This window comes from Arvicola amphibius, chromosome 9 (genome assembly GCF_903992535.2).
Source record: "Arvicola amphibius chromosome 9, mArvAmp1.2, whole genome shotgun sequence".
In the NCBI taxonomy this organism is placed as follows: Eukaryota; Metazoa; Chordata; class Mammalia; order Rodentia; family Cricetidae; genus Arvicola; species Arvicola amphibius.
In genome coordinates, this window is record NC_052055.2 from 124434752 (window position 1) to 124496066 (window position 61315).

At 50.2% G+C, this 61315-nt stretch overlaps 4 protein-coding genes across 12 annotated transcripts in view; 3 read left to right on the forward strand and 1 right to left on the reverse strand.

Moving 5' to 3' along the window:
• LOC119822489 (H-2 class I histocompatibility antigen, Q10 alpha chain-like) overlaps positions 1–2769 on the forward strand; it is a 4058-nt gene extending 1289 nt beyond the window's left edge. Inside the window, exons 4-8 of the mRNA XM_038341863.2 lie at positions 1275–1550; positions 1678–1794; positions 1972–2004; positions 2162–2209; positions 2350–2769. Coding sequence (XP_038197791.1) covers positions 1275–1550; positions 1678–1794; positions 1972–2004; positions 2162–2209; positions 2350–2354 — 479 coding nt within the window. The 3' untranslated portion in view covers positions 2355–2769. The remainder of the gene's footprint in view (positions 1–1274; positions 1551–1677; positions 1795–1971; positions 2005–2161; positions 2210–2349) is intronic.
• A 34451-nt stretch (positions 2770–37220) lies between these two features.
• Positions 37221–41498, forward strand: Pou5f1 (POU class 5 homeobox 1). Its single transcript, XM_038344041.1, has 5 exons — positions 37221–37610; positions 40083–40203; positions 40419–40549; positions 40980–41138; positions 41232–41498. The coding sequence occupies exons 1-5, from the start codon at positions 37221–37223 to the stop codon at positions 41496–41498; spliced, it is 1068 nt and encodes a 355-aa protein (XP_038199969.1).
• A 1798-nt stretch (positions 41499–43296) lies between these two features.
• Tcf19 (transcription factor 19) lies at positions 43297–47077 on the reverse strand. 2 transcript variants are annotated; one of them, XM_038343569.1, is made up of 4 exons: positions 46953–47077; positions 46150–46687; positions 44831–45380; positions 43297–43532 (listed from the first exon to the last, which is right to left on the reverse strand). In XM_038343569.1, exons 2-4 carry the CDS (start codon positions 46385–46387, stop codon positions 43523–43525), a joined length of 798 nt encoding a protein of 265 aa, XP_038199497.1. In that variant the 5' UTR covers positions 46388–46687; positions 46953–47077; the 3' UTR covers positions 43297–43522. The 2 variants fall into 2 exon arrangements, with proteins under 2 accessions (XP_038199497.1, XP_038199498.1); XM_038343570.1 differs by lacking the exon at positions 43297–43532 and having other exon boundaries at positions 44827–45380.
• Positions 47078–47310: 233 nt separating this feature from the next.
• Positions 47311–60197, forward strand: Cchcr1 (coiled-coil alpha-helical rod protein 1). Of its 8 annotated transcripts, none has more exons than XM_038342526.1 (19): positions 47349–47479; positions 48103–48241; positions 48515–48581; positions 48665–48878; positions 50212–50515; positions 53160–53323; positions 53422–53557; positions 53689–53799; positions 53994–54143; positions 55295–55405; positions 55510–55616; positions 57267–57379; positions 57606–57651; positions 57886–58034; positions 58114–58302; positions 58407–58508; positions 59309–59460; positions 59573–59741; positions 59881–60197. In XM_038342526.1, exons 3-19 carry the CDS (start codon positions 48566–48568, stop codon positions 60009–60011), a joined length of 2364 nt encoding a protein of 787 aa, XP_038198454.1. In that variant the 5' UTR covers positions 47349–47479; positions 48103–48241; positions 48515–48565; the 3' UTR covers positions 60012–60197. The 8 variants fall into 8 exon arrangements, with proteins under 8 accessions (XP_038198453.1, XP_038198454.1, XP_038198456.1 ...); XM_038342528.1 differs by having other exon boundaries at positions 48103–48218; positions 48450–48581; XM_038342525.1 differs by lacking the exon at positions 48103–48241 and having other exon boundaries at positions 47311–47479.
• The last annotated feature ends 1118 nt before the right edge of the window (positions 60198–61315 follow it).

A 61315-nucleotide genomic window follows, 5' to 3' on the forward strand; every position in this document is an offset into this window, starting at 1 on the left:
ACAGTGGCTCCTTCAGTCTGCAGCCCCTGTCAGCCGTGGCCTCTCCCAGGCCGGGTTCTCTACCCACACCCAGTGTCTGTGGACACTGAGTCCTGTCATCTGAGTGTGTCAGCCCTTACACACCAGGACCGGAGTCTCCTTCACCTGATGGGAGACATGGACGCCCCTACCCTAGGCTGCTTCCCCCAGTTTCTAGAACTTTCCAAAGAATACATTCTCCCAGATTCCTCTGTGTGAGGTTTGCATCCCTCCCACACCCCAATTCTATCTCTTTCTAGAATGGTCTCGTGGGAACTTACGGGGTGCCCTGGACAAATACTAAATTGGGGAGAGTTTTTCTTTAATTCTTTTTTTTTAAGTTGTCATTTTGCTTTTAGTGAGTTTTTCTTCCTCACTGGGGTGATACTGTTTCTCCCTCCCCTTGTGTTATGTGTATCAGTCTCCACAGGTGTATTGGGGACTGATACTCTGGAGAATTAGACAAGTTAAATCAGGGTTCCCTTTAAATGAGAAAGATTCCTGAGAGCTTAGACTATTTCCTGCAAGAATTAACCTCACAGAGACCCCTGCTCTCCTTCAGCCCCAACAAGTTACAGTGTTGCCCTAGTGAATTAGGAACTGAACTTCCTCAGAGACAGGGTCATCTGCAACTCCAGGACTGGAGTGACAGGGAAGATCCACACACCCTGTGAGCACCACTGAGTCCCAGTGAGTGCTGCACTGGGCTCCACAGCACACTTCAGGGATCCTGGGTGACAATACCTGGTATCTTGTCCTCCCAGAGGAAGGGATTGGGGAGTCATTTTCTCTGGCTGAGTGTCAGGTTCACCACATTTCTACTGCTCACTGTGGTGATGGCTGTTCACTTGGATGGACAGTAAAGTTGGTCACAGCGGTTGTGCCTCAATGGTGGCAGCAGAAGTTGGTGGCACCTTTCGTGCAGCCCGTGCCTCTTAATTTCTTATTTTGATATGAATTTAATCACTGTATAAATTAATTATTTTCCATTCCTCCATTTGTTTACTACCTAACTTATGCTATATAACATCACATAAGGAAGACCATGTTGACCTGCTGGTTCATGTGGATTCCCTCTTAGCTCCTGAGTCTTCTCAGGAAACTGTGCAGTTCTGTGATGAGGGGACCAGCTCTACTTGCAGCTCACTGATGACAGAGTGTTCAAACTGTCACATAGTTCATTGTCATTACTGATTTAACTTTGCACATTTCAGTTTATCTTGTTGATTGTGGAATTTCTTAAATCTTCTACACAGATCCCCCAAAGGCACATGTAACCCATCATCCCGGACTTAAAGGTGATGTCACCCTGAGGTGCTGGGCATTGGGTTTCTACCCTGCCTTCATCACCCTGACCTGGCAAAGAGAGGAAGAGGAACAGACTCAGGACATGGAGCTGGTGGAGACCAGACCTTCTGGGGATGGAACCTTCCAGAAGTGGGCATCTCTGGTGGTGCCTTCTGGGGAGGAGCACAAATACACATGCCATGTGTACCATGAGGGGCTGCCTGAGCCCCTCACCCTGAGATGGGGTAAGGAGGGAGTGGGTGCAGATCTGGGGTCAGGGAAAACTGGAGTCTTCTACAGACCCTGAGCAGGGTCAGGGCTGAGAGCTGGGGTCATGACCCTCACCTTCCCTTCCTATCCTTCCCTTCCCAGAGCCTCCTCAGTCCATGGTCCCCATCATGGCCGTCATTGCTGGTCTGGTTCTTCTTGGAGCTGTGACCATCATTGTAGCTGTGGTGGCTGTTGTGAGGAAGAGGAGGAAAAACACAGGTAGGAAAGGGCAGGGTCTGAGTTCTCAGCCTCTTTTAGAAGTGTGCTCAGCCTCATTAATGGGAAACACATCCACACCCCTCATTGCTGCTGTCTCTAACCTGGGTCTGCTGTCAGTTCTGGAAACTTCCTAGGGTCAGGGTTTTCCCTGGTCTCTCACAGCTTTTTTTCTCACAGGTGGAAGAGGAGGGAACTATGCTCCAGCTTCAGGTAAGAATGGGGAGCAGGATTGTTCCTGAGGCCTGTGGGGTGGAGCTGGTGTATTTGGGAACACATAATAGCTTTGGTAACACATAATAGCTCCTCCAGCAAATCTTCTAGGGGTCAAGTTTTTACCTTCCCATGAATACATATATTTTTACCCTAGACAGGGACAGTGACCAGAGCTCTGATGTGTCTCTCCCAGACTGGAAAGGTGAAACTCTTGGGACTGATTTGGGGAGGAACAAATTGGACATGATTGGGTTTCAGGAATTCTCAGAATCATGTTTAAGTGAGTGGTGGGTTGTTGGGATGTTGTCTTCACCGTGATTGTTCACGACTCTTGTTCTGTAGCGTGAAGACAGCTGCCTGGTGTGGATGGAGTGACAGATGATGTGTCCAGGTCTCTCCTGTGACATCAGAGCCCCTCAGTTCACTCTCAGCAATAGTGTCTGATGTTCCCTGTGATCCTAGGGGCTCAGTGTGAAGAACTGGGAGCCCAGCCCACCCCTGCTTACCTGACCCTGTCCCTGCACTGCCCTGTTTCCTTCACAGCCAACCTTCCTGTTCCTGCAGACAGGAGGGGACATCTCCATCCTGTCTCCTCCATGCTGCCCTGAGCTGCAGCCCCTGACTTCCTCACTGAAAATAAGAATCTGAATGTGAACTTGATTGTTAATATCGTTGATCTGACAGGTTGATCTGCAGCTAAATTAAATAGTTGAGATAGAGTTTGTGAAGGAAATAAATGGCATCATGGAGAACCTCCCAGAACCTGTGTTCTGTGCTGTGTGCATCTGGGGGGACAGGATGAGGCTGTGGGAGCTGAGTGAGAACAGGGCTGTGCCCAGGTGGATCTCAGTGCGTTGTTGGCTTTGACAAGGTCACTGGTCAACTCTGTCACCTCCTGGCTCTGTTCTCTTCATCACTTAGAACCACATGCTGACATCTGTGATCACAGGGACACTGGGATGGCCAGAGCCTTGTCCTGTCCCTGGGATTATGAGCCTCCAGGGCTGGTGTGACAGTCAGGGTTGCTGTCCTGGCTGTGGCTCTTTCCCCTGTCTTCTGTGTTTATTTCTTGTCTGTTTAGTTAGTATAGAGAACTGGGCTTGTTCTTGCTCCTGTGAGTGGTGTCTGCCTCATTATCCTGTGGGGTCCCTGAGTGACAGCAGTAGGAGGTATTTTCCATCTCTGTCCCCTCAAGGCCCAACTAGTCCCATGCACTCAGGAGACTGTGGGATGAGAACATGAACTTCAGTCTCTTGAGCTTCTGCCTCCCTTCAGACCCCTCCCTGGAGGTTCCCTCCTTTCCCATCTATCAGAATCTAACCCGGGTTGTAGGATGGGCAGAGAGGAGGAGGGATCCACAGGGTCTCATCTCAGATCTGTCCTGTGTTCTGCCCAAGGTCCCCTCTCCCTCTCTGCCTTTGGGAATCCTGGTGCTGCCTCCAGTGGAGACTCAAGGATTTACAGGCTGAGCCTACTTTAGATTTATGTTTATTAAAAAAACATGATCCAGGGACTGAAGAGATGGCTCTGGGCTTGAGAGCACTTGCTACTCTTGCAGAGGACCCTGGTTCAGATCCCAGCACCCACCTGATAGCTCATAACAATCCATAACTGTTGTTCCATGACATTCAATGCCCCTATGGACATCACGCAGATAAATGGTACACAAACACTACTAGCAAGAAAACACTCACAGATGTAAATTTCATAAATTAAAATAAAAAGATTGTGGGGAATGCCAGAGATGGAAATTCCTTCATCCCCTGCTCCAGGTTCCGTCCCCCACAGTTTTCTCTTCTAGCTTTGTGATGTCCAGTCAGGAGCTCCAGTAGCCTTAGCAGAGACGTCTGATGACCAAGGAGGTGATCTCTGTCATGATGCTGCCATCTTTGTCTTCTGAGGGATGATGGCTTCCAGTGCTGACCACAGCAAACATTCATACCCAATAAGTATATCATGAATGAATAAAAGATACATATAAAATATAAGATCACATGATAAAGACAGAAGGAAGATGAGGGGAGAATGGGGGGCACTTTCTGCGGGGAAAGCTCAGGTGACTGTGACCTCTGTGTGAGGGGACCTGGGGCTGCACGTGACATAATCTGCCTTTCCTGATTTATCTGCATCCCTATAGAATGTAGGGGCTCCAGGAATTGGTGTTCCTTTCTTTATATGAAGGCAAATCCAATTAGATCTTTTTTATAAACTGAAGTCTCCTGCTTTGGGGATATTTGTTGTTAATCCCTCCCAAAACAATTACTGCAAGCTCTTTGCCAGGGTTCTGCCCATACTGAGGCAATTTCACCATTAGTAAAAGATACCAGATTGTCAGCTGGGTCTGTTCCTGCTAATTGATGAAGTCCTATTTTTCCTTTCAGAAAATTTGTCTTTATAGGTCCTTATTTCTTTTTCTTGTTTTTGTTTGTTTGTTTTTTGTTTTTGTTTTTTGTTTTTTTGACACAGGGTTTCAATGTAGTTTTGGAGCCTGTCCTGGAACTAGCTTTTGTAGACCAGGCTGGCCTCAAACTCACAGAGATCTGCCTGCCTCTGCGTCCTGAGGGGTGGGACTAAAGGTGTGCACCACCACTGCCTGGCCATAGGTCTTTATTTCTTTACTCTGTGTGCTAAAAATATCCACTCTAAATCATTATCTTCTCTCTGCTTAAGAATTCCTTTATAGGGGCTGGAGAGATGGCTCAGCAGTTAAAAGTAAGGACTGGTTGCTCTTCCAAAGGTCCTGAGTTCAATTCCCAGCAACCACATGGTGGCTCACAACCATCTGTAATGAGGTCTGGTGCCCTCTTCTGGCCTGCAGACATACACACAGACAGAATATTGTATACATAATATATAAATAAATAAAAATTTAAAAAAGAATTCCTTTATAGCCAGGCAGTGGTGGTGCAGGCCTTAATCCCAGCATTGGGAGGCAGAGGCAGGTGGATCTTGGTGAGGCCAAGGCTCCGGAGAGATTGCCAGGACAGGTTCCAAAGCTACACAGAGAAACCCTGTCCTGAAAACAAAAAATAACAGCAAAAAAGGAGAATTTCTTTATAAAAGTGAGTAGAAGGAATAACGACTGGGATAAAATCAAGGTCTAAATCCAGGTGATCCCCATGTGCATCTTGTGATGTCTTCTCTGCCAGAGCCAATTCTCTCTCAGCCTCAGATGATAATTTTTTTGGATAATTTAAGACCTTATCACCTTCTAAGATTTGAAATAAATTACTTAGCTCTTGTATAATTAATCCAATTATAGGCTGTAGCCAGTTAATATCTCTAGCAACTTCTGAAGATCATTAAGGGTTCATAATTGATCTCTCCTGATTTGTACTTTCTGTGGTTGAATTTTCTGTAAACCTATCTTTTATCCTAGACAATTGATAGAATCTCTTCTTTGTATTTTTTCAGGAGCAATTTGTAATCTCTAGCAAAACAAAATTCTCTTTATTTCATCAAACATTTTTTCTAAGGAATCTGCATCTGAAACATCCAGTAAGGTATCATCCATATAACGATAATTTTTAGATTGAGGAAACTGGTTACGATTTCGTTCTCATGGCTGCTGTACAAGACACTGACACAAGGTGGGGCTGCTGAGCATCCCTCGGGGAAGAATTTTCCATCGACGCCTTCAACACACTGAGCGTTGCAATGCGCAGGCAGCACGAAGCCAAAGTTTTCTCCATCCTGTTCTTGTAAATATATAGCAAAAGAGAAAAAAAAGGCAGTCTTTTAAATCAATCACTTTAATAGACAATTGATGTGGGATTCCCCTCTGTATGCTATGATTACCATTAATGAACAAAGAAGCTGCTTTGGACCTATAGCAGGGAAGAACTTAGCTAGGTGGAGAAAACTATACTGAATGCTGGGAGAAAGGAGGGCGGAGTCAAGGAGAAGCCATGGAGCCGCTGCTGGAGACAGATGCAGACAGATGCACTGAAACTTTGCTGGTAGGCAACAACCTCATGATGATGCACAGATTAACGGGGATGGGTTAAATTAAACATTCCAGACTCTTTGGATAAGGATGATAGGGGCTGAGGTGACTCTTCCAACCAAACAAAAGGCGTGCACCACCACCGACTGGCCTCTATGGCTAGCTAGTGTGGTTGCTGGGATTAAAGGTGCGTGTCACCACTGCCTGGCCTGTATGGCTAACTAACATTGCTGTTTTGCATTCTGTTCTTCAGATAATCTTTATTTAAAAAAATACCAATGAAATATCAATATACTTCCCCTTTTGTGTAAAATAAAAAAGGCTGTAACTAATATAAGAAAAACTGTAGAAATAAGTACAATAACTATATACAATATATACAGGCAATAAATGCATCAACAATATCTAGTCCATTTGCATTTGACAAATTCAGAGAAAATACTTCATATTGATCCTATTTTGTGAGTCCAATGTCTTAGACCTAAATTACTTTCCAAGGAGGGGGAGGGGAGAGGGAGGGGAGGAGGAGGAAGGGAAGGAAGGAAGGAAGGAAAGAAAGAAAGAAAGAAAGAAAGAAAGAAAGAAAGAAAGAAAAGGAAAGACTGATTGGTTTGTAAATTAAAGGGGAGAATATTACTGTTTTGGTGGAGGAAATAAATAGCAGCATGGAGAACCTTCCAGAATCTGTGTTCATTATGCTGTGTGCATCTGGTGGGACAGGTTGAGGCTGTGGGAGCTGAGTGAGAACAGGGTTGTGCCCAGGTGGAGCTCAGTCCGTTGTTGGCTGCGACATGGTCACTCCTCAGCTCTGTCACCTCCTGGCTCTGTTGTCTTCATCACTTAGAACCACAAGCTGAGATCTGTGATCACAGAGACACTGGGATGGCCACAACCTTGTCCTGTCAAGGCTGCTGTGACAGGTCAACCTGGGTCAGTCCTGGCTGTGGCTCTTTCCCCTGTCTTCTGTGTTTAATTCTTGTCTTTTTAGTTAGTATGGAGGACTAGGCCTGTTCTTGTGCCTGTCTCATTCTCCTTCGGGGTCCCTGAGTGTTTTCCATCCCTGTCCCCTCAAGGCCCAACTAGGCCCCTGCACTCAGGAGACTGTGGGATGAGAACATGAGCTTCAGTCCCCTGAGCTCCTGCCTCCTTCCAGGCCCCTCCCTGAAGTTCCTCTCCTTCTTTCCCATCTTTCAGAATCTAACCTGGATTGTAGGATGGGCAGAGAGGAGGGATCTACAGGGTTTCTTCTTGAATCGGGTCCTACTGGATTTATGTTCTGCCTCCCTCCCAACTGGAAATCATAAGCCACCAGGTAGTGGTGGTACACGCCTTTTATCCCAGTACTTGACAGGCTGAGGCAGGTGGATTACTGTCAGTTTGGGGCCAGCCTGGTCTATAAGAACTAGTTCCAGGACAGACACCAAAGCCACATAGAGGAACCCTATCTCAGGGGAAAAAAACAGAAAAGAAATTGCCAGCTGCAAGTGAGCAGTGGCATTCTAGAGCTCTGGGGTTGAATACAGTTCTCAGTCAGGGTCCTCCAACCAGGCCTCGAGCATTAGGTTTGGCTTTCACAACCTGAGAGTGGGCGGAGCCAGTCAATAGAACCATGAGGGGGACCCAGCTGTAGCATAGTGCTTTAAAGTTTACTCACATGGTCAAAAAAGATTAAAGATACTCAGTAAAAGGGCTCCAGATGGAAAAAACTCTAAACAGGTTTCAGTGTGTTTAACAATGGCATAGACTTAAGAAAGAAAAGCAAATGGGTATAGACAGTCATTAAAAAAAGAAGAAATAGTTTAAATATAATAAATTCTTTAAAGAGAGTAAAAGTAAGATAAAAGGGGGAAATGCTGGGTAGTGGTGGTGAATGCCTTTAATTCCAGCATTCAGGAGGCAGAGGTGGGTAGATCTCTATGAGTTCAAGGCCAGCCCAGTCTACAGAGCAAGTTCCAGAAAAAGTTTCAAAACAACAAAGAGAAACTCTGTCTTCAAAAACAAAAAAAAAAAAAAAAAAGGGGGGGGGGAGGCTCACCAGAGGTAGAAATTCCTTCATCCCCTGCTCCAGGTTCTGGCCTCCGCGGTTTTCTGTTCTAGATTTGTGACTTCCAGTCAGGAGCTCCAGGAGCCTTAGCAGAGATGTATGGTGAGCAAAAAAGGTGATAATCTTGTGAGGGATGATGACTTCCAGTACCCTGACCACAGCAAATATTCATACAAAATAAGTATATAGTGAGTGAATAAAATATAAGATCACATATTAAAGACAGAAGAAGATGAGGGAAGAAGTCGGGGCGGAGGGGGGGAAGCCTTTCTGAGGGGAAAGTCAGGTGACTCTGACTTCAGTGTGAGGGGACCTGGGGCTGCACTTGACACACCAACCCTTGACCTGGTTGGTATTGCATTAACAAAGGGAGCTTCCGTAGAAGAGGGAGGTGACTGTGAATTTTCCTCTGGAAAATTCTTCCTCCTGCTGGAGCCAGGAGGAGCTGATGAGGAGCAGGAAGCACAAGAAGCTACAGGTTCACGGAGCTGACACAATGTAGCGCTTCCCTCTCAGGGTTAAACCAGCTGCAGTTCCTGAGGGAGAGGAGACTGTGGAGTGGAGCTGCTGGGAGCTGTGCAGGGGACTGCAGTGGTGCAGCTGTGAGTGGACATGCGCACTGGAGTGGCTGTCAGTGGTTATACCCGACTCACCCAGGCTCCTGTGAGGGACCAGTGAGCTCACCAAGTTGACCGCAGATAGATGTTTTCCTTGGTCTGCTGTCACTGTCTCCATCTGGGTGGAGGAAATCTCCTCAAGCAAGGGACACAGATACAGCCATTGTGATCAGCCCACAAAGTCTGTTCCAGATGTATGGACCCTCGCTCTACTAAAAAGTAATACAATGTTGCTGGTCTCCTAGAGGGGAGAATATACAATGTTGCTAGTCTCCTGGAGTGGGAGAATGTATACAATGTTGCTGATCTTCTAGAGTTGGAAAATGTATACAATGTTACTGATCTTCTGAGCTGGAGAATGTATACAGTGTTGCTGGTCTCCTACAGGGAAGAATGTAATACAATGTTGCTGGTCTCCTGGTTTGGAGAATGTATACAATGTTGCTAACCTCCACTGTTGGAGTAAGATGCCTGTGATACAGAGTAAGGGAATAAACAAGGACAGGTTGTCTCAGGGGTGAAGAGCAAATAGGAAGGGTGTCCAGAGTACAGATGGAAGCAACAGGTCAGAGAGCTGTTGTGGTTTGTTTGTTGGTTGGTTGGCTTTGTTTGTTTGCTTTTAGTTTTGTTTCTTTCGAGACAGAGTTTCTCTGTAGCTTTGGAACCTGTCCTGGAACTCATCTGTAAACCTGCTGGCCTCAAACCCACAGGAAGGATTTGAAGATTGTAAGAATCATTCTCAAGGGTGCTGGAACAAGTTTCTTCCAGGCTGTGGGTCCTGCAGTGAAGACACACTGAGGAAGGAGCATGGCTGTGTGTTCCGAGAATAAGGAAGCAGATGCCTGGAGCAGTCACTGTCTGTCTGGAGGATGCTGGAAGCATCCAGCTGTTCCATAGCAGTTTCTCCTGAATTGAAACAAACATTCCACCTTAAAGGGACTTGGAGGCCCATGACACTCCAGAGGTGACAAAAGGTCATGTGTCTGGGAGAACACGTGTATTGGCAGAGGCTACTCATTGGTTCCCTGCCACCCAGACCCAAAATGACCACACAGAAACTATGTTAATTATATCACTGCTCAGCCTATTAGCTTGTGCATATTTCTAGCTAGCTCTAACATCTTAAATTAACCCATTTTTCTTAATCTGCATATCACCACATGGCTGTGGCTTACCAGGCAAAGTTCCAGCATCTATCTCCTCCGGTGGCAACATGGCGTCTCTCTGACTCTGCCTGTTTTCTCCCAGCATTCAGTTTAGTTTTCCTGCCTAGCTCTATTCTGCTTTATCACAGGCCAAAGCAGCTTCTTTATTCACTAATCAATAAAAGCAACACATATACAGAAAGGTTTCCCATACCCTTTTCCCTTTCTGTTCCAATAAAAAGGAAGGTTTTAACTTTAACATAGTAAAATTACATATAACAAAACAGGTATCAAGCAAGAATTGCAGTTACAATATTTATATCTACTTTATCTTTTATCATAACTAAGGAAAACTATAATTATAACTATCTATTTTTCAACTCCACCAAAGATTCCAGAAGGACATAATATTACCTAAGTAAACAGGAAGTAATTGTAAGCAATTTCCAAAACTCTAGAATTGACAGAGACATTTCATTGCTTGGATAGTCGCCCAAAGTTCTTTTGTAACACTGGGGCACCCATCTTCAGCCTACAGGCCCATAGAATCCAGCAGACTTTTCCATGAGGCAGGAAATTTCAAAGGCAGCTCCACCTATATGGGCAGTTTGTCAGTCACTTTCTTCTGTGTCCTACAGAATGTCTGGCAGACTCTTTAATGAAGCAGTAACCCCAGGGTACCATCTTACCTTTCAGCAAGTCCAGCAGTCGTTTTTCTGTGGTCCTGCATGCCCAGTTCATACAGCATACCATCAAGCAATCCAGACAAGTACAGTTTCTTGTCCAAATGGCTAGCAAACATCATAAAGAAGTCTCTTCAATGCTCATCATCCTCTTGAAGGAGATTGATGCTGCTAGGAACAGATGTGTCTCACTGTCATGTAAAGTCTTAAGTGCTTAAAACATTTTGAATGTCATATTCCATAGGTCTTTGAGAGGTTTGACTATCTATCTAACTGAAATATATCTTTGCACATCTAGAAAATCTAAGTAACAAGACTACAAGCTTGACTATTATAAATGACTTTCTATTAACCTGTATTTCTTAATTAGGCATTACATTTTTAAATGAGCTGCACAAATGCAATACCTTAATAAAGAGCAGAATGATACATATAGCAAATTTGACCTTAAATTTATATCAATAAACCAAGATCCATACCAATGCAAAGTATTCATCTCTATAGCATATCCCCCTTTAAATGTAAACAAACATTTATAAACAATACTTGGGAATTTGTACATAATTCTCTCCAAACTGCTTCCTGATTTTAATTGAGTGAAGTATTTTTGGGTGTTCACGGAGATCTTTTGGGTGGTCTTGATTCATCAAATCACATCAGTCTGGAAGGAATCCACAGGTTCTCATTTTCTATGGAAACAAAAGCAGAACCTCTTTTCCAAAGCAACATATCCTTAGACAGACCCAAATTGTGACGTCAAGATACTTTTAAAGGATACATGTTGGTTAAGCTTAGCAGCCTGTGCAATGAACTGTCTCTCTTCACTTAGCTCATTCACAGTCAAAACATTCAAATAAAATACAATAATATACATAATCCAGACTCTCTGTGTATTTTCCATCTTTATGTGGCTTATTTTTCTTTACTCCTTTAATCTATGACTGTCTGTACTCTGTCTCTTTAAAAACTTTGTTTTATTTTTTTCTATATTCTTTTCCTTCTCTCTCTGAAGCCCACATACATTGATCTAACACTGTGACCCATTTAGAGGTCTTTTCCATTTGGATTTGTCTTTATTACATGTGTATCTGTAATTATTTTTTGACCAGAAGCACTTTTTTTTTAATGCTAAGTGGGCATGGCTAGAACCAACTCCACAGCCCTGCCTGATGGCTCTGCCCAATCCAGCATAGCAGAGGCCTGTTAACTGCCTCTGAGACTGCCAGGTAGGAGCTGTCCTCACCACCTCAACTCTGGAAAGCACCTCTTTATCTGAGTAAAAGTTAAATCTGCCATGCAGTGCACTGCACAGCCTGGAAATATTTCTGTGTGTGATGGTGGGAATCCACCATGCTCTCCTGCCTGTGCACTCCTAGCAGACCCAATCTCACAGCCTGCCCAGGCAGGGGGTGCTGAGCTACAGGCGTGGTCTCAGCTACTTTCCTCCTGACCCCAAGTGGGCACACAAGCATCCAGACCCAAAGTGGGTGGCAGACACCAACCCCAAATGTTTCAGACTATGTTGGTGCACCATTTTGTTGATGGAGACTGCTCCTTCATTTCCCGGCTTCCCAGATACAAAATAATTACACAGAAACTATATTATTTGAAACACTGCTTAGCCAATAGCTTAAGCATATTACTAGTTAGCTCTTATACCTTAAATTAACCCATTTCTATTATTTTGTATTTTACCACAAGGCTTGTGGTTTACCAGCAAGGTTCCAGCTGGCAGCTCATGTCTTTCCCCTCCCGTGGTTACACAGCGTCTCTCTGACTCTGCCTACTTTCTCCCAGCATTCGGTTTAGTTTTCCCACCTAGCTCTGTTCTGCCCTGTCACAGGCCAAAACGTGTCTGGGAGAACAGCAAGCTAGAGAGAAGACTCTGCGGGTAAGAGCACTGACCGCTCTTCTAAGGGACCTAAGTTCAGTTCCCAGCATCACATGACTGCTCACAGTTGTCTGTAACTCCAGTGCCTTCGTCTCACCTCCATGGGCACTGCACACACTCGGTGCATATACATACAGGCAGAGAAAATGCCCATACATACAAAATAAAACAGTTTTAAAAAACAGAGGTCTAGGGGGCTGGAGAGATGGCTCAGCGGTTAAGAGCATTGCCTGCTCTTCCAAAGGTCTTGAGTTCAATTCCCAGCAACCACATGTTGGCTCACAACCATCTGTAATGAGATCTGGTGCCCTCTTCTGGCCTGCAGGCATACACACCGACAGAATGTTGTATACATAATAAATAAATATCAAAAAAAAAAAAAAACAACAGAGGTCTAGGCAGTGGTGGTGCACTCCTTAATCCCAGAAGAGGCAAGCAGATCTCTGTGAGTTTTAAGGTCAGCCTGGTCTACAGAGTGAGTTCTAGGGCAGTCAGGACTACAGAGAAACATTGCCAAAAAAACAAAAATCAACATTTTTTTAAGTTATACACTGATTGGCCCATTAGTTCAGGCTTCTTATCAACTCATAACTTATATAGCCCATTATTTTTATCTATGGCTCGATATATACACACACACACAAAAAAAAAAAAAACCCACCACTTTAAAATCTCTCAAGACCCCTCCCCAGTAGTACAAAGAGTAACACTGTCCTGGGGAGGGGACTGGCCAGCCAGCTGTGGAGAAGCAAATTCTCTGAACTTCTAGCTGCCTGGAAGCTGTGCAGAGAACTCCAGGAAGGTGAGTCATCCTTGAGTCATTTCCTGTCAGGGTGAGCTTCTCGGTGATGCTGTGGACTGCCAGTTATCCCTGCTCCTGTGAGTGACCCGCTCTCCCCACTCCTGGTCAACATAGCCCTTCCAGTCTTGAGCTCAGCGATAAGGCAAGGGAAGGAGAATACAGGGTGCACACACCGGGAGGAAGACATCTTACCTGCAGATGAATACAGGGGTGCACACACCAGGAGGAAGACATCTTACCTGCAGATGAATACAGGGGTGCACACACCGGAAGGAAGACATCTTACCTGTAGATGATATGATTCTGTATAGAGAAGACCCGAAGGCTCCTTCAGAAGACTCCACAGATGATGACCACCTTGAACAAAGCAGCAGGTCACAAAATCACCGTGCGGACATCAGCAGCCAACTTGTTTACAAGAAAATCATACTGAGTCAGGCAGTGGGGTGCACACCTTTAGTTCCAGCATTCAGGAGGCAGAGACAGACAGATCTCTTGTGAGTTTGAGGCCAGCCTGGTTTACAGGAGTGAGTTCCAGGACAGGCTCCAAAGCTACAGAGAAACCCTGTCTCAAAAATCCTAAGTTAATTAATTAATTAAAATAAAATAAACTCTGCCTCAAAAAAACAAAAAGAACAACAGCAACCAAACAAAAACAACAACAGCAAAAACATTTCTGGATGTATTACCATGCCTCATTTCAAGTTATATGTCAAGGAATAGCAATACAGTCAGCATGGCACTGACACAAAACTTTTATGTGTATGGAATGTTCTGCCTGCATATATGTATGTGACCACATGTGTGGCTAGTGCCCTAGGAGGTCAGAAGATGGTCTCAGATCCCCTGGAACTCGATTATGGATGATGGTGAGCTATCTGGACAGTGCTGAGATTTAGAATCTAGAGCCTCTCCAAGGGCTGTGAGCCTGTTAACCTCAACCAGTGGTTCCCAACCTTCGGGTGGTGATACCCTCAGAGGTTGCACATGAAATATTTAAATTACACTTCATCACAGTAGCAAAATTACAGTCATGAAGTAGCAAAGAAAATAATTCTGGGGTTAGGGTTCACAGCAACATGAGGAACCAAATTCTAGACCACAGCATTAGGAAGGTTGAGAACCAGTTTTTTTTTTTTTTTTTTTTTTTTTTTTTTGGTTTTTCGAGACAGGGTTTCTCTGCAGCTTTGGAGCCTGTCCTGGAACTAGCTCTTGTAGACCATGCTGGTCTCGAACTCACAGAGATCCGCCTGCCTCTGCCTCCCGAGTGCTGGGATTAAAGGCGTGCGCCACCACCGCCCGGCGAGAACCAGTTTTTAAACAGTCTTTCCACTCCCCATCCACCCGAATTTTCACAAAAGTGCTGAGACTATATATTTGAGAAAAGAGAGCATTTTTAACATGTGGAGCTGAGAAAACGGTGTCTCATATGGAAGAATGAAGCTCAGTCCTTATCTCTCACTCTGCACTCAAACCAGCCCCAAACGATTCAGACACCCCAGTGTGAGGCCAGGAACTCGGCCCGACTGTGCTGGTGCTCGTCTTTAATCGCAGCACTTGGGAGGCAGAGGCAGGTGGAGCTCCAGGACACTCAGGGTTGCACCCCCGGGAGGTCATGAGTTCAGTTCCCAGCAACCACATAGTGGCTCACAACCATCTATAGTGGGATCTGGCGCCCTCTTCTGGCCTGCAGGCATACCTGCAAGTAGAACACTGAGATTTTATTTTGTTTGTTTTGTTTTTGTTTTTCAAGACAGAATTTCTCTGTGTAGCTTTGAACTTGCTCTGAAGACCAGGTTGGCCTTGAACTCTCAGATATTAGCCTGCCTCCACCTCCTGAGTGCTGGGATTAAAGGTGTATGCCACCACTGCCTGGTTTAGGAAATGCTTTAAAACATAGGCAGAGGCGGGCTGGAGAGATGGCTCAAAGAAGGAGAGAAACCTCAAAGCCCTGCCCACCACCCCCATGGTGACACACTTCCTCCAACAAGGCCATACCCTCTCCAACAAAGCCACACCTCCTAGGTAGTACAACTCCCTATGAGATTATGGGGACCAATTACATTCAAACCACCACAGCATGGAAACAACATTTTTTAAGAAAAGAAATTAAATTTCTACAATGGTCAGAAGATTAAGTGTGCTGGCTCCTCTTCCCCAGCACCCGCATGGAGGCTCACAACCACATCTGTACCTCCAGTTCCGAGGCCCCAGGTTCACATCCATACACACACGCAAGCAAAAGCAGTCACACACATAAAATAAAGTGTTTTTTTTTTTTAATCCAGGGCGGAGGGGGGAGGGCTTCTCACAGGGCAGGGTACACTGCCCTCTCAGGACTGAGGGGGGAGGGGGAAGGGGGGAGAGCAGGAGAGAAATGGGAGGGGAGGAAGTGGAAATTTTGAATGGTATTATTTATAAAGCAATAAAAAAAATCCAGAGGCTAGAGAGATGGTTCAGAAGTTAAAAGCACTGGCTACTCTTCCAGAGGTCCTGAGTTCAATTCCCAGCAACCACTTGGTGGCTCACAGCCATCTGTAATGAGATCTGGTGCCCTCTTCTGGCCTGCAGGCAGAATGCAGGTAGAGAGAGCACTGTATATGTAATAAATAAATAAATAAATAAATAAATAAATAAATCTTTTTTAAAAAAGAAAAAGAAATCCGATCCTGGTGTGAAGGTATATGCCTTTGATCCCAGCAGTCAGCACGTGAGAGACAGAGGCAGACAGATCTCTGAGTTTGAGACCAGCCCGGTCTACATAAGTTCCAGGCCAGCCAGGGCCACGTGGTAAGATACTGTCTCAAAAGAACAAGTCCAGGAGTAGAACTCAAGCAGTCAGGGTTTGAGGCAAGAGCTCAGCGGGCATTTCCTAACAAGGGGATACTGATGCATCTGCTTCTTGTCCCGAGACCACACTGTCAGGGCCGCTGTCCCAAGCCAGTCTGGCTGGTTTCTCAAGCCAGAAGACAGGGAGCACACCACGCCCTGTCCATCCTAGAAAGCTCCCAACAATGACAGACACTTGGGAAGGGAGCAGGCGTAGGGTCAGAGTTCAACCAGAGACAAGGGCTTTACAGGCAGCACAGGGCTCATGCAGTGCGCAGGCGCTGTACCGGGGCCTTCTGCTTGACCTTGTACTGCGTTGTCAGGGCTGTGGTGTAAACCAAAGGAGTCTGGGAATTCTCGCACCCTCAGATGTAGTGACATTGTAGTAACATTAAGGGGGATGAGTAAATTACAGGGTTAACAGAAGGGGCCATGGAGACGCTGAAGATTTGGGGGATTGGCTTCAAATAGATCCAGGTGTACCCTCCTGATTGCTCTGCAATCCGTATTTTCTACCTATGGTGTGGTGGAGCCTAACGGACGCTAGAGGGCGCGCTGAGATCGCGGAAGCCGCAATCTTTCTATTTTGCCTTCATTTACCTTGTGTGGTGCTCCTGAGAAGCCAGAAGAGAGAACTGAATAGGCTTGTGGGTGCTGAGACTCAAACCCGAGCGAGTCCTCTGGGACGGCAGCGCGCGCTCTTAACCGCTCTGCTGTCTGTCCAGCCCAGGGGGAGCTCACCCGTAGCCCAGGCTATCCTGTTCAGTATGCAATTCAAGGTTGGTCTCAAATCCAAGGTGATCCCCTGCCTCAGCTTCCCAAGTGCTGACGTGATTTGGGTGGGTCTCCACACTCAGCTTGATGTTATCTTTTAATCCATATGTAAAGAGAGATGGCAGATGATGCAGTTGGGGGGGGGGAACTATCAAAACGGCAGGAGGCATCTCCACTTGAGGGATGCTAATATCCACAGACAATTTCACTCATTCTGGAGTTTGTTTGTTTATTTTGCTTTACTTTTTTTGGTTTGTTTCTCTGTGTAACAGCTCTGACTGTCCTGGAACTCACTCTGTAGACCAGGCTGGCCTTAAACTCAGAGATCTGCCAGCCTCTGTCTCCCAAGTGCTGGGATTAAATGCATGTGCCTCCTCCGCCCAGCTCTTTCTTTTTTTAAGTTTTTTAAAAATTTTATGTACATTGGTGTTTTGTTTGCATGTGTGTCTGTGTGAGGGTGTCGGATTCCCTGGAAAATTGTGAGCTGCCATGTGGCTGCTGGTAATTGAATCCAGGTCCTTCGGAAGAACAGCCAGTGGTCTTAACTGCTGAGCCAACTAACTGTCCAGCCCCCTGGTTTTTGTTGTTGTTGTTTGGTTTTTGATTTATTTATTATGCTTACAGTGTTCTCCCTGCATGTAAGCCTGCAGGCCAGAAGAGGGCGCCAGATCTCATCATGGCTGGTTGTGAGCCACTATATGGTTGCTGGAAATTGAACTCAGTCCTCTGGAAGAGCAGCCAGTGCTCCTAACCACTGAGCTATCTCTCCAGTCCTTTGATTTCTTTTTTCAATGATTAAAATTTTTAATTGTGCTGGGTGTGGCAGCACATGCCTTTAAACCCCGGCACTTGGGTGAAAGAGGCAGGTGGATCTGAGACTCACCTGGTTTACAGAGCGAGTTCCAGGAAAGCCAAAGTTACACAGTGAGACCCTGTCTCAAAAACAAACAACAATAACAAAATTTTATTGGCATATATGTGTATCATGTACACCAGGCTGGCCCCAAAGTTCTAGCTGCTGCCTCAACCCCAGCCCCCAAGTGCTGAGATATAGACATATGCCCAGCACAGGGCTCAGGTTTGTTTCATATTATTTTTTAACTTTAATGAAAGAAGCAAAAGCATCGATTTTAACATTTTTTTGTGTTTTGTTGTGTTTGTGTCTTGGTGCTGGGCATTGGTCCCAGGACCTGGCCACATCATTGTTTAAAATTTCTTTCCTTTTTGTTCTGTTTGCTTTGTCTTTTTTGTCTTTAAAAAATGAACAACTTGGGCTGGAGAGATGGCTCAGTGGTTAAGAGCATTGCCTGCTCTTCCAAAGGTCCTGAGTTCAATTCCCAGCAACCACATGGTGGCTCACAACCATCTGTACTGAGATCTGGCGCCCTCCTCTGGCGTGCGGGCATACATGGAGGCAGAATGTTGTATACATAATAAATAAATAAATCTTTTAAAAAAATGAACAACTTGCTGGCCGGGCGGTGGTGGCGCACGCCTTTAATCCCAGCACTCAGGAGACAGAGGCAGGTGAATCTCTGAGTTCCAGGTCAACCTGGTCTACAAGAGCTAGTTTTAGGACAGGATCCAAAAGCTACAGAGAAACACTGTCTCAAAAAAAAAAAAAAAAAAAAGGACAACTCAAATAGGTAAAAAGTCAGCTGTGACCAGGACGTAACGGACGAGAGAAGAATAAATAATAACAATGATGATAAAAAGGTAAAATGTCTCTCTCTCTCTCTCTTTCACACACACACAAACCGTCCCAGGCTGGCTATATATTCACGGTCCTTCTGCCTCTGCTCTGGACTGCTTGGATTTCAGACGCTGGTCTCCATACCTGGCTTCCATCACTTTCCTTCAATTCTGCGCCTTCTTCAGTATGGAACTATTTCTCAATAACACGTGATAGGTAAATAAACAGAAACTGAGCAACGCAAACAAAGCAAACAAGGAGAAGGGAGCACTAGGGGTGGGGACTGCACGGGAGCCGGAGAAGGGAAGACTTCCTAGGGCTTGAGCCTGGTGACCTTGAGGAGGACTGACTGCCCAGAACCGGAACAAAGCGGCCGGAGGGGGGGGAGGGGGAGGAAGAAAGGTGCCCTTAGGTGACAAGGTGGGTGGTACCTGGGCTGGGCCCTTTGTCTCAGGTACCTTGACGAGGGAATTCCTGTTGACTTCAGCCTTTGGAGAGACCTGAGACAGGTTTTGCAAACAAAAAATCAAACTCCTACTTCACTCCTAGATCCTCCCGAAAAGCTGACTTACTTTGGTCCAGTTTCTGACTTACACAATTCTGTGGAATGTCAAAGCCCTCACCTCAAATTCTGGGGCACCATTTCTGACCATGTGTGATTTAAAAACGTTCAGTAGGGATCCAGGGCTCACACGAGGCTGAGGCTGAGCGAGGGTTCCTTCTCCCGCGCACTGCCGGTCTTTAGAGGCAGTCAAGAAGAAAAGACGAAGGAGAAAGACCAGACAGGAGCCCCAAAGCAGCTGCCGTGGACCGAGCAGCTCACCCCACCCCCAACACAGGACCCTGAAGGCGGTGGCTGGAGGGACCGGAGTCTCTTTGAAGGCACTGGTGTGGCTTAGAGACCTGGAGGAAGGAGGTGGGGGGCTGTAATGGGGCCATAGACGGTGAACCCACCAAGGGGACTCTGGAGTAGGTAAGGTACAGTGCTTCGTGACGGGAGACCACGGCTGGGCCAGACCCTGCAAGCAAAGGACAAAATGAACGAGAAGTGAAATCCAGGTGCTGAGACGACACTAGTTGCAGCTGGTACCCTGCCCTGTCCCTCCTTCCCTGGACCAAGACACAAACCAGGTGTCTTGGGTCTACTCTCTTGACCCTGTCGTGCCTAGGCTCTTCCCTCTTTCCCTACCCCAGATACAAAGTGGGGACACACAAAGGATTCTGGGAATCTCCGCCCCGCCCCGCCCCGCCCCCCACAGGGTTTCTCTGAGCGACCTTGACTATCCCAGCAAGGCTCTCTAAATCAGGCTGGCCTTGATCTCAGAGATTTACCTGCCTCTGCCTCCCAAGTGCTGGGTTTTACTCTATGCTTGGAGTCTAGGGATCTTGAGCCTGACTCTCCCAAAATGATTTGATTTCCAACATCCCATTTGTTCTCCACTACTGATGCAATGGCTAAGAAGGAAAATATTTTTTAATCAGTAGTTTTTATTTTTCAGTGGGATTATTTATTTTACAGGGGATTGAGCCCCGCACCTTACACACTCCAGGCATGCCCCACTTAGCTCTTAGAGCTACATCCTAAGCCCCAGAGAGAAGGAGAGACTAGAGAGGTGGCTCAGGGGTGGCCGCACCTGGCACCTGCTGCTCTTGCAGTGGACCTGAGTTCAGTTCCTAGCACCCACGTGGGAAATTCACAGCTGCCAGTAACTCTGTTCCAGATCCAATGCCTTCTTCTGCCCTCCACAGAAGCCTATATGTGTGTGGTACCGATACATACACACATATACTCCGGTCCACACACATACACATAAATGAATTATTATTATTTTTTAATTCCCAACATTTTAGAGGCAGAGGCAGGCGGATTTCTCTGAGTTTGAGATCAGCATGGTCTACAGAGCAAGTTCCGAGGCAGCCAGGGCTTGGGCAGCTGAGAATCCTGTCTTAAACAAACAAACATCAAAGGCTAAATTCTTTCTTCTTGAGGGATGGGCAAGATCTTTTCAGAAAGTGGAAAACTCCGGAGTGGATTCTAGTCCCCAGGTAGCGACCTGCTGAACTCACAGCTCCCGCAGCTGAGGTGACCTTCACCTTGGACCTCAGTGCTGCAGCCGCCTCAGCCAGGGCGTAGCAAGCAAGGCAGCAGTTGGACCTGTCACCTGCCTGAGAGGGAGATAAGGCACTTCAGCCTGTCTCTGAAGTTTGTTTACGACCTCAGATGACCAGCCTAACGCCTGGGGCTGACAAAAGTGCAGGGGGAAAAGACCCTTCTGGAAGCAAGGAGGTAATAAAGAAACCTATGGCCCCTGGAAACTGCTTCTATCAAGTGTGACCTCACACTGTCCCTGGAAATACTCCCTGCCCCGGAGCCTGAGTCAGCAATCCACCAAAACACCTAATCTTTCTTTGTTGTTGTTGCTGTTGCTGCTGTTGGTTGTGGTTTTGTTTTTTGTGGGTTTTTTGGGTTTTTTTTTTGGTTTTTCAACATGGGGTTTCTCTATGTATGCCCTGGAACTCACTGTAAACCAGGCTGGACTAGAACTCATAAAGATCTACCTGCCTTTGCCTTCCAAGTGCTGGGATTAAATGCATGCACCACCACCATCACTCAGTTTAAGATTTAATTTTAAACTGGGCAGTGGTGGCTTAATCTTAGCACTCGGGAGGCAGAGGCGGGCGGATCTCTGTGAGTTTTGAGGCCAGCCTGGTCTATTTATTTCTAATTATTTGTAGGTGTGCGCTTGCACGTGACTACGTTCACCTGAGTACAGGCATCGCCCGGGGTCGGAGGCACCTGATGCCTGACTTGGAATTCACAAATGATGCGTAGGAAAAGCACTGATCCCCAGAAAGTGCTTTTGACTGCTGGGCCACCCATCTCCCCAATCTCTTTTCCTTTTTTTGGGGGGGGGGTTTCGAGACAGGGTTTCTCTGCAGCTTTAGAGCCTGTCCTGGAGTTAGCTCTTGTAGACCAGGCTGGTCTCGAACTCACAGAGATCCGCCTGCCTCTGCCTCCCGAGTGCTGGGATTAAAGGTGTGGGCCACCACCGCCCGGCTCTCTTTTCCATTTTTGAGACAGGGTCTCACGTAGCTCAGGCTGCCTCCTCACCCACTGGGATGTTTAACGATGATTGTTTCCAGCCTGGTGGTACTACATGCCTGTCTTAGTCTCAGTACTCTGGAAGCAGGGGCAGGTGAGTCTACGTGAATCTACACGCCAAATTCCAGGCCAGACAGGCCTAGGTGATGAGACTGTCTAGAAATTCAAAAATAAATAAAGAAAAAGAAAGATGTTGAAGTGAAGGTTCTAGTATCACCGAGAAGAGCCCCTGGGCATGCCGGTCACGGGTGGTCCTGATTAGGGCAGCCCCTGGGCATGCCAGTTAGGGTCGTCTTGACCCTAACTGAATAGACCAGCCTCTGGGTATACCTATGAGCAATTATCTAGATTAGGTTAATTAGCATGGGAAGACCCTTCTTAATTATGGGCAGCATTAGTCCATGGCCTGGGATACCCGGCTGAGTAAGCAGAAAAAGCAAGAGACTAGGGAGAAGAATCACTGGCTGAGAAGGGCTTCTGGGAACACAAGAGGAGCCGAGTTGATTTCCCAGCAACCACATTAAAGTTGGGCATAGCTGTACCACCTGTCACCCCAACATGGAGGGTGGAGACAGGCAGATGCTGGGAGCCTAGCCAAAAGGGCCCCTTCAGGTTTAGTGGCAGACCTATCTCAAAGTATAAAATGGTGGGCTTTTCAGGTGTTGTTATCCTGTCTGTTTACCCTCTGCCAACTTCCCTGCTTAGGGAAGCTGTACCCCTGCTGCTGGGGTTCCCAGGGCTTACACAGGTACAGGGGAGATGCACAAGGCGCCTGGCACTCTGGTTGCCCTCAGTTCTTGGCAGAGCTAAGTTGGGGACTGCTGGACACCGTGTGTATGTGTGAGTGTTTGCTGCCTCTACTTTTTCCAGCCCGGTTGAATCCGGACCCAGGCCACACCAGACCCAGGCTCGCTGGAGAGGCTGCGCTTGCTCTTGGAGACCTGAGGCTGGGTGAACCACAGCTGCCCCCACCGGTCACCACAGACACAAGTGAGTTAAGGTCTCAGATGTGCTCAGTGGTAGAGAAACCTTGCCGTTTGGGGTCCCATATATTGTAACCTTTATAGGGTGCTGTGAGCCTTCCTGGAGCCCAGAGAGCAAAGACAGGGTCCTTCAGAGGCTGGTGCCTCTCAGAAGGGGGTGACTGGCCAACTACTTCCTCTTGTTTTTATTTTGTGGGCTTTGTTTGAGAAGGGGTCTTGCTGTGTGATTCTGCCCGGTCTGGAGTTCACTATGCAGACAAGGCTGACCTGGAGTTCACTGTGTAGATCAGGATGGCTTTTGCAGCGATCCTCCTGCCTCTGCCTTCTGAGTGCTGGAGGTACAGTGAGTTAGTTCCACCACGCCTGGCTTGTTGGTTTGTGGTTTGAGCAGGGTCTAAGTATGTCACTACTGCACTGACCCAGAACTGGAAATCTTCCTGCGTCAGCCCCTAGAGTGCGGGTGAGGGAGGGGGAGGGTCACAGGTGATCTCCTCCCAGCAGCTAGGTTTGATAAGATGTGAACAGGGAAATGAGCTTCTATGGCACAGACTTTCTTGACTGAAGCATCAAGACGATGAATGAGCCCTCATCTTAGGGGCTGTCTCCTCTTGGGGAACTGTCAAGCAGATCCATAAAATGGTGTAGAGGCTGGGGCAGCAGACTGTGTAGCAGCTTGGGGTCCCTTCCGGAGGGAAGGGATGAATTCTGCAAGGGTGCAGACAGGCTTGAGAAAGGTGGTTGAGGATGCTGCCAGTGGAGGGCTCTCCAGGCAACAGGAAGCTAGAAAGTGGGGCTCCTAAAACACAGGAGAGGAAGGAGTAGCTGTGTGCCGGCTGGGTCATCAGCGCCTCCTCTGTCACGCTCTGTAAGATTTACTAAGGAGCAGTTAAATCAGGCATGCTCTCCTACAAGCCTAATTTGTCTGGGTCACAGACAAGCAAAAATAGCTTAGAGGTGCTTCATTTCTTAACCACGTGGGGAGGCAAGTGGATCTCTGGGAATTTGAAGCCAGCCTGATCTATAGAGAGAGTTCAGAGACAGCCAGGGCTACATAGAGAAACTCTGTCTCAAAAAACAAACAAAAAAAAAAGCAATGTACAGATTCAACGCAATGCCCATCAAAATCCCAGCAAAATTCTTCAAAGACCTCGAAAGAACGGTACTCAACTTCATATGGAAAAGCAAAAAACCCAGGATAGCCAAAACAATCCTGTACAATAAAAGAACTTCTGGAGGCATCACAATCCCTGACTCCAAACTCTACTACAGGGCTATAGTACTGAAAACAGCCTGGCACTGGCCTAAGAACAGACAGGACGATCAATGGAACCGAATAGAAGACCCGGATATCAATCCACACATCTTCGAACACATCTTCTGATCTCTAATAAGGAAGCAAAAAATATCAAATGGAAAAAAGAAAGTATATTTAACAAGTGGTGCTGGCATAACTGGATATCAACATGTAGAAGAATGAAAATAGACCCATATCTATCACCATGCACAAAACTCAAGTCCAAATGGATCAAAGACCTCAACATAATGCCAGCCACACTGAAACCCATAGAAGAGAAAGTAGGAAGTACACTTGAACACATTGGCACAGGAGACCACTTCCTAAATATAAGCCCAGCAGCACAGACACTGAGAGAAACAATTAACAAATGGGACCTCCTGAAACTGAAAAGCTTCTGTAAAGCAAAGGACACGGTCAACAAGACAAAGCGACAGCCTACAGAATGGGAAAAGATCTTTACTAACCCCACATCAGACAGAAGTCTGATCTCCAAAATATACAAAGAACTCAAGAAATTGGTCATCAAAAGATCACATAATCCAATAAAAAATGGAGTACAGACCTAAACAGAGAGCTCTCAACATAGGAATCTAAAATGGCTGAAAGACACTTAAAAAAAATGTTCAACATCCTTAGTCATCAGAGAAATGCAAATCAAAACAACTCTGAGATTCCATCTTACATCTGTAAGAATGGTCAAGATCAAAAACACTGATGACAACTTATGCTGGAGAGGTTGTGGGATAAAGAGAACACTCCTGCATTGCTGGTGGGAGTGCAAGCTGGTGCAACCCCTTTGGATATCAGTGTGGCAATTTCTCAGAAAATTAGGAAACAACCTTCCTCAAGACCCAGTAATACCACTTTTGGGTATATATCCAAAGGATGTTCAATCGTGCCACAAGGACATGTGCTCAACTATGTTCATAGCAGTTTTGTTTGTCTTAGTCAGAACCTGAAGACAACCTAAATGCCCCTTGATCGAAGAATGGATAAGGAAAATGTGGTACATTTACACAATGGAGTACTACACAGCAGAAAAAAATAACGACAGCTTGAATTTTGCAGGAAAATGGATGGAGCTAGAACACATTATTTTGAGTGAGGTGACCTAGTCACAGAAAGACAATTATCACATGTACTCACTCATAGGTGGTTTTTAAACATAAAGCAAAGAAAGCCAGCCTACAAACCACAATCCCAGAGAACCTAGACAACAATGAGGACACTAAGAGAGACTTACATAGATCTAATCTACATGGGAAGTAGAAAAAGACAAGATCTCCTGAGTAAATTGGGAGCATGGGGACCTTGGGAGAGGGTTGAAGGGGGGAGGGAAGAGGCAGGGAGGGGAGCAGAGGAAAATGTAGAGCTCAATAAATATCAATAACAAAGTATATAAAATAAAAAAATAAAAAAACAATATTTCTTACCTTTGTTTTTAAAACATTTTAGATCTATTAATTTTATGCATATGAATGGATATTTTGCCTGCTTTTATGTATGTGCAAGTTAAGTGTGCCTGGTGCCCAAGGAGGTCAGTCAGAAGGAACAGATCCCTGGAACTGAAGTTACAGAGGGCTCTGAGCTGCCCTGTGGGTGCTGGCAACTGAACCCTGGCCCTCTGCGAGAGCAGTCAGTACTAGTAAGCACTGAGCCGTCTTTCCAGCCCATGGCTTAGAAGATTTTTTTGTTTGTTTGTGCGAAGACAAGGTTTCTCTGTAGCTTTGGAGCCTGTCCTGGAACTAGCTCTTGTAGACCAGGCTGGCCTCGAACTCACAGAGATCCGACTGCCTCTGCCTCCCGAGTGCTGGGATTAAAGGCGTGCGCCACCACCGCCCGGCTGGCTTAGAAGTTTTAGTTGCCAGAGATTCACACAACTGGCATGAGACGAGCAATGTCTGTCTATCTCGTTCTTTCAGTCACTCCTAAGCAGATGCCGGTGTGCCCAGGAGCCAAGCCTTGACTACGCTGATTATGGAAAGTGAGAACACGGCCCTGGAGGATCGCTGTTGGAAATTATACGGAGGTGAGCTCAGAAGGGTCCCTTGGAAATGTTTGTGTTCAGGAGAGAGGGTAGGAGCATCAAGGGGAAGAAAGCCCAGTGAAGAGCTTTGGAGTTTAGCCTGTCATGCTAGATAGTGTGAACCAGGAGAAACAGTAAAGAAGACATCAGGAAACCCCTCTGGTCACCACAGACACTGCAGCCGCTGAGGGAGGCTGAGAATGACAAGAGGAAGGGGGTCTGAGGTCACAGGCTGCCGAGAAACCACATGAGCCAAGGGCTGAGAGAGGATGGTTTCGGCGTTTGGGAACTGGTGGGCAACTTCAGGCAGGTACACCCCAGGCTGAGGTGGGCTTTTTGAGAGTTTCTGTGTGTAGCCCTGGAAGTCTGGAACTCTAAGTAGAACAAGCTGGCCTCCAGCTCTCACAGAGCCTGGCTCTGCCCAGGAATCCCTGGAAACTGCACACCCAGCAATTTTTTTAATTGATTTTTATTGAGCTCTATATTTTCCTCTGCTCCCCCTCCCTGCCTTTCCCCTCTCCCTCTTCAACCCTCTTCCAAGGTCCCCATGCTCCCAATTTACTCAGAAGATCTTGTCTTTTTCTACTTCCCATGTAGATTAGATCCATGTATGTCTCTCTTAGTGTCCTCATTGTTGTCTAGGTTCTCTGGGATTGTGGTTTGTAGGCTGGCTTTCTTTGCTTTATGTTTAAAAACCACCTATGAGTGAGTACATGTGATAATTGTCTTTCTGGGTCTGGGTTGCTTCACTCAAATGTGTTCTGGTTCCATCCATTTTTCTGCAAAATTCAAGATGTCATTATTCTTTTCTGCTGTGTAGTACTCCATTGCGTAAATGTACCACATTTTCCTTATTCATTCTTCGATCGAGGGGCATTTAGGTTGTTTCCAGGTTCTGACTAAGACAAACAAAGCTGCTATGAACATAGTTGAGCACATGTCCTTGTGGCACGATTGAACATCCTTTGGATATATACCCAAAAGTGGTATTCCTGGGTCTTGAGGAAGGTTGTTTCCTAATTTTCTGAGAAATTGCCACACTGACATCCAAAGGGGTTGTACCAGCTTGCAATCCCACCAGCAATGCAGAAGTGTTCCCTTTTCCCCACAACCTCTCCAGCATAAGTTGTCATCAGTATTTTTGATCTTGGCCATTCTTACAGTAAGATGGAATCTCAGAGTTGTTTTGATTTGCATTTCTCTGATGACTAAGGATGTTGAACATTTTTTTTTTAAGTGTCTTTCAGCCATTTTAGATTCTTCTGTTGAGAGTTCTCTGTTTAGGTCTGTACTCCAATTTTTTTATTAGACTATTTGTTCTTTTGATGACCAATTTCTTGAGTTCTTTGTATATTTTGGAGATCAGAACTCTGATGACCCAGCAAAGTTTTTTGTTTTGGGGGTGTTTGTTTGTTTGTTTGTTTTTCGAGACAGGGTTTCTCTGTGGCATTGGAGCCTGTCCTGGAACTAGGTCTTGTAGACCAGGCTGACCTCGAACTCACAGAGATCTGCCTGCCTCTGTCTTCCGAGTGCTGGGATTAAAGGCGTGTGCCACCACTGCCCAGCTCCCAGGAAAGTTTTGAGAAATTATTTTGTACCTACAGTGTTTTGCCTGCATGTATGGCTATGTACCATGTACCTGGTGCCCACGGAAGACAGAAAAGGATGTCGGGTCCCCTGGAACTGTAGTTATGAGCCTTTATGAAGGAGTTGGGAACCCCACACCAATCCTCTGCAGAAGCCGTCAGTGCCATCTCTCCAAACCCCAACTTAAAAACTATATTTATTTGTTTATTTTATAAAAACCCATTAGGTAACAAAACTCATCTGGGAGGGGCGCCTCTTCTAGCCCCCAAGGGCTCCAGGCACTCGAAGTGGTGCACATGCAGGCAGACCGCTCACACGTGAAGTAAAATAAGTAAACGTTTTGTTTTAAGCTGCTGGGCGTCTGCACTCAGGAGGCAGAGGCAGGCAGATCTCTATGAGTTCAAGGTTAACCTGGTTTTCAGAGTGAGTTCCAGGACAGCCAGGGCTGTTATACAGAAAAACTCTGTCAAAAAAAAAAAAAAAAAAAAAAAAAGTGAACAGGGCCCAGAGGCCCCTGAGCTGGAATGAAACTTAATGCTTTTCCCTGAGGACCAGCCAAAACCACAACCAGCATGGGACCCTACAGCCTTGGTGGGAAACAGGCTCTGTGGGACTTAAAACCCACTCAGGAGAGGGAAATTGTGCCGGGTGTGGTGGCACTGGCCTTTAATTCCAGCGCTTGGGGAGGCAGAGGCAGGCGGATCTCTGTGAGTTTGAGGTCAGTCTAGTCTACGAAGTGAGTTCCAGGATGCCAAGATACACAGAGAGACCCTGTCTTGGAAAACAAAACAAACAAAAAACCAACAGGGAAATCGTGCCTGAGACTGGCGACCCAGCCAATTACCCAAGGGTAGTGAAGTCATGGACCACAACCAACCGAAATGCTGGGTTATTGAGCTACAAGACAACTCCCACACCTAAGGCTTGGGAAAGAGGGAGGAAGGATGTAAGAGCCTGAGGATCAGGGAATTAGCTGTGAGGCTGTGACTTCTAATGATGTCATAAAGTCTCAGCAACACGAGCTGACAAACACGAGCCGGACAGGAGATAAGGTGGGGAAAGCCCAGGAGGCCTCGACCTACAGAAAGGTCTACAGTCAACTGAGGGATGCTGGGAGCAGGAGAAATGGTCTTCCCCAGAGAAGAGTACACCAGCTGGTTAACCTACAAAATGGTCAGCCCGAAAACATAAACAGGTAACATTATACAGACTGAAGTGGTTATATTTATATTTAAGAATATACACACATATATGTATATGTGTTGAGTTTAATTCTTGGTTACTGGTAATCCGCTGCAGATGATGTAATAAACCAATCAAACTAAATCAATAAATCCAGGTTTATTCAGAGCACAGCATTCCTGGGTGGCCCCAGGGGAAGTTGAGGAGACCATGTGTTTGTTCTGTGGGGGAGCATCTCTGGGGAGGGGTCATCATTTAGCGGGCTTTCTCAGGGACAGAGTCTGGACTGAGGCATCTCCAGAGGGTTCTTGGGATGGAGCTTTCAGGGGAACATTCCAGACTCTTTGGGTATATGGATGCCAGGGGCTGGGTGACACATTTACCCAAACAATATGTTCTTAACAAAGGTTACTAAAAAAAAGAGGCCCTGAATTTGAAAGAGACCGGGAAGGAGTACCTGGGAGAATTTGAGAGGAAAGGAAAGGGGGAAATGATGGGATTATGTTATAATCTCAAAAATTAAATTAAAAATTAACTCCCTTACAAAACATAAAATCAAAGAAAAACAAACAAAAACTCCCCACATATGTGAAGCTGGTTTTATTATCCTCCGTATACAACTTGTTCTGCTTTGTGCTGGGCCTGGCGCTGGGTTCTGGGCTCCACTCTTCCTGAGATCTTGGCTATGTTTTCCTGCCTGAAGATTTCACCCTGATTTCCCTCGTTACTCCCCAGCAGGGCCAACGGCCTGGATATGGATACAGGAAAGGGTGGGATGGAATATAAGACCACCCGGCTTTACTCAAGGCTAGGTCTCTACCTCTTTAGTCATTGCCCCCAGCCTTCCCTAAAGAGAAAGGAAATCCAATCCCACATTTCCAAATCCAGGAGTGGCTTTCTCCCTGGAGTGCCCCATCCCTGCTCCAGCAGCTATAGAGACAGGGCCCGAAGCTAAGCTTATTCCATCCGACACCACCTTGTTTCCCACTAGCAGATGCACACCTCCCGGCGGCAGCTGCTAGCCCTCACAATTTATTTCACTTTTGTTTGGGAGACAGAATTTTGCTATGCACATCAGCCTGGCCTTAAGGTGAGATCCTGCCTCTGCCTCCCCAGTACCGGAATGATAGGCATGAGCCACAACACCGGGCTTACATCTTTCTTTCTCCCTCTCTTAGCGCCCCCACCCCAAGCCCCTTTTTGGCTGGGTCTCACTGTCCATCACTGGCCGGCCTGAAACTCAGAGAGATCTGCCTGCCTGTGCCCCCAGCATTACAGATGTGTGTTAGTACACTCACGCTTACATTATTCTTTTTAAAAATATTTATTTATTTATTGTATATACCACATTCTGCCTCCGTATATGCCAGCAGGCCAGAAAAGGGCACCAGAACTCATTACAGATGGCTGTAAGGCACCACGTAGTTGCTGGGAATTTATTGTTATGTGTATGAGTGTTTTGCTTGCATGTATGTGTATTATATGCAGGCTTGTTCCTCTCAAAGGTCAGAAGAGGACATTGGATCCCTTGGAATTGAAATTTCCAGTACCTCATGTGGTTCACAACCATGCAGGTGCTGGAAACTGAACCCAGGTCTTCTCCAAGAGCAACAAGTGCTATTTAAATTGTGTGTGAGAGAGAGCTTTATATACCCTATATGTGTGTGAGACCCTGTGGAATAGAAGAAACTCCGGAACCTGGGACACAGACGGTTGTGAGATGTTATGTAGGTGCTGGGGATTGAACCTGGATCCTTTGCAAGAGCAGCCAGTGCTCTAAACAGCTGAGCCATCTCTCCAGTCCCAGCCCTTAAATTCTTACTATATGGTTTTTGTTGTTGTTTTCTTTGCAATACTGGAGACTGAATCCGGAGCCATGTGTGTGTTTGGCATGTGCTCTACCACTGAGCCACGGTCCCATACAGTGGCATGGACTGTCCCTTTTAATCTTCTCTGGCAGTGGTGGGGTGGGGATGTGCCCACCCATGGCCCTCGGCATCCTAGGCAAACACTCTCCAACGAGCTCTACCCCAGCCCGTCTCATTTAGTTTGACCCCTTCCCTACCGCCTGCCAGAATGGAGCCGCAGGACATCTCTCTTGGAGTTTGAGAGCAAAAATTATAGAGACTAGAAGCTGGAAAGAAAAGTTAGAACTCAGGAAATCAGAGCAGGGCTGGGCATGGGAGTACATGACTTAGGTCTCAGCACGCAAAGGCAGAGAAGACCACCCTGGTCTATATAGAAAGTTCTAGCCCAGGTAGTGAGACCCTGTTGTGGGCGGGGTCAGAGAGTCTAAGCATGAAGATCTTCCCGTGGGGTTATGGGTGGGCTTTTATCTCCCTCTCCTGAAGGAGACAAGTGAGGAGGTGGTTTGAAGGGATGAGGTCAGGGGTGATGCAGGAGGGGGCACTGGCTGCAGGGGACGCAGGGCAGAGTGTGTTCTTTTTCTGGGCGCTCCTGTGACGGAGAAGCGGTACCTGGGAGAACGAGTGAGTGTAATCATAACTGCTGGGACGCCCTTCTCAGCACTATGGGAGTCTTTCAAATCAAGCAGCGTTACAGAGAAGGGAAGGACAGAGATGCTGCCGTGACACAGAGTGGAATAATCCTCTCTAGAAACCTGGGGAGCTGGGTTCTGGGGCCTCAGCACACAGAACAGGTGGGGCCCATAAGAGGGGAGGTGGAGATGCTGAGGGCACCTGGGGGGAGGGCTGGGAGGGTAGGGCCCCAGGCTAGCCGCAGGTCCTCTTTCAGCCTCTGGGCACGGTGGGTAGGGACTCCTGCTGCCAAACCTGACACCAGGAGTTCAGTTCCCAGCACCTGTAAGCGCACCGCCTAAAGTTCTCCTCCTCTGTTTACATGTACTGTAAATTAAATTTGATTAAAAATTATTTTAATTATTTATCTCATTTAATTAAAATTTTTATTTATTTTAAACATTTAAATTTAAATATAAATTACTTATCTGTTCGTTTGTTTGGTTGGTTTTTCGAGACAGGGTTTCTCTGTGTTGCTTTGGAGCCTGTCCTGGAACTAGCTCTTGTAGGCTGGCCTTGAACTCACAGAGATCCACCTGCCTCTGCCTCGCAAGTGCTGGGATTAAAGGCGCACCACCACCGCCTGGCTAAATATAAAAATTTAAATATTTTATTTATTTTATTTTATTAAAACTACTTATTTTAAAAAGTTATTTTAGTTATTTATTTTGTTTTTTTTTGAAACAGCCCTGGCTGTCCTGGAATTCATTATGTAGACTAGGCTAGCCTCAAACTGAGATACTCTCCTGCAGGGATTAAAGGCATGCACCACCACACCTGAGATAAGAATTTTATGCTTTTCCCTTTCTCTCTTAGCTTCAGTGGTCACCACTTCTTTTAGCCGGTGTGACTCCTGGAGCTCCAGTCTGTCCGTCAAGCCTGTAGCACGTGGGTGTGCTCCCCAAAGCCAGAGCTGTCCGTCAAGCCTGTAGCACGTGGGTGTGCTCCCCCAAAGCCAGAGCTGTCCGTCACAGCCTGTAGCACGTGGGTGAACTCCCCCAAAGCCAGAGCTGGCTCTAAGTGCATCGGGCTGTGCTCCCATCAACAAACTGACTCCTTCACTCTGGCTCTTACCCCCCCAAAAAATTTTATGTCAAGAATCTCAAGACTTGAGTTGGTCATGGTCATGGTTCATACCTTTAATCCCAGGAGGTAGAGGCCAGCCTGGTGTACAAAGTAAGTTCTAGGCCAGCAGGACTGCACAGTGAAACCCTGTTCATTTAAAAAAGCAAGCTGGGTGTGGTGGTTCATGCCTTTAATCCCAGAATGCAGAGGCAGGTGGATCTCTGTGAGTTCGAGGCCAGTCTGGTCTACAAGAGCTAGTTCCAGGACAGGCTCCAAAGCTACAGAGAAACCCTGTCTCGAAAAACCAAAATAAAATAAAATAAGGTCTGGAGAGATGGCTCAGAGGTTAAGAGCACTGGCTGCTCTTCCAGAGGTCCTGAGTTCAGTTCCCACAACCACATGGTGGCTCACAGCCATCTGTAATGAGATCTGGTGCCCTCTTCTTGCCTGTAGGTGTACATGGAGGCAGAATGTTGTATACATAATAAAAAATAAATAAGTCTTACAAAATATTCCCAGAGCTGTGTACAGTATCTGTAACTTGTTTTGCTTACGTGCACAGGATAGGGATGGGGCCTGGGCAGGGGTAGGGGTGGAAAGGGTCTGTTCACAGCATTAGAACTGAGCTCACCTAAAGGGCCATTTGTCGACATGGCCTCTGAGCCTTCCCCCTCCTCTCAATTTCCCCTGTTTTTTTTTTTTTTTTTTTTGACAGAGTTTCACCATGTAGCTCAGGCTAATCTTTGATTTCCTGTACTCCTGCCTCAGTTTCCTGAGTGCCCAGATTACAGGATTTGACATCTTGCCCAGCTTGGGATATGTTTCTCATGGGTATCCAAGTACTGAAACCCAAAGCCACACCAGGCTTGCAACTGCTCAGGTCTAGCTTGATCTTGAGAGGAGCCCTGCCAGCCTTCCCAGGAAAGGAAGATGGAGAAGGCACGAGCTTTCACCTCACCAGGTCCCCTCCCATCCCTCCAAAGCCAAATTTCTCTTTACAGAGAATTCCCCTCTCAACATGAGTGAGGAGGACAGGACAGGCGTTTGTGTGGGAAGAGGACAGCGGTTTTCTTTCCAAGGTGGAAGAAAAAGGTGAGTTAGGCCAGGCATTGTAGAAAACACACACAGACACACACTTCACGTACTCACACAGACATGCACACACATACATGTTTCTACCCTATGGGCCCCCGGGGACCAAATCCAGGTTGTTAGACTCAGCAAGTGCCATTACTCACTGAGCCATGTCCGTGGTCCTCCTCAGCCTGCCCCAAGTCTTTCGGATCAGGCACGAAAACCAAGGCCAGAAAAGGGAGATGCAGTTGCAGCTAAGGAATCCAAACCAGTGCGGAGAACTCAGGTTTCTTCCTGTTCCCCACTCCTTGCTCTCACCTGTGCTTTGGGAAGAGAAGTGGCAGGCCTCGCAGGGTGGCGGCTGGAGGGCTGGCTGCTGACCAGCAGGGGAGGCCCTGTAAATGACCAAGGGAGAATCTTTTCTTGCCTGACTGAGCCCAGGTCTCTGCAGCTCCCCATTTCTTCTCTCCCCTTTGCCTCATAGGGAGACAGATCCCAGACGCTAAAATCGGTGGTTTCCAGCTCTAGTCTAGTTATCCTTCATGTGAGTCCATTTTGCTGAGTCCAGGAGCCCTGCGCAGCAACCCTAGCGAGCGAGCGTTGGCTGGGCTCACAGTAGAAGAGCTGCCCATCAAAGCCTCTGCTTATTTTGTTTTAGACCAGGTCTTCTGTGGCTCAAGCTGGCCTGAAGACTCTTGTGGTTAAGGTTGGCCTTAAACTCTCTAAAAAAAAAAAATCAGAGCGGGCTTGGTGGTGTACGCCTTTATTCCCAGCACTTGGGAGACAGAAGCAAGTGGAAGATCTCAGTGGGTTTGAGGCCAACCTGGTCTACAGAGCCAGTTCCAGGAAAGTTAGGGCTACAGAGAAACACTGTTTGGGGTCGTGTGTATGTGTGGGTGTGGGCATATGGCTGCAGATGCCCACAAAGGTCAGAGACTTGGGGGTTCCCTAGAGCTGGAGTTAGAGGTTATGAGCCACCCAACGTGGGTGCTGGGAACAGAATTTAAAAGGGTCCTCTCTTAAATGCTGAACTGTTTCTCCAGCCCCTGACCTTGGACTCCCAAGGGCTGGGATCACAGGTGTGGACGACCACATCTGGATTCCCATCACACCTTTGTGCCACGTTGGTAGGCTGCCCCTGACTGGAAAAGTTGGTGTCATCTGCCTTTCCTGGTTCCCTAGATGGACTCTAGAGCTCTGGGACCGGTCTTGGTTGGTCCTAAAATATGGTACACATGGAGACTTAATAAGTTTTGGCTGGAATTTGGGGGATTTAAGATTATGGTGATATAGAGAGACCATTCTCAAAAAAAAAAAAAAAAAAAAAGATATTATGATGATTCTCTAAGACCCAGGAGGCAAGAAACCAAGTCAGCTAAGCCACCCACCAGCCTTCCGATCTCCAGGGACACCAGCTGACAGCACAGGACCAGGCCGGGGAGAGCCTCATCTTCATGCCAGTTCTGAGGTGACTTGCTGTGACAGTTGCGGTTAAGGTGGGCATTAGACTCCAGGAATGCTTAGGGTCAGCCTGGCTCCGACAGTTGGTCACTACGGAGCCAAGCACTCAACATGCCTCCTGCCCTGGCCAGTGGGTCACCACCTGGAGTAACCACACATTATAATCCATAAATCTCAAGGTTGGTGTGGAGTCGGGAAAACAGGGCAGCAGGGGAGGAACAGGGCCTGCTGTGGAGAGAGATCTCTAGGCCTTAGAGGCTGGAGGGTGGAGGAGCTGGGTGTGGGGGATTCTAGCCTGCCCCTCCCCCCCCTGGGAGGCCGAGTCTTCTGGGCAGACGGCAGGTAAATGCATGACAAAGGTGTGTGATGGGTGTGATGGCTCTGTCTTGGGGGCAGAGAAGATGGGTGGGGTGGGGCACCTCTCGCCCTACCCTCCCTTAATCTGCCTTGGGGGCAGTTCACAGCTGCCTTGTGAACCCAGCACCAGCCTCTACGCCTGTAGACCGTCAGACTAATCAATGGAAAAGAACCACGATTAAGGTTTAGAGCTAGGGAGATGAACGAGAAATCAAGGGCACGACGCAGACTCGGAAGGAAGGCCAGAGAGGCCCAGAGAGATGGCTCCTGCCACCACCAAGCCCGACCACCTGGTCTGGCGAAGAAGGGGACCTCCACCCGTGCTCTGCGGAACACACACACACACACACACACACACCACACACACACACACACGCACGACGTAACTTTTAAAAAGTTTCTCAGAGAATCAGGTGAGGTCATTGCTCATTCCAGTTATCCCAGCTCTTGGGAGACTAAGGCAGGAGAACTGCCTTGAGTTCAAGGTCAGCTTGGTATCTAGAATTAGGCTCCATCTCCAAATAATAAATGAACCAATGACAAAGGCTGCTGACTACATCAGGAGACTCCCCAAGGAACACTCTGGTTCTCATAGGCAACTAGAGCCACTGACCCTAACCAGCTGTCTCTCAGGTGGGGACAGGGCCTGGGCTCAGAACTCTGGTCTGGCTGTCTACACTGTGGGGTGCTTTGGACCTGAGCCCTTTTGGGACTGTGAGATCCACCCTGGGGACTTCATTTAGGGCAAGGTGTCGGTGTCGGTGCAGACAGACAAACATCCTCCCTTGCAGACAGGCTCTCCGAGGGCTATTCTCTTGCAAACATAACTAGCACCAGGCCAGCAAAGGGATCCTGGAGGATTCTCAGGCCCAGAAAATCCCTGCAGGAAAGCTAAGGGTAGGCTTCCTGCACCCCTCCTCCTAATCCCATCCCTCGGCCAGGGGGGGCTGGGGGAGGGGTGGGTGACAGAGGCTGGACACCAGCGTCCCTTGAGGAAGGGAAGCTGGGTTCCTAAGTCTGAGGCTCAGTCTTTGAGGGACTGGGGAGGAAAAGCTGCCGAAGGGCTCAGAGGAGAGCCTTGTGTGATGGACTGGGGCTGGGAGGGGGTTGGGGAGCAGGAAGCTGTCCCCAGGGGAGCCATCCAAGCCCATTCAAGGGTTGAGCACTTGTTTAGGGTTAGAGCTGCCCCCTCTGGGGACCCGGATTGTCCAGCCAAGGCCATTGTCCCGACCCTTCCCCCGCAGTCCCTCCCAGGCTTCTTTGAACCTGAAGTCAGATTTTTTTTCCCCCTCTACACACCTACCACCCTTTGGGCTTCTCCACCCAGGAACTAGGCTGGAGGCCTGGGATGTGAGGTGGGGGAGGGAGGATGAAACCCCTTGAGAAATGAGATGAGATGCCCAGGCCTTGACTGTGAGGGGATCGTGGGCCTGAGTGGAGGCCTCACATTGCGGGTTGGGGCTGGGGGCCCAGGGATGAGGAACCTCTAGAATCTGGAGGACTGGGCACGGAGCGCCAGCCTCGTCAGCCACCTGCCCCAGGAGATAGAGTGGAATACTGGGCTTTCCCAGTCTCTGGAACCTACAGTTCTAGACGGGTGGATGCTCAACTGGTAGCTCACTGATGTGAATTGAAGAACTGAGGGGTAGTCCCAGAAATACTTGGAACAGGACATTCAATGAATGTTGCAGCCTCTGGAAGGATGGGGGGCCAGTAGAAGGCAGAGCGGGACAGTACCAAGCAGCTTTGGGGTGGGATGGGGGAGCCAAGCACTTGTTTTCCTGAGCAATGTGGAGGTGTGGAAGGGATAGTGATCAACTCCGAGGTGTTCGGGGCCCCGGAGTAGGTGTGAGTAGACGTTGAAGGTTGAAAATGAAGGTCCCCCTGGGGTCCTGCCCTAATGGTTGCTCCCTCAGGATCGCTTCCAGACACAGGCGGGTACCTTTCGCCTCAGTTTCTCCCACCCTCTTGGCCCACTCCTCCACCCATCCAGGGGGCGGGGCCAGAGGTCAAGGCTAGCGGGTGGGATGGGGAAGGAGGGAGGGAGAGAGGTTTAAGCAGTCCCTAGGTGAGCCCTCCTTCCGTCAGGCCCCCGGCTTGGGGTGCCCGCCTTCCCTATGGCTGGACACCTGGCTTCAGACTTCGCCTTCTCACCCCCACCTGGTGGTGGTGATGGGTCGGGAGGGCTGGAGCCAGGCTGGGTGGACCCTCGGACTTGGATAAGCTTCCAAGGGCCTCCAGGTGGGCCTGGAATCGGGCCAGGGGTTGGGCCAGGCTCAGAGGTGTTGGGGATCTCCCCTTGTCCCCCGCCATATGAATTCTGTGGAGGGATGGCATACTGTGGACCTCAGGTTGGACTGGGCCTAGTGCCCCAAGTTGGCCTGGAAACTTCGCAGCCCGATGATCAGGCAGGAGCGGAGAGCAACTCGGAGGGGGCCTCCCCTGAGCCCGGCACTGTCCGCCCCGGTGCCGTGAAGTTGGAGAAGGTGGAACCAAGTCCCGAGGAGGTAAGTGAGATCGGCCTGGGACGGTGGAGGGGACATGGCTGCGCTGGCAGAGGCGGCAGCAAAGGGAATTGGGAGCTTGCAGGACAGTCTTCCTAGCAAAGAAGGGGTTGTGGTGACTGCCTATTCCTGAGAAGGACACGGTTTGAACTAGAAGCCAGAATTGCAAGAAACCGAAACTGGCCTGTATTGTTCCGGTCTGTCCTGGTCACGTCGACGGTCACTATCTGGGCCTGACTGCGCCCCAGCGTTGGCCGGTTTCAGCTCCTTCTCCCACTGCACTTAGCCCTTCTGGGGACTTGGGTCTCTGTCTGACCCAGGCCCTTGGCCTTAGGTTAAACATGGCTGTAGGGTGAAAACGCTTATCTTGGAGTTCTTGTTAACTCCAAAGCTTGGGTGTGACTGATCGCTGATAGCTCTGGGCAGCGGAGTTGGAGTTGGGGTCGTCTTCAGTCAAGTTTACGGCCTATCTGCCCTCTGCTTCTGCTTCAGACCCATGCGTGAGTGACCCTTACACTAAGTGAACACCCCGGCACCCCCCTTGTAGAGAGCTGGAGGTGCAGATTTGATCCATTCAGCCCTACTTCCGTAAGTTGTAAACACTCAGGTAGGAGATGCTATCGCTATCTCAAGGCCGTTTCTAGATCGTGCGGCGAGGGCACGGGCTTTGCTGAGTGGCTGATGGCCTCCAGCAAGCCCTGGAAGGGACCGCTGCAAAATACGCGGCCGCCCTCGGAAGCAAGTGTAAGCAATTAGCCATCAGGGGAAGGTGAGAGCGGACACTGGTGCCGGCCAGTAGTCCTGCCTCTTAGCAATTAGTGAGTTGGAGGCTCCCTCCCCAAGTGCCTGTTTGTGCGTTATCTCGCATCCTCTTAGCTACCGGGAGACCCCTGGGAAGGCATTAGTAGTTTATCTCACGTCTTAAGTGGCCTTAATGAAGCAGGGAGCTTGAACCGGGGTTTACTTTATCCCAAATCCACAAAGTAGGATTTAGAAAAGCTGAGGCGCCAGCTGAGGGCACTTGATCTTTGCGGAGCGAGGTTGGAGACGAAAGTCGGTCCGTTCGAAGGTGGTAAAAATCTTTCTCCATTGAAATACCTTCCGGAAGGATGTGCTACCGCATTGGGCCGTGCCTTGCTGGCTGCTGGGTTGACCAGCCTTAACTGCTGGAGTATCTGAGACAGACCTGCACCTTCGCTCTGCCGACCTGCTCCCCCCCCACCCCCGCGCAATGACCGCCTCCTTTTCATCTTCTGTTAGAGATAACCCGAAATGCCTCCCGCCATTTTTGTTCCGTTCACTCTGAGGTCCCGTCCGCTCTTTGGGAAGCGGGCTCCACTAGCCATCCATATTTCTCCGCGCCTGCTATGGCCTTAGTCGGGCTCTTACTTTTTTTGTTTGTTTTCCCGAGACAGGGTTCCTCTGTGTAACCTGGCTGTCCTGGAACTCACTCTGTAGACCAGGTTGGCCTCGAACTCAGAGATCCACCAGCCTTTGCCTCCCGAGTGCTGGAATCAAAGCCGTGTGCCACTAACCGTCAGGCTTATTTTGGTTTTTTTCCAGACAGGGTTCCTCTGTGTAGTCTTGGCTGTCCTGGAACTCAACTTTGTAAATCAGGCTGGCTCAACTTTGTAAATCAGGCTGGCCTCGAACTCACAAGAGAGCTGCCTGCCTCTGCTTCCAAGTGGAGTGCTGGGGTTAAAGATGCACCACCACCTCCCAGCCTTAATTTTAAAAACAAACATTTGTTGTGCGCGCAACCGTGCGTCTGCGGGCGTCAGAGGCGGTCGTCCCCACACTGCTTTTTCTGGGGGGTCAAACGCAGTTTGTCTGGTTAGCACCAAATCCATATCTTAAAATGTGTGGTAAGGCCTTAGCTCCTGCCTCGTTGCCTACCCACAGGAGCTGCTACCCTGCCCTCCTGGCTTTCTCCACAGCACATGCATTAGCAAGGGTTATCCCCAGGGCTTGCGAGACCAAGGCAGGAGAGCTACCTGGCGAGTCCTTGTTTCAGTATCTCCACTTGTACTGTGTCGATAGTTTGGGAACTTCAAAGCAAGCTGGGAGGGTGTGGAGTTTGGAATCCAATGGGCCTGGTGCTCTTTATTTCTATAGTTCCCCCTATTTTGGGCGAGGGCCTATCTATGCAGTCCTCCTGCCTCTGTTTCTTGAGTGCAGGGATTACCTGGCTCTTTCTGTAGTCTTAAAACTTACTAAAACTGGGGTGACATGTTGCCAATGGGGCTGTTCTGAGTAATTCGTTAGCAGATGGGAATTTGCTGGGATGCTGGGCCTGTGTTCTAATGCGGGGGACGCCGGGTAGTGTATGTGACCGTTTGTGAGGGAAAGAGCAATCCACCTGGGGATAGAGAGCAAATGACACATCAGCAGACCGTTTTTAGTGGGCAACCTGAAATGCTGAGATCTGGGGATCCCAGGGGTGGTATGACTCTCACAAGTCCTTTCTCGCCACAGTCCCAGGACATGAAAGATCTGCAGAAGGAGCTAGAGCAGTTTGCCAAGGTGCTGAAGCAGAAGAGGATCACCTTGGGGTACACCCAGGCCGACGTGGGGCTCACCCTGGGTGTTCTCTTTGGTGGGTTTTCTTCCGCATGTTCTGACCCCACAGCCGTCACAGCTCTCAATGTAGTTGCCAGGGGAAGGGCGTTTTAGGGGCTACCTGTCGTTCACCTGTGTAGAGGGAGATTAGACACTTGAACTAACTCTGGGAAGAGGTGGGAGCTTGGGAGGAGGGGTCCTGGAGGCCCTGCACACTACCTTACTTTCCCTTTGGCCTGCCGGGCTCCCCAGGAAAGGTGTTCAGCCAGACCACCATCTGCCGCTTTGAAGCTCTGCAGCTGAGCTTCAAGAACATGTGCAAGCTGCGCCCCCTGCTGGAGAAGTGGGTTGAGGAAGCCGACAACAACGAGAACCTTCAGGAGGTGAGCGTCACGTCCCAGTCCCGTGTCTCCCCCCCCCCCCCATGATGCGCAGGCGTGCACAGTGCCTTCCTTCAGCTACCAGTCCCACCAGCTCCTTCTCCCTCTCCGACCAGAGATGTAGTTCTGTGTCTTGTGGTTGTCTCCGCTCGCTTCTAGTGCTGAGGATTAGAATCCAAGGCTTTAATATTTGCTATTCGGTTTCTCTCTTCCTGGGGCCCCCTCATCCCAGGCTAACAGTTTAAGTCTGATGGAACGTAGTTCTGGTCCCTCCCCAAACTCCCTTCTGCTGAGAAAGGCTCAGAGATTTGATTTAGGTCTCCCCCACCCTGTTCAGGATTCTTTCATTATAGTAATCCCTTCCTCTGGGGCCACAGCCAGTCAGCGCTCCCATAGCCATTTGCCCCTTGTCAACCCTTCCGCCCGGGTCCAGATATGCAAAACGGAGACCCTGGTGCAGGCTCGAAAGAGAAAGCGGACGAGCATTGAGAACCGCGTGAGGGGGAACCTGGAGAGCATGTTTCTGCAGTGCCCGAAGCCCACCCTACAGCAGATAAGCATTATCGCCAAGCAGCTCGGCCTGGAGAAGGATGTGAGTGGTACCCGCCTCCCCCATTGTCTTCCTTTCCCTACCTCTGGCTTCAGCACCCGTGAGCTGATGCCAGTCTTCTCTGTACCATCCTAGGTGGTCCGAGTGTGGTTCTGTAACCGTCGCCAGAAGGGCAAACGATCGAGCGCTGATTATGCCCAACGAGAAGAGTATGAGGCTGCCGGGCCCCCTTTCCCAGGGGGTCCTGTATCTTTTCCTCTACCTCCAGGGCCCCATTTTGGTGCCCCAAGCTATGGGAGCCCCCACTTTACCACACTCTACTCTCCAGTCCCGTTTCCTGAGGGCGAGGCCTTTCCTACTGTTCCCATTGCTGCTCTGGGCTCTCCCATGCATTCAAACTGAGGCGCCAGCCCTGCCTGGGGATGAGGTGAGCTGAGGCAAGGGGGAGAGAGGTAGTAGATAGAACCTGGAGCCACCACAGCTTTGGGGTGAAGCTCCTTTACCGAGGGGTCGTAAGCACAAAAAGGGTGGGGAAGATGGAAGTTCAGTGATGCTGTTTTGATCGTGAGCCTGTCACTCACTCATCATTATTGTTCTTAAATAATAAATAAAGCCTGGGACACATGAGATTGCTAAACTGTTGTCTTCCTTTAGTTACTAGCTAGCCTGGGGATAGAGAAATCCAGTAATGGAGCCTCATGCCCAAACAGTCCTCAAATAAAGGCGCCTGCAAACTGTTGGAGGTTAAGAAATGCCAAATAAGCTAGCTCCAGGACAGGCTCTAGAAACTACAGGGAAACCCTGTCTCGAAAAACCAAAAAAAAAAAAAAAAAAAAAAAAAAAAAGAAATGCCAAATAATAGCTGGGATTGGAACTCAACCTACAGAGGAAGATAGGACATGCTTGCTGGCACTTTAGATTGATCATAGCAGTGTTCACCGGCAGCTGGCCTTGTCCCATGTCACTATGGAAGTCCTAGTGGACGTAACCTAAGAAAACCAAGTCTTTTTTCTTCAGGGCAGAGTTTCTGTGTAGCCAGCCCTGGCTGCCCTGAACTGGAACTCACAAGATCTACATGCAGTTGACCACCCAAGTGCTGGGATTCAAGGCATGCCTCACCATGGCTGGCCTAAGTTGTTAATTTTTTATATTTTATCTGTATGGGTGCCTTTGGGGGCTTATTTATTGTGTAAAGTGGCAGTGGAGGTCACTGAATCCCCTGGAACTGGAATTAAAGGTTGTGAGCAGCCATGTAGGTTCTGGGAATCGAACCTGGGTCCTCTGCAAGAGTAACCATTGCTTTTTTTTTTTTTTTTCTCTAGACAAGGTTTCTCTTGTGTAGCTGTGCTGTCCTGGAACTCTGTAGAACAGGATGGCCTCTGCCTTTATAGAATGCTGGGATTAAAGGCTGTCTATCCATTGCTCTTAGCTGCTAACTGCTGGGCCATCTCTCACCTAAAAACCAAGTCTTCAAGCGTTTTTTTGTTTTGTTTTTGTTTTTTTTTTGCTGTGTCAGCCCCACTAGAACTCTACCATATATAATGTGTGTGTGGTGTGCTGTTGTTTTTAAAGTTTACTTTTTGGTTTTTCAAGACAAGATTTTTCTGTAGCTTTGGTGCCTGGAACTAGCTCTTGTAGACCAGGTTGGCCTCTGCCTCCCGAGTCATGGGATTAAAGAGCATGCACCACCACTGCCCAGCAAAGATTTGTTTTATTATATATTGTGTTCCAGCTGCATGCCAGAAGAGGGCACCAGATCCCATTATAAATGGTTGTGAGCCACTAGTGGTTGCTGGGAATAGAACTTGGGACCTCTGGAAAAGTAGCTCTGAGCCATTTCTCTGGTCCCTCCTTTTAGAGAAAGGACCTTGTGTAGACCAAGCTGGCCTGGAACTCATAATATGCTTCCACGCTCAACATTAAAACTGTGTGTGTGTCCACAGCACGGGGACAACATGTGGACGTCTCCTTCCACATCGTGGGTCCTGTGGCTCAAGCACCGTCATCGGGCTCGGCAGCCAGCGCCTTCACACACGTCATTCCCACAGGTGCTTCTGCTGCAGGGAATTCCATCTGCAGGCCACACCAAGTCTAGGCTTCCCAGCATTTGGAAAGTGGGCTGACTCAAGGATAAATACCCCCATGTGGATGAAGCAAATTCATTTTTATTTAAAGGCAAAGCTCTGAAAAGCCAGTCACAGAGACCCAGTCAGTTGCAGCGCTAGCCATGGTATAAGGAGGCCCTGGGGTAGCTTCTGTGATGGTTGCTCCAGCAGCAGGTAACTGGTGTCCATGGGAATGAGGCGTGATTCCTTGTTACTGGGAACTTGGCAGCAGCAACACCTTTGGCAGGAAACCTTGTCACCTCAGCCATGAGGGTTCTTCAGCCTTGAGTCGGAGTCTATGGCAGCAGATTTTCCCTGTGCTCATTCCCTCCTTTGGAGAAAGGAGAGATTTCTCAAGATCCATTCTTTTCCAAAAGAATGAATGTTTGCCTGTATATATGTGTGTGTACGTACATATGTGTGTGTGCCTGGAGGCCAGCAGACGTGGATCCGGTGGGACTGGAGTGAGCTGAGCAACAAGCCTCTTGATCACTGAGCCATCACTGAGGTGTGAGTTCCACTTACACTATCACTGCCCCTAAACTGGAGGAGCCACATCTGTGTCCTCTGGCCTGCCAAGCCCAACGTGTGAATCCAACACGGCATCCCGGGTGACCAATGCAGGTCACGTGGTGCCAGACATCACCGCCATCCAAGACTACTGTCTTGTGGGTAGCTGCAAAGGTGTACAAGGGTTTCTCTGTAGCTTTGGAGCCTGTCCTGGAACTAGCTCTTGTAGACCAGGCTGGCCTCGAACTCACAGCAATCCACCTGCCTCTGCCTCCCAAGGGCTAGGATTAAAGGCCTGCAGCACCACTGCCCAGCTAAGGACTCCCCACTTCTAAGGACAGTGGGAGTCTGGGAGTGTTCCTGAGTAACTTGTAGTCTAGACCTCTGGACCTAGCTAGAGCGGCACCACCAGGGGCTCCAGGCCTGTGGGAAGTAGGAACTTGGATGGTAAGGGGTGCCAGCAGAGTGTGTGCCCAACACACAAGGTGACACCTGGAACCCCAGCAGGACTGATCAGCTTCCATTCTGAGTGCCCTGTCCTGACCTTTCCTTGGGGAATTTGAGGCTAGCCTGGGTTATACAGCAAGACCCTTTTGTCAAAAGCAAACAGGTTTAGAAAGACGGCTCAGCTGATCTTCCAGAGGATTTGGGGTCTAGTGCCCCACCAGTTCCAGAGGATCCAAAGCCTGGTCTCAGGGTACTGCACACACGTGATACACAGACCTAAATTGACCTGCTTACTCTAGTTCTTGTTTTGAGACGGGGTCTCAGTATGGGTCAGGTTGGTCTCATACTTGGCAATCCTGTCTTCTGCCTCGACCATCCAGTGCTGAGATTCATGTTGTTTTATGTATTTGGTGGGACGCCAACCCTGGGCAAGCCGGGTGCCTGCTAGGTAATGCCCCAGTGAGGCACTCCTGTGCCCCACCCCCCAGATTTTTTTTTATGGTCTAGTTCTAACCCTCACTCCTGCAACTTCACACACATTTCCTGCATTTATGGATGAAAGCTAACCTGGATGTTATCCCTGTACCTCTCATCCCTGCCTTATAAGACTTCATTAAAAGGAGTCTAGGGTGTGAGGCGTGGACAGAGGCTAACACTGAGGACTCAACTTACCCACTGGACACCAGAGTGGCCTTCTCCATGCGGAGCTTCTTCCTGGGCTCCATTAGGACGGACAGGGGGCACAGGGAAGCCTCACCCTCATCATCTAGCTCTGCCAGCACTCTGTGAGCTGATTTCCTCCGGTTCCTTGTGGGCGGAGCAGGCGAAGCTCCCACTTCCCCAGGCCGGGTGGGAGCAGCCAGGCTTTGTGGTCTGCCTCCACCCCTGGAGAAGGTGAGGGGCTGGGGCTGCAGCTTGCTGAGGCTGCCGATGGAGTTGAGGATTAGTGTGGCCTTGGGGGCAGAGGAGAGGGTGCTGAGTGGCCGCTGGGGCGCCCCCTGAGGGGGCACCATGGGCTGGAAACCGGCCCCAGCTTCTCCCCTAGACCGAGGGACAGTGATGGCAGCGAAGTCCTGAGGTTTGACCCGGACTTGTTGGAACATGAAGTAGAATTCCGAGGAGCTGGTTCCTGCTTGCCCTTCAGGGCCAAAGGTCAGAAGGTCACCATCATTCAGCTCCAGCCTGTGGCCTCTTGGGAGTCGGACATTATTGACCAAAGTCCCTGTTGATGGTGAGCCACAAGACAAATGACAAGTACCTGGCCATTTGGTTTTCAGGGGAGCACTGGGGAAAGGCCCACGAGTGGGAAGTTTTCTCGCTGTGTTCCTGCTTGAGCAGATCTACCCCTAAACAGCTCCCATTCTTATATTTCTGAGACAGTTTTAATCTGTCGTCTACACTGGCCCAGAATTCACGACCCTCCTGTCTCAGCCTCTGGAGTGCTGAGATCACAGGGTACACACACACACACACACACACACACACACACACACACACACTTGACGCCTGCTGTCCTTTTCCTTGACTGTAAATGGTATCAGCTCCAGCCACACGGTAACGGGCTGGCCCATAACAGCAAGCGCTCACGCTTACTGTTGGCTGTTACAGACTAATGCCGAAAACCTCAGATGAGGCTTCTCCAAACCTTGCGTCTAATCTAATAATAGGAAACTGAGAACTGGCGATGGAGGAACTGTGGACTTTTGAGGCTGCCTTGGGCTGGGTGGAATGCCTAGGGCACGAGAACACTGCTTTCATGGGAACAAGTCTGAGCTTAGTACTAGAGTGTCCCGCTGTGACACCCCAGCGCCTCCCTCCTAGCCCTGCGTGAGCCAAAGCAGCCGAGCAGGTTAGTCGTGGGAAGAGCTGACTGCACAGCTGACGGACGGGCGGACCAGACCAGATCCTGCTTATCTGTTCATGGGACCCTGACAGAGAGGCTGGGAGGTAGATGGCAGGGTCCCACCTGGCGCTGCCTGCTCACCGCTCACCTTGGCTGCTGTGGTCCTCCAGACTGACCCTCCAGTCGTCCCCTTGGGGCTCCGCATGCAGCTCCGCATGGACCCCAGAGATGAGGCCCGGCTCCTGCTGGGACCGCAGGGCCACATCACACAGGTCAGCCCTGCAGCCCAGCCGGTAGGTGCAGCCCGACCTGGATGGGGGGTGGAAGGTGTAGAGATCACCGCCCCTGCCGCCCCCTATGCGCAGCAGCTGGAAGCAGGGCAGCATCGGGGGTGCTCCCTCTGCACCGCTTCTGCCACCTCAGCAGCTCATCACCGCCCCTGCTCCTGGGCCACGCACCGCGGGCTTCAGTTCAGTGCTAAGTGACGTCAACAGCTGTACTGTGGGCAATGCCAACTTGAGAAATAACAGATTCAGGGCGCCAGAGGCGGTAGTGGCTGTCGGGACGAGACTTAAAAAGCAATTCCAAGAAAGTCCTGATGCGATGCAAAACCAGGAAGACGTCCTGCGGGATCTCGGAGGAGCCGGATTCTCGGGCCGCAGAGCATCCGGGGAGGCTTTAACAATCTGTGCAAGGCAAAGCTACTTTAAGCAGCAGCTGGGAACATGCAGACGGGGTGGGAGGTCCTGCGACACGAACGTGCGTGCGGCACGGACGTGTCCCCTCAGGTGTAGCCCGGAGCAGGGAAGTTCACGGTCAAACTTCCTAATCCAGGTGGAGCACCCCTTCTGTCCGCCCCCGCTCTTCGGTTCCCCGAGGGAAGAGATTCCGCTGTCACCCACAAAGGGAGGCACAGACAGGTCCCTAATACTGCAACAAAGTGGGTCTCACCCTTTCCTTTTTCGCTTGCGGGGTAAACTGAGGAAGGGACTCCACACCCTGCGCCCCTCGCTCCCGCTGCGGTTTGACAGCCAGGAAGCCGCCGGGAGGGCGCGGCTTGGGCGCGCGCGCCGCGCAGACTCCTCCTTCAGAATTCCCGGGTCCAGCTTCGCGCCTGCGAGCCCGCCTTCCCCCTCCGGCTGGTTCTGATTGGCCACCTGAGTTGCCCTCTTCCGTTCTACTGGACGAGGCACAGGGAGGAGCTGGGCCATCTCCCGCCCTCCGCCTTTTCCGATTGGCTTACACGTTTTCCCGGGTTCCCGGGGTGGGGTGGGGCCGTCAGGGCGCGGAGAAGGCCTTAGGCGTCAGTGTGCCTGCGCGCACCCTTCTTCTTCCTCCTTCCGGCCGGGAGAAATGGTGCTTTAGAGCATTTAGAGCAGCCCGCCAACCCACCCGCCTCGCGCATGCGTGATCGGGGTGTGAACCTGGACCGGGAGCTCGGAGTAAGGGGCGTGGCAAGAGGGCGGATCTCGCGCTGGGTAAGGGGCGTTCGGCCAGAGTCGGTTGGGGGCGGAAAGGGTCTGAGAGGGGGTGCTAGGGTGGGTGGAAGGGGTCCGCAGGGGAAGAGGGGTGCAGGAGCCCGGAAAACAAACAGATGAGGGGGTCGAGACAGCCTTAGCGCTCAGGGTCTTCAGGGGGATGAGCCAGGGGTGTGTGCAGGAGAGGAGAGGGGAGACCGGAGGACAGGGAGCGATCAGGATAGTTCCGTCCAGAAGGATGCAGACTAGGACTAGGAGGAGAAGCGGGTAGGAATCTCTGGATTGCGTGAAAACAACAACAGCAGCAACAACAACAAAAAAAGACATTTGAATTCGGATGGGAGTTGGACAAAGAAGATGCTGTAGGGCTCCGAACAGAGACAGGCTTCGGGAATGGAAGCAGAGGGGATGGGGATAGAGAGAAACTGAGGCCGGTTACCGAGAGGCTCCGTTGAGATAGCAGGAAACTGGGTTCCCGGCAACGGGCTCTAGGCTGCTTGCGTTCCCCGGGGATCTGAGGGAAGCCGCTTAACTTCATATGGGGCCTCATTTTTCTGGGGCCAAGCCTTGGGCTAACGCTTTGAAAGGAATTGACCCAGAAATCATGGCTCGTTGGTACCTAGATGGGCTTCCCAACATCCCTACCATTCCATGGCGAGAACTGTGGAGACCGGGCTCCCTACGGGCCCTCTCACCTCCAGCCCTGAGCTGCAGGGACCGTAGACCCTTAAGGAGGAAGGTAAAGGCACCACTCAGAATCCTGTAAGTAGAAGCAATCTCCACGGCACCCTCTGGCCCCCATCCCAGTACATTTACCTCATGGTTGTTGCCTGGTTCGTTCTCTTAGGAACGTGATTGGGACAGGCAAGTGGTTTGGTTATCATCGCCTTCTTAGGGAAGTAGGGAAAGAGAAGCTTAGAGCCCTGTGGATCAGTCAGTAACTAGGATTTTATCACTTTTGTTATTATAGGACTTTCTCTTTGGAAGGTGGCCTGAGTACTGAACTGGAGTGTCCTTGTTTCTCCTATTGTCCAGGGGAACGTAGATGCCTGGAGACACGATCTAGGGGCTTCAGATAAGACAGAGATGTTGCCACCTTCAGGTCTGTGAGGCCAGTCCAGGAGGCTGGGGGTCTCCTCTCTCTCGCTGAGAAACTGACAGTCTTTTACTCTTGTGACCCCTCAGGTTTTGCTGGGCTGGTTCCTCCCTCTCACTTCCAAGCTCGGCCCCTTCCAACTCTCCCAAGAATGGCCCCGACCTGGGCTTCCGACATTCCCCAGGTCCAATCCAGGGCTGGCCAAGATGTCGTCGAGAGGCGGCTAGACACTCAGAGAACTACAGTGACCATGTGGGAACAGGATGTTTGTGGAGATGGACAGGGACCAGGGCGGAGAGGCAGGTAGGGGTCAGACTTGCTAATGATCCTTTGTACACACAGGCCTTTATTTCAGCCCTTGGTTCCATAACTTGTGTTGTTTTCTGTAGGCCGTTGTTGGTGCCTACAATGCATATACCATATGCACTGGGGATAACAGAGAGAGCTCTGGACTTAAATTCCCAGCTACCAAAGAATGTAACTGTCTAAGGGAGGAGATGGATGGCCCAGAAGCTGTTGGGAAGCGAGATGACACATAGCTTAGACATGCTGACCCGGTACAGTGTTCCATACTGGTTCTTATGGAGTAGTTAAAAAAGGAGAGATGGCTCAGAGGTTAAGAGCACTGGCTGCTCTTCCAGAGGTCCTGAGTTCAGTTCCCAACAACTACGTGGTGACTTGCAACCATCTACAATGAGATCTGGTGCCATCTTCTGGTGTGCATACATACATGCAGGCAGAATACCGTATACATAGTAAATAAAAAAATAAAATCTTTAAAAAAACAGATTTCAGCTGGGCTCCCATCTCTAATTTCACCACTTAGGAGGCAGAGGCAGGCAGATCTCAGTGAGTTCAAGGCCTGGTCTACAGCCAGTACTGTTACGCAGAGAAACCCTACCTTAAAAAAACAAAGCAAAAAGTCCTCTACAGGATTGCGCCTCTGCATATGGCTATGCTCTGAATGTGTGTTTTAAGATTTTATTTTTGAGCTGGGCATGGCCTGCCTTTAATCTAGAGCGGAAGAGGCAGGTGCATCTCTGAGTTCAAGGCCGCTCCCTGGCCTACAGACTGAGTTTCTGGACAGCCAGGGCTACGCAAAGAAAACCCGTCTGGATAAAAGAAAAAGCAGAAAAAGATTTTATTTATATCTGTGTGCGAGCATGCGTACTTGGAGGCCAGAAGAGGCTGCAGGGTTCTCTGGAGCTGGAGTTAAAGGCAGCTGTGAACATCAGATGTGGGTGCTGGGAACTGAACTGGGGGTTTTCACCAGAGCAGCCAGCGCTCTCAGCCACTGCGCCATGTCTCCAGCCCCCAGGAATATGTCTGTGTGTGAGCGAGAATTCTTTGAAGCCTGGAGCCTGACCTGGTACTCGCTCTACAACCCAGACTGGCCTCGAACTCATAGAGATCCGCCTGCCTCTGCCTCTGCCTCCCGAGTGCTGAGATTAAAGGTGTGCGCCATCACTGCCCGGCTGCTCACGGTGTCTTATGATGGTGTAAGTGTAGAGATCCTCCTGCCTCAGCTTTAGCCCCTGCTTCCCCACATAAAGTAGGGGTCACTATTCTCTTTGCCGTCTCCACCCTCCCGGCAGTACCCGGGATGTATTTCACCCGTGCCCACCTGTCTTTGAAGGTCTCTGGAACTGGGGGTCTCCAGTGCCCTGAGCCAGCAGGCCGAGCTGATCTCTTGGCAGCTCCAGGACTTGCGGCGGCTGGAGGAGGAGGTCCGATCGCTACGGGAAACCTCGCTGCAGCAGAAGATGCGGCTGGAGGCGCAGGCTCTGGAGCTGGATGCTCTCGCCGCGGCAGAGAAGGCTGGCCAAGCTGAGGCTGAGGGCCTGCGTGCCGCCTTGGCCGGAGCCGAGATGGTCCGGAAGAACCTGGAGGAGGGGAGCCAGAGGGAGCGGCAGGAGATGCAGAGTCTGCACCAAGAGCAGGTGAACACGGGGGCGAGAGGGTGCACTTCCCAGCGAATTTGCAGGGAGTCTGGGGGTGGGGGTGGGTGGGAGCAGAGCCATGGCATCTTGGAAGGGGAACGTGGGTGTTTTGGTCTTGCTCCGGCTGCAGTTGTTCTTGGGAGTCATGTGATCCGGCACCATTTGAAAGGCACCCAAGTAGTATTTCCCTGTTCTCTGCCAGGTACCTTTTTAGGAACTTGGTGGAGGGAGGGAGGAAAGCGGGTATGGATCCCGGGAAAGACTGAGAGGAGAACATTGTTCAGTCAGGATGCCCACGGCTTCTCTTTGGCTTCCTCGAGGTAGGAGCTGCATGGGGATTCAGTGACCAGGTTGCCTGAGTCTCTGTTGTCATGAGTGGAGCTGACAGCCTAGTGGGGACACATTTACTGTGGCTGTAGCCAGCTGTAGCTGGGAAAATGCTGCAGGGTGCAGGAGCACTACTGTGGCCTGGGGACAGGGAGGCCACCCCAGGCCATGGCGAGGTCAGGAAGGGAAGCTATAAAGGTGAGTGTTTTGTTTGTAATATTGGGGCAGCAGCGGTCTTGGTGCCTGGGAGTCACCACTGAGAAGGTTCCCCGAATGTGTCGCTTCCCTAAGCAGACACCTGCTTTGATATTTGATAGCCTGTGTAATTGGTACCACGGTCAGAAGTCAACTCCACAGTCATTGTGAGACAGCTGTTTGCTTTGCTGTTTGTTTTGATTTTTCAAGGCAGGGTTTCTCTGTGTAGCCTAGCTGTCCTGGGACCTGCTTTGTAGACCTGGCTGGCCTGGAACTCACAGAGATCCATCTGCCTCTGCCTCCCAAGTGCAGGGATTAAAGACGCGCGCCACCACCGCTTGGCTTTGAACTGCTGATAGGTCAAAAATGACAAATAACCAAAAAAAAAAAAAAGACAAATAACCTTTGAAAGGTTTTAGGAAACCGGGAATATAGCCCAGTGGTACAGTGCTTCCCTGTGCCAGGCTGTAGGTTCAGCCCCGCGGCACCAGAAAAGAAGGGTTTTGTTGTTGTTATTGTTGGTGGGTTTTTTTGGGGTTTTGTTTTGTTGTTGTTGAGCCAGGGTCTCATTTTGTACCTCTGGCCTGGAGCTCACAGATTCTCTTGCTTCTGCCCCCCAAGTACTGGAATTAAAGGTGTGCGCTGCCTCGCTGGGCTCCAGAAAAAAAAGCAGGCTAACAACACAATCAGACTTGTATTTTATGTCGAGAAAGACTGTGTGCAGGGAGAGCCTTGGGAGAGAGCTTAGGGAAGTGCATTGTCAGGCAGCAGGCTTGGTGGGTATGGCAGATCTATTTTGGGGTGCAGGGTTGTGTTAAGGCAGGGTCTGGATATGTAGCCCTGGCTGGCCTTAAACTTGAGACAGTCCTCTGGACTCGGCTTCCCAAGAACTGGGGTGTCTTAGGGTTTCTATTGCTGTTATAGAGCACCATGACAGAAAACAACTTGGGAAGGAAAGGGTTTGGCTTATGTAACCCTGGCCACGTCCACTGAGGGAAGCCAAGGCAGGAGCTGAAGCAGAGGCCAAGGGGGAACACTGGTCACTGACTCGTTCCTGGTGCCTCTGTCAGCCTGCTTGCTTGTGTAACTCAGGACCCACCCCGCTGTGGGCTGGGCCCTCGCTCATCAACTATCAATCAAGGAAATGTCCTTGCCTACGGGACAATCTGATTGATGCGTTTTCTCAATCGAGGTCCCCTTTCCCCCCAAACTCTAGCTTGACAGTGGGGCGGGGGTGGCGCACACCTCTAGTCCCAGCACTGCCCAGGCAGAGGCAGGCGGATCTTTGTGAGTTCAAGGTCAGCCTGGTCTACACAGTGAGTTCCAGGACAGCCAGAGTGGTTACGCAGAGAAACCCTGTCTCAAAATAAAACCAAAAAATCCTTAGCTTGTGTTAAGTTGACCAAAAACTCACTAGTACGCGGGTTTATAGACATTTGCCACCACATGCTCAGGACCACGGGAGGGTGTGTGTGTACATTCAGGTGTGGAGGGGCGTGAGTGTGTGTGGCACACGTGGAGGTCAGAGGGCACCCTCAGGCGTGGGTCCTTGAGCTCCTTACATGGTATTTTATTATTGGCCTGTAACTCTATCACGTAGGCCAGACTGGCTAGCCTGGGAGCTTCAGGGGTCTGCCTGTGCCTCCTGTCCCACAGAGCTGGGTGATTACAGGTGTGCCCAGCTTTTGGCTTAAATTGTGAGGCAACCGACTGAGCCATCTTTCCAGCCCACAAACACTCAGGCAGGAGGAGGGGACGTTTACTCCGGCTGTTAGTGGACACAGGGAGGGAGGGAAGTGAACGGGCAATGATCGATGGGAACTAAGGGGAGAACCAGATGCGGAGCAGTCAGTCTCCCTTTGCGTACAGCAGGGTGGTCTGTGGGCGGCTCCCCGAGAGACAAGGCCCAAGGTGGGGGAGCTGCCCCACTTAAAGATGACTTCTGTTTATGTGTGCGGTGTTGGTAAATGTATACCACACGTGTGTGGGGGCACCCAGCGCCAGGAGAGGACACCGGATCCTCTGAAGTGCCTGCTGTGGTGCTGAGAACCGCACGAGTTCTGGATGCGTGGGAAGCTCTCTCGTCTGCCGGGTCCCTCTCCAGCCCTTTCTCCCTCCACAGCTGTCCTCCCTGACCCAGGCTCACCAGAAGGCTCTTGCCAGTCTGACCAGCAAGGCTGAGGGCTTGGAGAAATCTCTGAGTAGCCTGGAAATGAAACGGGCAGGGGAGACCAAACAGCTGGCTGTGGCCCAGAAGGAGGTGGAGCTGCTTCGGAGTCAACTGAGGTCAGGGGCAGGGCGACTGGGAAGGGCCTAGCGGGTGACAGCGTGGGGGCATCTGGGCTGTTCCACTGAGGACTCTCCCGTTTCTGCCTCCACCCTAGTAAGACCCAAGAAGAGCTGGAAGCTCAGGTGACCTTGGTCGAAAGTCTGAGGAAGTACGTTGGGGAACAGGTCCCTCCTGAGGTTCAGAGCCAGGCATGGGAGGTGGAACGGAAGGAGCTTCTAAACACCGTGCAGGTGAGGACAGGGATGGCCCGGAGGAGAGAGCACAGCTCCCAGGGAGGGAGGCCACTCTGTCACAGGGCTCAGACTGCCTGCCCACTGCCTGGGTGTAGCGGGGAGACTCACTGGTGTGCTCTTCCACCCAGCGCCTGAGGGAGGACCGCACTGACCTCCAGGACACCGTGGAGTTGCTGCAGGTTCGGGTGCAGAGCCTCATGCACATACTCGCCCTGCAGGAAGAGGAGCTGATCAGGAAGGTAGGACTCCGTCATCCGCCAGCCCCCGACCAGCGGCAGGCCTTCCCTCTCTGGGGGCAGCAGTTGGTGTGCCGCTCAGATCCACTGGGATCCTTTTTCTCCAAAACCTCGCTCCTCGCTGTGGCAGGACTGAAAAGAGCAAAGGTCACCCCATCCGCCTCCTCAAGATGCTTCTCCCACCTTCCCACATGCAGATCCAGCCTTCAGATGTCCTGGAGCCTGAGTTTCCTAAGAAGTACCAATCGCTGCTGCGCGGCTGGCGGGAGAAGGTGTTTGTCCTCATGGTGCAGCTCAAGGCCCAGGACCTGGAACACAGGGACTCCATGAAGGAGCTGAGGGGCCAGGTCAGGGGCTGTTTCTTATCATTCTGTACTCAGCATCTCACACAGTGATGACAGTTTTGCTTTGGGTGGTCACCATGTGCTGGGCACAGGTCCTGGAGAGATAGATGCCTACGTGTGTGTTCCCTGGAGCTTCAGTTCTGAAGGAAGACGAAGGAATAAGTAGAAGAATGGGTGGTGTCGGACAGATGTGCTGCAAGGGGGAGACAGAAGAATGGGTGGTGTCGGACAGATGTGCTGCATAGAGAAAAGGTGTTGACAAGACTTCAGTGGATAGGCAGGGTGGTCAGCGGTGCCTCTGAGGAGGCGGACGATCCATCAGAGCAGGGCATGGTCAAGACAGGGTTTCTCTGTGTAGCCCTGGCTGTCCTAGATTTTGCCATGTAGACCAGACTGACCTTGAACTCAGAGATCCCGGCCTGGGAAGATGGCTCAGTGGTTAAGAGCACTGGATGCTCTTCCTGAGGGTCCTGGTTACATCCCCAGCACCCACATGCCAGCTCACAACTGTCTGTAACTCCAATTCCAGGCAGTCCGACACTCTCACCAGGCATACATGCAGGCAAAACACCAATGTACAAAAAGTAAGACTTTAAAAAGAGCGAGCGAGAGAGAGCAAAGAAAAGAACTGAGAGACCCAGCTGTTTCTGCCTCCCAAGTACTGGGATTAAAGATAGGTGCACACCACCACTGCCCGGCTTTATTTATTTATTTATTTATTAGCACATATTTATTTAGGTGGGTATAGTGGTGCATGCCTTTAATCCCAGCACTTAGGGAGAGAGAAGCAGAATTTCTGAGTTTGAGGTCAGCCTGGTCTATATAGTGAGTATCAGGATGGCCAGAACTACATAGTAAGACCCTGTCTTAGGGGAAAAAAGATGTGTTTATTTTATTGTATGTGTAGGAATGTTTTGCCTGCGTGTAAGTATATGTACTGTGTGCCTACGGAAGTCAGAATGTGTTGGCTCCCCTGGAACTGGAGTTACAAATGGTTATCATGTGGGAAGAGGGAATTGAACTCAGGTCCTCTGCAAGAACAACCAGTTCTTTTAGCCAACATCTCAGCCCCACTTCAGGGATTCTCCTTCACCCCTGTGTTCTCCATGGCTTTGGCTCCAGACTTTGCTGCCCAGCTCCCTCTGCTCCCCTAGGTAGCAGAGCTGCAGGAACAAGTGATGTCCCAGAGCCAGGAACAGGCCATCCTGCATCGTGCCCTACAAGACAAAGCCGCTGAGCTGGAGGTGGAGCGGATGAGCACCAAGGTCTGAGCCAGGAGACTTGAGGGAGGGGGACAGAGACCCTGACCAGACACCGGGGAGGAGGAGGCTCTAAAGAAGACACACACACAAAACCGCATCCTTACCAGACCCTGCAGATGGAGCTGAATCGGGCTCAGGAGGCCAGGCAGAGGCAGGAGCAGCTGACCGCCTCTGCTGAGGAGCAGCTGAAGTTCTTGGTCCACGCCATGAGCAGGTATCTTCCGTGGGGCGGCGGGTGGTGGGGTGCTGCTTCCCCGAGCAGCCTCGGGCTGGAGGGTGCAGAAGGGGGGGCACCTCTACCTCACAGCATCGCCCGCTGTGAACTGACTCACCTTGGTTGGAGTGGAGCGGGGATCCTGCTTCCTGCAGGTCGGTCCAGAAGCCTTTGAAGCTAAGTAGGACAGCTGGGTGGAGCCACTGCTTCAGATCTGTCCTTCTTCTCATGCCCTGTTTAGTTGGGGAAAGCATCTAAGCCAGACAGCCAGACTGGTCTATAGCTCAGCCCAGCACTGGCCTGACGTTCAGGAATCCCTGGAACAGACTAGTCAGAGGAGCCCTGCCCAGATGCAGAGCATCGCGCGAGCCTCCTGCCTCCAGGAGACTGCGGTGTGCCGTGGGCAGGATCTTACTTACAGATCAGAGACGTGGTTCTCCGCAGCCATCTTCCTCCCAGGCTGAGTATCCGAAACCCCAGCCCAGGGAGGCAGACAGTGCCAGAGCCTGAGCGGCAGCCTGCAGTAGAAGTCTCACTCAGAGCTTGGCCAGCCCCAGTGCCCACTGTTGGCCGCTGTGGATTTTGCTGAGCGCTTCCCTGGGCTATGGATTGCAGATCCAGGGCCGCTCTGACCTGTGAGCCTTGATGGTCCCTCACTGCACATTGCAGGCCAGGCATGATGGCGGCTTTGAACCCAGCCTCAGCCACTTGGGACTCTGTCTCAACCCTGACCATCCCTTCCCTGCCAAACCAAATGAGACGCCTGAGTCATGGTATTGGGTTTGTTCTCAACTGGATTTTATTTTGAGGTTTTTTGGTTTTGTTTTTGTTTTTCAAGACAGGGTTTGGGCTGTCTTGCGTAGCCCTGTCTGTCCTGGAACTTGCTCTGTAGACCAGGCTGGCCTCTAATTCAGAGATCCACCTGCCTCTACCTCCCTAGTGCTGAGATTAAAGGCGTGTGCCACCACTGCCAGGCTCAGCTGGATGTTTCTATCTGACAGTCACTAAAGCTTAAGCATTTATGTTTTTTAAGGTCTGCTAAGGAGCTTGATTGATTGATTGATTGATTGATGTACTGTGACCTTCAGGGTCTGCCAAGGTCTCATCCCTCCTAATGGTTTCTGTCCCCGCTTTTCTTGCTGCTTAACAGCCTACCTCCCCACTTATGTAACAGTACAGGACAGATGTGTCCTGTGCACACCCTGCAGGTCCTTCATGACAGACGTGTCCTGTGTACACCCTGCAGGTCCTTCAGGACAGATGTGTCCTGTGTACACACTGCAGGTCCTTCAGGACAGATGTGTCCCGTGTACACACTGCAGGTCCTTCAGGACAGATGTGTCCTGTGTACACACTGCAGGTCTTTCAGGACAGACGTGTCCCGTGTACACACTGCAGGTCTTTCAGGACAGACGTGTCCTCTGTACACACTGCAGGTCCTTCAGGACAGATGTGTCCTGTGTACACACCCTACACGTCCTTCAGGACAGACATGTCCTGTGTGTGTACACACTGCAGGTCCTTCAGGACAGACGTGTCCTGTGTACACACCCTACATGTCCTTCAGGACAGATGTGTCCTGTGTAAACATCTTACACGTGCTTCAGAGATGAGGGGAGGGGAAGGGCGAGTGACCTGTGCCTTTTCCAGCACTCAGGCCAACCTCCATAGCACCATGACCAGGGTGAATCAGGCTGTAGCCCGGATTCCCAGCCTCAGCAACCGACTCAGCTATGCTGTCCGTAAGGTCCATACCATTAAGGGTACGTATAGCAACCGTGTGTTTCCAGCCTGTCCCCACTGGCCCAGACCCCTTCCTCTTAGCGCTAGATCTGACCCTGTAACTATCCTCTGTTGTCTTGGTAACTGTTCTCTGCTCCCCTGCCCTGTGCCCTGTGCATCCCTGCCCTGTGTTCTCTGCATCCCTGCCCTGTGCCCCGCTGTCCTTCTGTCCCTGTATAACTGTCTCCCTTTACTTTTCCTTCTCAGGTTTGGTGGCTCGAAAACTGTCACTTGCCCAGCTGCGCCTGGAAAGGTAAAGGACAGGCGTACCGAGGTGGAGGGTGTGTGGTGTCGAGGGTGTACCGAGGTGGAGGGCGTGTGGTGTCGAGGGTGTACCAAGGTGGAGGGTGTATGGTGTTGAGGGTGTACCGAGGTGGAGGGTGTGTGGATGTTGTGTGTGGTCTGGTACTGGTTGCCAGGACTCAGAAAGGACAAGTAAGGATGGAGGCACGGGTGGCTCCAGGTGACTCCCTGGTTTTTGTCCCAGCCGTCCCCCACCCCCACCCGCACCCTCAGTGGATGCAGACCTGAGCCTTGAGTTGGAACAGCTACGGGAAGAACGAAATCGCTTGGATGCAGAGCTGCAGCTGAGCGCCCACCTCATCCAGCAAGAAGTGGGCCGAGCACGGGAGCAAGGTATGGCTGCGCTGGTGGGTGGGTGAGGCTGGAGAAGACTTGGGGTCTGAAGCTCAAGTCCCTAGAAACTTCCTTTTAGGGGAGGCAGAGCGCCGGCAGCTGAATGAGGTGGCCCAGCAGCTGGAGCAGGAGCTGCGGTGCGCCCAGGAGTCCCTGGCCAGTGTGGGGCAGCAGCTGGAGGCAGCCCGGCAGGGCCAGCAGGAGAGCACAGAGGAAGCCGCCAACCTCCGGCAGGAGCTGACACAGCAGCAGCAGATCTACGGGCAAGGTGGGCAGTGTGGGCAGCGTGGCGATGCGTGCCGCCCTTCAGGATGGGCGGCTCCTGACCCCGCCTCCCGCTGGCTCCTGACCCCGCCTCCTCCCCCACTGCAGCTCTGCAGGAGAAGGTGGCTGAGGTGGAAACGCGGCTGCGGGAACAGCTCTCAGATACCAAAAGGAGACTGAGCGAGGCCCGGAGGGAGCAGGCCAAGGCTGGTGAGACATGCTGGGGAGGACTTGGCCCTCGAATAGCCTAGCTGTCCTGGAACTCGCTCTGTAGATCAGGCTGGACTCGAACTCATAGACCCTCCTGCCTCAGCCTCCCGAGTGCTGGGATTAAATGCGTGCACCACCACCGCCGGGCATAAATCCTCACTTAGTGAGCTGAGCACACTGCAGCTAATACCAGGTGACCTTCCAGGCTCCGGGACTGTGTCACTGCCCCTCAGCAGACACCACTGGCCACTGCTGTCACCAGAAACTTAACGCGGATGTACATGAGAGAGAGGCATAGGGTGAATGTTCACATCTTCCCCATGTGCCCATGGTCATGCGTGTAGACAGAGTCGTGTGAGCTGCAGACATGATGGGTCAGCTGCACAGCACCCCACAGAAGGGAAATTCTCTAATCATGGCACCAGTGTCAGCTCCATGAGCCGTCGCCACGCTCGGTGGCTCTTGCCTATCGTCCCAGCACTAGGGAGTAGGAGGCAGGATAGTTTAGGGCCAGCCTGGGCTACATAGCGAGGCCTGTCTCAAAACAACAGCAACCCTGTCTCGAAAAAAAAAAATAAAAAAAAAAAAAAAAAAAAAAAAAAAAAAAAAAAACAACAGCAGCACAGAGGACAGGCCTTGCCTGAGGAGTTGCTGTCAAGGATGAGGAAGGCACTGGGGTTCACAGAGCCCAGGATCCGTGGCATCTGCCCACTTGCGGTGTGGAAGAGATCCTGAGAGTCAGAGCTGAGAACTTGGTCTCATTTTTTGGGCTCTGGGCTGACCCACTCCCATCTCCTTAGTGGTTTCCTTGCGCCAGATCCAGCACAAAGCCGCTCGGGAGAAGGAGCGCAATCAGGAGCTCAGGCGCCTGCAGGATGAGGCCCGGAAGGAGGAAGGGCAGCGGCTGGCCCGGCGAGTGCAGGAGCTGGAGAGGGACAAGAACCTCATGCTGGTAGGGGACCTCGGGAGCAGGGACCTGGGACCTGGTGTGAGGAAAGCTGTAGGGGTGGGGGCGGCCCGGGTGCGGGTGCCCCGTGCGGTGCGGCAGACCCTCTCCTTCCCAGGCCACCTTGAAGCAGGAGGGTCTCCTCTCCTGTTACAAGCAGCAGCGCCTGTTAGCTGTGCTTCCCTCGGGAATGAATAAGAAGTCGTCGGCGGTGTGCAGCTCCCAGCTTGTAGGGTCCCCAGATCCTGAGTCTCCAGCGGCTGCACCTTCTGGAGAATCTGTGAAAGGTAGAATTCCGCTGAAAGACCCCCCCCCAACCCCGAAGGCCCCTGGCCCATGTCCGTCCCTCAGGCCTCCCAGCCAGTTCAACCCCGTGCCCTGGGCAGCACCGAGCCTGCTCTCACTCTGCAATGTCCTCCATATCAGGGTCCCTGACTGTCTTGCTCGACAACCTGCAAGGCCTGAGCGAGGCCATTTCCCGAGAAGAGGCTATTTGCCAAGAAGACATCCCAAACGCTACGTGCTGCCCTTCAGACCCCTGCTGCCAGGAGCAGTGAAGCCAGCCTGGAACTGGTCCCCCGGGAGTACGGCAGGGGCAGCCTGACCTGCTCCCCAGCAAGCCTCGGGCCCCAGCTCCCACCAAGTCTGAATTCTGCAATAAATAAAGATGGCTATAGCGGGGCGGATGCTTGGAGATGTCTGGGCGCTGCCTGAAGCCCGCTCTTCTCGCCCAGCTTTCCCGAGTGGCGTCCTTCCTCACTGCTCTGGATGTGTTTTAAGAAGCTCCCAGATTTAGGGTTTTTGTTTTGACTTTTGAGACAGGGTCTCTGCCCTGGAGCTCACTGTGTTTGTACACCAGTCTGGCCTTGAGTTTACAGAGATTTTATCTGCCTCCACTTGTTTTCTTCTTACTTCCTTTTTTGTAAGACATGGATGGTCTCATGTAGCCTCGGCTGTCCTAGAACTCACTCGGTAGACCAGGCTGGCCTCGAAGCCACAGAGATCACCTGCCTCTGCCTTCCGAGTGTCACTGCCACCTGGACCAAGTTTTCTTTACTTCCACTTTTTGCTTTAGAATTATTTTCCTTGGGTGATGATGAATGCCTGGAGCAAAATACTAAACATTCAGCATTCAAGGAGCTTCTCACAGGAGAGGCCTTCCTAGCCCAGGGTCACTGCGACAACGGCGTGAGGAGGGGAGGGGACGCTAGGCCCGGCTGAATTGATTGTGTTCTGAAGGGATTTGGGGTGGGTTGGAGAGATGGCTCTCTTCCAGAACACGCACGCGTGCGCACGCACACACACACACACACACACACACACACGGCAGCTCACAACTGCCCGTAACTCTGTTTCTGGTGGGTCCAATGCCTTCTGACCTGTCTGTACTGCATACATGTGCACAGATATACATGCAGGCAAAACACCCATTCATGAGGCTGGAGGGATGGCCCAGTGGTTAACAACACTGACTGCTCTTTCAGGGACCTGGGATCAATTCCCAGCACCCACATGGTAGCTCACAACTCTCTGTAACTCCAGTTCCAAGGAACCTAACACCCATAGCAAACACCAGTGCACATAAAATAAAAGTTAAGGAAAAAAAACACCCATTCATATTAAAATATATTAATATATATAGGCTGGAGAGATGGCTCAGTGGTTAAGAGCACTGACTGCTCTTCCAGAGGACCCGGGTTCAATTCCCAGCACCCACATGACAGCTCACAATTGTAATTCCAGTTTCAGGGACCCAACACCCATGGCAAAACACTTAGGCACATTAAAAAAAAAAAAAAATCTTTAGGTGTGAGTGTGTGTGGGGGGGGAAGAGTAACAGTGACCTGAGTGAGCCGGTCCA

Bases quoted from the DNA above. Each gene is read 5' to 3' on its own strand.
- Pou5f1 (XM_038344041.1), top strand. From the start codon at position 37,221: ATGGCTGGACACCTGGCTTCAGACTTCGCCTTCTCACCCCCACCTGGT. The intron at 37,611-40,082 runs GTAAGTGAGATC...TTCTCGCCACAG, and splicing joins TGGAACCAAGTCCCGAGGAG to TCCCAGGACATGAAAGATCT. The intron at 40,204-40,418 runs GTGGGTTTTCTT...CGGGCTCCCCAG, and splicing joins CACCCTGGGTGTTCTCTTTG to GAAAGGTGTTCAGCCAGACC.
- Tcf19 (XM_038343569.1), bottom strand. From the start codon at position 46,387: ATGCTGCCCTGCTTCCAGCTGCTGCGCATAGGGGGCGGCAGGGGCGGT. The intron at 45,381-46,149 runs GTGAGCGGTGAG...CACCATCAACAG, and splicing joins GGAGGACCACAGCAGCCAAG to GGACTTTGGTCAATAATGTC.
- Cchcr1 (XM_038342522.1), top strand. From the start codon at position 48,018: ATGGGGCCTCATTTTTCTGGGGCCAAGCCTTGGGCTAACGCTTTGAAA. The intron at 58,035-58,113 runs GTATGGCTGCGC...ACTTCCTTTTAG, and splicing joins GGGCCGAGCACGGGAGCAAG to GGGAGGCAGAGCGCCGGCAG. The intron at 59,742-59,880 runs GTAGAATTCCGC...CCTCCATATCAG, and splicing joins TTCTGGAGAATCTGTGAAAG to GGTCCCTGACTGTCTTGCTC.